Source organism: Chenopodium quinoa, unplaced genomic scaffold, assembly GCF_001683475.1.
Source record: "Chenopodium quinoa cultivar QQ74 unplaced genomic scaffold, ASM168347v1, whole genome shotgun sequence".
Classification (NCBI taxonomy): domain Eukaryota; kingdom Viridiplantae; phylum Streptophyta; class Magnoliopsida; order Caryophyllales; family Amaranthaceae; genus Chenopodium; species Chenopodium quinoa.
Window position 1 is genome coordinate 4,525,297 of NW_018743979.1, and position 72,089 is coordinate 4,597,385.

Consider the following 72,089-nt stretch of genomic DNA (forward strand, 5'->3'; position numbering starts at 1 on the left):
CGATCAAAATTTTGGCGTCGTTGCCGGGGAAACGGCTTGTTTTGCACTCTTAATTTGCGCTATTATTGGATTTGTAGCTCTTTACTTTGTTCTTTTTCCACTTTCTAGTCATTTCTAATAGTTTGATTAGCTTTGGTGGATGCAAATAAGATCTCAAGGACCTCCTACTCATAGCATTGATCATGAAATTAACCGCACCTTGAGAAAAGTTCGTAGACTTTATCAAGAAGTGGGCGAGGTCTTGGTGCTATTTTTGATAGTGAGAGTGGTTCTTGGTCCTCACACTCCCAAAGCAAGGAAATGGCGGGACAACAAGTGGATGTTTTATTTCGTGAGTTTGGTAATCCGGAGGATTCTGAGCTCACCGGTGGGATATTGCTACCCGTCACGGAGACTAACTTTACCATCCATCCACAATACACAAGAATGGTCCAAGCGAAGCAATTTTCGGGTTCCCCAAGTGAAGATCCTATTGAGCACCTTGATAGGTTCCTCGAGCTTTGTGCCATGATACAAACCAATCAAGTTTCTCAAGAATACATCCGAATGCATCTATTCCGATAATCTCTTGCGGGGAGAGCAAAGAAGTGGCTCAAGCAAGTCAAGCCTAATTCTCTCACAACATGAAGGGAGATTGTCCAAGCATTCTTGAAAAGGTTCATTTCCGAAGAGAAGACTGCCGAGATGAGGAGGAAGATTGCTTCATTTGAACAAGAGGCGGATGAAAGCCTTAGTGAAGCTTGGGAAAGGTTCAAAGAGTTGGTGAAAGCATGTCCCCATCATGAATACAATCAAAGCTTGTTCATGAGGTTCTTCTATGATGGTTTGGAACCTATGTCTAGAGCTAACTTGAATGCGGGGGCGGGTGGAAAATTGATTAAAATCCCCCAAAACCAAGTTCAAGCAACAATTGAAGAGGTAGTGAAGAACTACTCTTGGGGAGGTAGAAGGAGGAATCCACCGAAGAAGGGTGGAAATTATAAGTTGGAAAAGGTCGATCAATTGCAACATCCAATTGAACTTTTAACAAAAGGGCTTGCAAAGTTAAACACCAATGTCAATAGTGGTGCAAGTTCATCCCAAATCAACTCTTTCTCTTGTCAAAATTGCGGAGGTACAAACCATGATACATCTTATTGTGGAGGTTTGAGCCCGGAGCATGTAGCGGCATACAATACAAGGCAAGATGGATATAGGGGAAATGGCGGTGGAGTAGCTTGGAGACAACCACCACCCGGATGTGCAAACCAACCCCAATAATGGAACCAACAAGCTCAACAACCATACAATTCCAACTTACAATACCAAAACCCTCCTCCATACCAAAAACAATACCAAAACCAAAACCCAAGGGGAAACTACCTAAGGAACCACCAACAAAATAATCAACACCAATACCAAAATCAAAATCAAGCGGCTCAAAGGAGTCAAGAGCAAGCATCTCAACCCGATTCTACTCAAACCCAAATTCTTCAATAACTTCAATCCATGAATCAACAAATGCAAGAGGTCAAGGCTCATAACAAGATGGTTGATTCACAACTAGCTCAATTGGTCAAGAGGGTTCCTTTCAACTCATCTTCTACTCTACCCGGGCAATCACAAACCAACCCTTCCAACATTGTGAAACCCGACTCTTGCAAGGCAATCACATTGAGATCGAGCACATCCTATGAGGGCCCCAAGGAGGGGGATAGCAAGGAAAAGAAGGAAGGAGAAGAGAGTGTGAGTGAAGAAGAGGAAGTTAGAGAGGAGAAGGATGGTGAGAAAGAGAGAAGTGCGGAGAAAAAGGAAGTGGTGACACCTTCAACTTCTAGTGAGGCTAGAAACCTTGATGGACCGGTTCCTTTCCATGGTCGACTTGCGGAGAGAAAATTGAATGAAAAATTTGCAAAGTTCCTAAGTGTGATGAAGAACTTGCACATAAACCTCCCTTTCATTGATGTTGTCACACAAATGCCTTCATACTCCAAGTTCTTGAAAGACATTCTCACCAATAAGAGGAAGCTTAATGATGAGCTTATCACTTTCCCCCATCAAGTGAATGCACTCGTTCAACATAAGATACCCAAGAAGCAAAAAGATGCGGGAAGTTTCACTTTGCCGGTGAAGATTGGGAACATGGAAGCTAGGGGCGCCCTAGCCAATCTTGGAGCAAGTGTTAGTTTAATTCCTATATCCATTGCTCAAAAGCTTAATATTGAGATGATCCCCACAAAAAAAACCATTCAATTGGCCGACCGTACGGTGAAGCTACCTTGTGGTGAGCTTGAAGATGTCCCTATTCAAGTTGGGCATATCTATGTGCCTTGTGATTTTGTAGTGATGGATATGGAGGAAGATGTGGATACTCCCTTGATTTTGGGTTGTGAAGCTCTTAAGACCTTGGGGGCGGTAATCAATTGCAAGAACAACATCATTACATGTAAGGTAGCTGATGAGAAAATTGTTTTTGAATTCTCTAAGTTACTCAAGACCCCCATGGTTGAGAAGTGCTATAGGGTTGATGTTGTGAAAGAAGAATTAGATCGTTTGGGAAGGGTTGTGATGAGCCCTCAAGATCCAATGGTTGAAGCTCTTACATGCGAAGAAGAGTACCACTCTCAAGAGGAAAAGGAGTTTGTCATGGCCATTGAAGAGGCCAAAATGGAGGAAGAGGATGATCCTAGGGTTGAAGAGCTCGAACTAGCGAAGGAAAAATTGGAGGAGAGTTCCAAGCCTCCTCCCAAGGTAGAACTCAAACCCCTTCCCCATCTTTGAAATATTCTTATCATGGAAATGAAGGGGAATACCCTATTATTGTCAATGCTACACTTGATGGGCTTGATTTGGAAAAATTGCTTGTTGTTTTGAGTAAATATAAAAATGTGATAGGGTATAACATTGATGATAACAAGGGTATTAGCCCTTCTTTGTGCATGCATCGTATTCACCTTGAGGATGATCAATCCACATCAATTGAGCCTCAAAGGAGGTTGAACCCCAACCTCCAAGAGGTTGTCAAGAAAGAAATTTTGAAATTACGTGAAGCGGGTATAATCTATGCTATCTCCGATAGCAAGTGGGTTAGCCCGGTTCACGTGGTTCCAAAGAAAGGTGGAATGACCATTGTCAAGGGAGAAGGAGGAGAGGAATCTCCACCCGGACGGTGACCGGGTGGAGGATGTGAATTGATTATAGGAAGTTGAACAAAAACACTAAGAAATACTACTTTCCTCTCCCCTTCATGGACCAAATGTTGGAGAGACTCTCCCATCATGCTTTCTTTTGCTTCTTTGATGGATATTCCGGCTTTTTCCAAATTCCTATTCATCCAAGTGATTAAGAGAAAACTAATTTTACATGTCCATATGGGACATTTGCATACCGAAGAATGCCGTTCGGGTTATGCAATTCTCCCTCAACTTTCCAACGAAATGCCATTCGGCTTTTTTCTGAAATGCTTGAGAATGAGATTGAAGTTTTTATGGATGATTTTAGTGTTGGGGGCTCGTCTTTTGACACATGTCTTTATAACCTTGAAAAAGTTTTGAAAAGGTGTCAAGAGATAAGTTTGGTGTTGAATTGGGAGAAATGCCATTTTATGGTCGAGGAAGGTATTGTCTTAGGCCATAAAGTATCAAAAAAGGGCATTGAAGTTGACTCGGCTAAGATTCTGATGATTACTAAGTTGCCCCCTCCTACTTCTGTTACGGGAGTGAGAGCTTTTTTAGGGCATGCCGGTTTTTACCGGAGGTTTATCAAAAAATTTCATCAATCGCCAAACCCTTAACCGAGTTACTCAAAAAGGATGTTGTGTTTAACTTTAATGAGGTGGTGAAGGATAATTAGGTCGTTGGACTAACTACCCTCAACCAAACAATATTTATAAACCTACACCTACACTAAACAAGTTTAGTGGTAAGTAGAGGGTCGAACCACGGAGACAACATAAACACTATCAACACCACCACCAATTAAGCTAGGTCAAAGAGATAGGATGGATAGAACAATAAACAAAATGAGATTAATATTAAGTTAAACTAACACCAAGGGAGAGGGTTAAACATGACAATGATCTTCAATAAAGTTAGGCAATGGAAATGAGTTTACATGCAAACCAAATATCTCATATAAGGCAATACCAACAATACCATCTAACCACCTATCGGGGTCAAAGGCTTTCCCAACTTAACACATGCTCATACTATCGTCATAAGCTGTGAAAGTTAAGGTTTTTGCATAGAATCGATCACCTAATGGATATCCCTAAGTTACACTATCGTCATAACTTAGTTCAATCCACCAAATTACAACACATGATTGGCCATTCACATGGAGTAATTAGTAAAACATGGTTACAAGGTATATTTAATCACATATAACCAACATTTGTCTAGCCTAATACATTCAAGATTCACCACATGCTATCACCAATCCCTTTGTAAAGGGAATTACTCACTAATCATGAAAAACTAACACAAAACCCAACAAGAAGAACAAAGAAAAGCAATTAAACTAAACAACTACTCTAATCAAGCAAGAAATTAAGAAAGAACAATAAATGAGATAGAGTTTAGAATTCTCATTGAAGTATTGAAAAGGAATCCAAAACAATGTCACTTTGCATCTTCATCTTCTTCAATCCACCATTGAAGCTCTTCACTTTCTCTCTCTAAAATACCCTAAATTACTCTTAATCTACATTACAAGGTATAAAAACAAAGATTAAAACTAAATCTAAACCTAATTTATGTGAAGATTGATGGAGAGATGTTAGGGTTTAACCCCTCAAAGAAGAGAGAGAAAACCCCAAAGAAACCCACCATCAAAACTTCCCCAAAAATAGGAGAGAATCGGGCTAAAAATAGAACCGCAGTGGAATGGCGCGCCCGCGCCAATCTGAGTTTCCGCCTGGCAGCGACATTCAAATTCAAATATCCATAACTTCTGTTCTAGGAAGCATCTTGTGGCGTGAAACCTATCGTTGGAAAGCTCTTCAAGTGTAGTTTCCAACGCAATTTGAATCACCTCAATCCGATGTGTAGATCAAATGTTATGGCTAAAAGAGTGAACAAAGGTCAGTTTTGGAGTTCAGGCCCTTGCGCTCCCGCGCCTATCTTAGGCGCGCCCGCGCCTAAGCCGCGCCCAAATCGCGCCTACATTCTGCCTCCTTCAATATTTTCGACCCCAATGTTAGGCACGCCCGCGCTGGGTTTACCGCGCCCGCGCCATTCTGAAAGCGCGACCCGCGCTGTCCGCATGGCCTTGCTTGCTTGCTCCTTAACTTCCTTTGTAGCTCTTCAAATGAACTCCAATATTCCAAGCTCTTCATTCTATTAAAATCAACTCCAAAAGCCTACAAAACACGAGGAAAAGCACAAAAACATAATAAAGAGATAAACGGAGCAAAAGGGGTACAAACAAGGGAGAAACGTAGAAAAATACCTCGATTAGAGGATCTAAATAGTGGCATAAATGCAACTTATCATGAGGCTTACCTTGAAGCATTCCAAAAGCTCAAGGAAGCCCTCATCTCCTCCCCTGTTGTGCAAGCTCCGGATTGGAGCTTGCCTTTTGAGCTAATGTGTGATGCAAGTGATTTTGCAGTAGGTGCGGTGCTTGGTCAAAAGGAAGATGGAAGATCCCATGTCATCTACTACGCGAGTAGAACGCTCGATGAAGCTCAAAAGAACTACACTACAACGGAGAAGAAAATGCTAGCAGTCATGTTTGCCATGGATAAGTTCCGATCTTACCTCATATGTTCAAAGGTGATTGTATACACGGACCACATAGCGGTCCGCTACCTTATGACCAAAAAGGAAGCAAAACCGCGTCTCATCCGTTGGGTTCTTTCGCTCCAAGATTTCGACATGGAAATGAGGGATAAAAAGGGAGCGAAGAATTATGTAGCGGATCATTTTTCTAGACATCCTTTTGAGAATAAGGAGGATGTGCCGATCAATGAGGAGGTGGGATTTGAAACCCTCATGGCCATGGCTTCAACACCTAGCCCTTGGTATGCGGACATAGCTAATTATCTATCTTGTGAAGTTGTTCCTCCGGAGTTCTCTTCTCAACAAAAGAAGAGGTTTTTCAAGGAAGTGAGGAGGTATTTTTGGAATGACCCTTACTTGTTCAAGCAATGTGGAGATGGCCTTTTCCGAAAATGTGTTCCGGATCATGAGATCGAAGGGGTTCTTGAACATTGCCACTCATTACCATGTGGAGGGCATGGAGGAGTCGAAAAGACCGTGGAAAAGATCTCTCAATCTCTTCTTTGGTGGCCAACTATGCACAAGGATGCCCACAAATTTGTTTCAAGGTGTGACAAGTGCCAAAGGAGTGCGGGCATAACCAAACGTGACGAAATTCCCCAACAAAACATTTTGGAAGTTGAACCCTTTGATGTTTAGGGGGTTGACTTCATGGGGCCTTTTGTCTCTTCCTGTGTAAATCTATATCTTGGTGGTGGTAGACTATGTGACCAAGTGGATTGAATCTATACCCTCCCCCACCAATGACCATAAGGTTATGCTCAAGCTCCTTAAGAAAATTATATTTCCGCGATTTGGGGTTCCTAGAGTACTAATCAGCGATGGTGGTTCTCATTTCGCCAAGAAACAACTAGAAGCTCTCCTCAAACGATATGGGGTTCATCACAAGGTCGGCCCACCTTACCACCCACAAACTCAAGGGCAAGTGGAGAAGTCAAATAGAGAGATCAAGAAACTTCTTGAGAGGATGGTAAACAAGTCTAGAAAATATTTCTCTCTCAAGCTCGATGACACGCTTTGGGCCTTAAGGAAAGCATACAAGACCCCCATTGGTACAACCCCCTACCGATTGGTTTATGGGAAGGCTTGTCATTTGCCGGTTGAGTTGGAATACAAGGCTTGGTGGGCGATCAAGGAGCTTAACATGGATATGACCTTGGCGGGTGAGAAGAGGTTGCTTTAGCTTAATGAACTTGAGGAGCTCCGATATGACGCCTATGAGAAGTCAAGGCTCTACAAAGGGAGGACTAAGAGATGACACGACCAACATATAAGGAACAAGAGCTTCAAGGCTGGAGACAAGGTGTTGTTGTTCAACTCTAGGCTTCGGTTGTTTCCCGGAAAACTAAAATCCAAGTGGTCGGGGCCTTTCACAATTTCGAAGACTACTCCTTACGGGTCCTTTAAGTTGGTGGCGGAAGGGAACAAGTTCATGGTCAACGGCCATCGTTTGAAACTCTATCATTGCAGCGATTAAGTTGGTATAATTGAGTGTATGAGGCTCGATCCATCGGATCCTAAGCCACCTTTTTTATGATGATGTATTATGGTCAAGCTAATGACCTCATAAAGAAGCGCTTCTCGGGAGGCAACCCGAGCTCTCAACTCTTTTGGTTTTATGTTTCTTGTGTTTAGTTAATTTTGGATAATTTTTCTTTAGTTCCTTATTGTGTGTGTTTTTCTCTTCTAATAGGTACTTGGATCTTTGGGGGTTTGGTCTATAAAGTTGAGTTTGGAGAAGTTAAAGAGAAAGGAAGAAATGAAAGTGGAGATGCCCAAGAGATGGCCGAGAGAGGGCGCTCCATCAAGGCGTGCGGGCGCGGCATCCAAACCTGCGGGCGCGGACAGGGCCTTCTCAAAATCTAAAGGAAAGCATGAGATGCCTGGGAGATGGCTGAGAGAGGGCGCGGGCATCAGACCCGCGGGCGCGGAGAGACGCAGACGCGGGCGCGGCCCTCTATCCCGCGGGCGCGGCAGTCGACCCTTCAGCAATTACCCAAAAATCGGAGATGCCTAGGAGATGCCCACCCGCGGGCGCGGCCTTTCTGGGTGCGCGATTTTTGCTCTAATTCTCATCAAAATACCCGAAACAAACAACATCCCCAAATCAGAATTTTCAACCCTTCTCTCTCTAACTTTCACTCCTCTTCAAACCCTTACTCATACTACATCAAATCCTCACCCCAAATCATCAAACTCCATCAAATTCCATCACTTTCCTTCAAATTTTCTTAACAAAAACCTGAAATTTCACCCTTAAAAACCCCTAATTTTGGTGTTCATCTTTAAGTGGGTTTTGTTTTCACCATTGAAGGGTTCTTGGAGGTGGGCTTGATTTCTTCTTCAAGGGCTAGTAGGAGTAATTGTTGATACTCATTGTTGGTATAAATTTCTCCCTTACTCTAATTTTCCTTTGAATTTGAAGTATGTTTTTTATTGAGAAAATTTTGTGCTTGTGATTTTTCATGTTGGAATTCTTGATGGTTGCATGCCTATATTGTACTCATTCATCATCTTAATCATTACTAATTGTTTAGTTGTTGTTTGAGCTAGTTGTTTCTTGACATAGAATGCTTGGTTGTGAGTTGTATTTGGTGATCCTTGGAAGTGTTTTCTTTGTGGTGGTCGTTTGATTTTGGAGAATTGTTGCGGTGCATTGTTGTTGTGATTTGTTGAGGAGTATATCTTGGTGATTGTATCTTTGTGTGGGTAATCATGGTCTTCAGTTCGAAAAAGAGGAAGAGCGCAAAGGAACCTCAAGGTTCATCAGCCTCAAACCCATAGCAAAATGAACAAACCGCTCCACCACCCTTACCACCCCTCAAATTTCACAATAAAAACCACAGATCCATCTATGAAAACCTCCAAAACAGAAAATTGAGACCCACAAAACACTACCATCAACCCTCCACCACCAAGCTCGGCATCGAGGAGGATTGTTGGTTCTTGTTCAACAACCTCGGGCTAGGCTCTATTGTGACAAATGCCTACCGAACCTATAAAGAGCCAAACCTTGAGTTTCTTTCCTCATTCGAATGTCATGCCGCAGGGGATAAGGACCTCACCATCTCCTTTCAACTCTTTAACAAAAAAGAAACCCTCACCCTCTGCCAGTTTTAACCAATAATTGGACCTAAACCCAGATGCTGATATGTTCTTCCCCGAGCATGAGGGCCTTCATGCTTATGAACACCTTCATTGGTGGAAGGTCATCTCAAGGATGGATGCTTTCAATTCCAAGTACTCCTTGGCCTGTCAGATCATGCACCCCGCCATCATACTCCTACATCGATTGCTCGGGTACATGGTTTTTAATAAGAAAGACTTGGGGAAGATTACAACTGAGGAAATCCGGATATTATGGCTAACTACGCAGCCAGAGCTAGGGCACAGAATGAACTTCAGGTTTCTATATACTAAATGCATTGAAGGCGTTCTCTTAGGTACAAGGAAAGGGGAGATCCATTTTGGCGGGATGATTACTCGGATAGCTGAGAAGTTGGGTCATATGGATAAGTTAGATTCTTGCACCCCCATGTGGAAGAGTGATGGGAGTGATATTTGGCTCGACCTCGATCAATTGAAAACGATGAAATTTATTGCGGATACGGAGGATCGAGGGAGGACTTGGAGTTTGCTAGTCTCCCACGAGCACCATTGCTTCCTCCCCAAGCCGGAGTTCACTTCCTTCATGAGGGAGGGGGTAAATTACCCTTGGTGGGTAAAGAAGGATTCGGGTATCCTCCCTAGTGCAAGGATGGAGAAGGGTGAAGGGTCCGGGGAAGGTTTTGAGCATGAGGAGGATGAGAGCGTGATGAGGGCCACCTCTCTAAGTCAACAACATCAACAACAGCAGCATTCTCAACAACGACAAGGAAAAAGGCAACAACAACATCATCAACATCAACCCAGCTACCAACAAGAAATGGAGGCGATGGTGGCCCACAGAAAATGAGAAAACCACTTAAAAGTTGACATATGTCCCACTTCCTAATTTTTAAAAAAGCAAATATTCCTTTCTTATGTACTTTGTACTTTATATGCGACACGTGGCAATTTTTAACTGGCTATCTCATATTCTCATTTCTCATTCTAGCAAATCCATATATATATATATATATATATATATATATATATATATATATATATATAGAGAGAGAGAGAGAGAGAGAGAAGTGGGATCATATGAGACCACATCCCTTATGTGGGAACCCTTTTTTATGTAAGGACTCATTATAACCGTTGGATTAATTACATCTAACGGCCATAATTAATCCTGGTCAAATGTTTTTTTCTCTCTCCTCCTTCCTCTTTCACGCACAATTTTCTCTCTCCTCGTTCAAGTTCATCCTTCCTCAGAAAATGAAAATCCCAACAATTTTGAAAGATTTTAGGGAGAGAAGCAAGTCTATGGCAATAGAAGAGCTTGAGAAATCAATGGCGGCAACTGAGATTGAAGACCAGAGAAAAGACGATGATGATTTGGAGGAAGATGAGATTATCGACAACAACTCAAACACCTAAAAACCCAGCAAATCAATCTCAACAACTCATCCTCTTGAGAATGATTGGACTTTTTTGTTCTAAATCGAAACAAGATGCTTGGGGTAGCTCTATTCGACCCATTTATACTTTCTCTACTGTTGAAGAATTCTGGAGGTTTCGCTTTTTATCTTTGTTTTTCAATTTTATTAATTTGATTGTGAATTTATTGAATTTGGTTGTTTGAATCTTTTTGTGATGTAAGTGATTGATTGATTATGTTCTTGATGTTGTGCGCAAAGAAGCTGAGAATTGTGACTGCTTAAAAGGTATTCGACGAAATGCCTCACTAAATTTTTTTTTTTCAGTTTTCTTTCATTTTTAATTTGTTTTTTGTGTTTTTGTTTTTTGGTGTTGGATCTGAATGTGAATATTTCAGAGCTCTAAATCTGAGTATAATTGCAAGAAATTGATTGAGGCTATAATTTTGTTGCTTAAGCTTGCTGTGTAGATAATCTGAACTTCTAAAGTATGTATATAGTTCAATTTGGGGGTTGTTGAGAATAGTTGTATTTTTTTTTATTTGAAAACAATTAAGATCTGGGATTTTGTTTAATTGCAAGATAGTTTATCAATTATTTCTGGCCGTTATAATTTGAGTAAAGAAAACAATTGGCTTGGGATTTGAAAATAATTTATTAGAATCATTAGCAAATCATTATTGTTAAACAACCGTATAGGATATATCTTTGGTTGACTATTGCAATTTACTTATCGATTACTCTTAATGAAATTCAGGTTCCGACCCCGCATCCTCATTGATGTAAGTCATATAGACATTATGACAACTATCTTGGGTTTCAAGATTCCCATGCCAATCATGATTGCTCCTTCAGCTATGCAAAAAATGGCTCACCCCGAAGGTAAAAATTCAAGTCCTTGATGTTCATCTGAACGTTCAAGTATTCTACTTTGATATGTCAATCTGTGTTTTGATCCAGGCATTGTCTACAATGGCCACATCTAGCGTTGAAGAAGTTGCCTCAAATGGACCTGGAATTCGATTTTTCCAGCTTTATGTGAGTATAAGTACAAAAGAAATTGTATTTTAGTAACTCTGGCATTTTTCCAGCTTGCTGATTTAATGAATAATTAATCAAATGTTTGCTCATTTTCGATTTATTCTTTACTAAATTGTCAAAAATGAGCAAATAATTTGTCAAAATGAGCAATTAGTTTTTTGCTCATTTGTCAAATGAGCAAAAAAATTCAATGCTCCTTTGTCAAATGAGCAAACTATTTAATGGTCATTTGTCAAATGAGCAAATGATTCTTGCTCATTTTGTCAAATTAATGCTCATTTTTTAGTGTGTTTGAATGTTTTAAATACGTTAGCCTACTAGCTCAAGGGTAGAGCATTGTGCAAATGCACAAAAGATGTGGGTTCGAATCCCACGTAGGTTAAATTGTGTAAAGTGGAGACACAAGTTTGTATGAGAGTTTAATTGTAACAAAGTTTATATAGTTATAAATCATTTCAGACCAGTTTTTTGCTCATATAATTTAGTACGAATTTGATTTTTATTTTTTTTTTAATTCATTTTGTTTATATAGATAACCTATATAGGAATTGAACCTACATCCCCTATGCATTTGCATAGTGCTCTACCAATTGAGCTAATAGGTTTTATCATATGTTTTAAATCATTTTCTATGTGATAAATTTTTAATCCGTTCATTTGATAAATCAACAAAGAATTGTTTGGTCATTTTATAATTGAACAAATAATTGTTGCTCATTTGATAAATGAGCAAAAAATTGTTGCTCACTTGATAAATTAGCAAAGATTTGTTTGCTCATTTGATAAATTGAACAAAGAATTGTTGCTCATTTGATAAATGAGCAAAGATTTGTTTGCTCGTCTGATAAATGAGCAAAGAATATGTGCTCATTTGATAAATGAGCAAATAATTGCTTGCTCATTTGACAAATGAGCAAGAATTATTTGCTCATTTGAAAAAATGAGCAAAGAATAATTTGCTCATTTGACAAAATGAGCAACGAATAATTTGCTCATTTAATAAAAGGAGCAAAGAATAATTTGCTCTTTTGAAAAATGAGCAAATAATTGCTTGCTCATTTGACATCATACACAAGCCAAATAAGACAAATATTATGCATCATCTCTTATAAGAAATCTTGTAATACATGAGGGCTAAATAAGACGACAAATATTATGCACCAATTTATTCCTTGCTTTTGCTTATTTGTACAGACAACCAAGAATTTCCTCCATTCAACCCTCCAAACAAAAGTGAGGTCATGCTATCAGGTTATCTGTTATTTTGGCATATTTGCAAGAGGGAGAATTTGCTATGGCAAGGTTATCTGTTATTTTCTGTCACATGGCATATATGATTTTTTTATGGTTAATAAACACATGCATATTTTTCGGGCTGCTTGTTTGAGAAAACAGGGCCTGCTATCATGTCCTAGAATCTTGTGATATACAGAGCATGCTGAGGGATTGCAGATTCTTCACTATGAAGAAGGTTAGAAGTACGAACAACACTATGATTACTTCCTTGATGAATTCAACAAGAAAAATGGTGGCCAAAGGATTATTGCTACTGTTCTAATGTACTTGTAAGGTCTCTAAACCAACACATTGGGACCATAGCTTACTAAAATTGAACTCATGCTTCACCCATTGAGTGAGTTCTCTTTTCCACTTCTAACTTTTGCTGGTATTCTCAATGCAGATCAAATGTTGAAGAAGGTGGTGAGACAGTTTTTCTAGCTTCTCAAGGGAATTTTAGTTCCGTGCCTGGGTGGAATGAGCAGTCTGAATGTGCTAAAAGGGGCTTTTCTGTAAAACTAACGATGGGTGATGCCTTACATTTTAGGAGCATGAGGCCTGACGTGACATTAAATGTATGTTTAGTTTGAAGTTGTAGTAATTTGTTAAATTAGCATTAAGTATTTGCTCATTTGACAAATGAGCAACTAACTATTTGCTCATTTGCTAAATGAGAAAAAAAGTAATTGCTCATTTCCTAAATGATCAAAGAAATGTTTGCTTATTTTCCAAATGAGTAACTAATTATTTGCTCTTTTGACAAATGAGCAAAGAATCGTTTTCTCGTTTGATAAATTAACAAAGAATTGTTTGCTCATTTTGACAAAATGAACAAAGAATTGTTTGCTCATTTGATAAATGAGGAAAGAATTATTTGCTCATTTGATAGATGAGCAAAGAATTGTTTGCTCATATGATAAATACCAAGATCATCATCTGTTCAAATACCACCAACTAAGACATTAACCCAACTACCCCCGTCTGCCATACCAATCCGGCTTCCCCTACTAACAAAGGGCAGTTCATTTTCCACATCAAAAGTATCCGAAGTATTACCTACAAACTCATTCAAAACAAACTCATTGATAATAGGGTACCAAGTCACAAGATTTCTAACAAGCATTTTATCAAACACCTTGTATGCACTATCAGGATATTCATAAGTATCATAAAAATGCACAAATAACCCATTTTAAGACAAGTTTTAATTGCAACATAATTACAGAATTCATAACAAAAACTAATCAACTAAGTAAAAGGATTTTGTCAACACAAACAAGATAATAATAAACAACAACACTGCGTAAATTCGAATAAACTGACAAAAATCACTAGTAGAAAAAATGAAATAGGCACCCCCCCTTTAGCTTTGGTTCTTCAAAACCGGTGCCAAAAGAAATGGGCGGGATTGAAAAAATCAGTGTTAGCACCGGTTCTAACTAAATTTTAAACCGGTTAACCAAATGGGCAGGTTAACCGGTGCTAAATGCTTTAGTTGGCACCGGTTTTGAATCGGTGCCAAATTTTCATGGATTTGGCATCCCTCAAATATCCAACGGTTCAAAATCGGTGCCAAAGGGGGGGTTTGAATCGGTGCCTTTTTATCTTTTTCGTCTAGTGAATTAAGAAATTTATATTCGGAAAAAACTAACATAACTTTTGTTGATGATTTACCTATATAATCTATGAAGCTTGTTGATTCTTGATGCTGCTGAAATCTAACAAAAATCGAACAGAATTGTGTTCAAAATCCTTGAATCTCATTGAAATTGAAGCACGTAGTTTCTGAAAGAATGGTGTCCTTCCAACAAGTATATTATTCTGATAGAGGGTTCAGAATTATTACAGAGCTAATTCTTTAGTAAAGTCAAGTGATCGGAATGCCTAGGTGGAGGCCACTTCCGATCAGTAATATTAAGGTACAATTAATATTACAGCTTAATCTTAACTGAACCCTTCGGGTCGAACCCAATTAAACAACCGATCCAAGACGACGAATCAATTCGAAGGATTCGATGAGTCGGCGGAGTTTTACGAACACAGACATCGGATATCAATCCTAGGGTGTCGAAATCGAGCGTCGCAAAATCACAAGCAACAAGTACGAGCATAGCCATAGCATCACATTGGCCAAGCCATGTGAGTGCTAAACTAGGCTAGTTTCATCGCAAGTCTAGCATTCTAGGCGTGCTAGGTGCTTGCGTATATGCTAGCAAGTCATGCGCCCAAGCATCGCAAGGCTAGGCCTTGCTTGCATGCTAGGCGCTGGCGCTAGGCAAGGCCTAGCATCGCTCATCGCAGCACATAGCAAAGCACTAGGAAGCATCGCCATATACGTGTGCATCGCTAGCACAGCACCAAGCAATAGCGTGCTTGTGCGTGTGGCTAGCAAGGCAGTGCCCAGCATGCGTGGCTCACTAGCAGCACGCATGCTTGCTATGCGGTATGTACGAGTGACCAGGACCAGCACTACGCACCAGCCAGCAGTGTTGTGCGTGCGTGTGTAGCCCAGGCGCCAGCACTACGCTAGGACGCACCCAGCGCCCAGCACTACTTGGCAGTGTGTGCTGGCACGCAAGCTGGCTGGTGTGTGCTGGCGTGCTAGCTGGCTGCCAGCCCAGCTGCCCTTGTGAGTGGCGGTTTAGGAGAGGTGGGGACCAAGGCCTCAAGGCTTCCCTTGGGGAGCAAGGCAATGGTCCCTTCATGGGATATGGTCCTCACCTAACCCATTCTCTCCTATTGACACTTGTTGCTTTGTGATTGCATGTGCTTTATAATTTATTTTGGAATTAAATAAATTAGTGCAATTGCACATGATCCCACATTGATCATGAAATGGGATTCAGGTCCCCATTCTCTATAAATACCCCTTGGTTGGGATTTTGAGAATACACAACTTGAGTAGAACTAAAAAGGTATCTATAATAGTTGAGAAAGCCTTAAGTTCGTAAAACTCCCTTTTTATTTGATCGGGTCCCGACTAACCTTCGGGACTTGGATCGCTCGGGTCGGGGTTCGTGGGTACGAGCTGTCGGAGACCTTGCAATTGCAGGGTTTAAGCAAGAGCTCTTTTTGTGAGTGAAGCACGCGTCTAGGGTATAAGTCTTTCTCCCTTTTCTCTTAATTATGTATTAATTAAGTTTTTGCATGCTTTAATTGATTTAGTTATGGGGGCAGGTCTTGGTGGGTTTCCTTCCGCGTAGAGTGGGTCTTTACGAAACCCTACAGCGGTATCGGAGCCGTGCTCCTTTTAATTATTGCAATTATTTATTAATTAAGGTGTTTTAAAGTAGATTTAATTTCTGGTTTTGCTTTTCTAATTAGATTAGAATTACGTTTTTAAAATAGTTTTAATCTCGTACTTTTTTTCGGTTTTGGCCTAAGAACTCGGATTTTGGCTCAAAAATAGTGTTTTTTGGGTGGAATCGACGTTCTAATCAGTTTCAACTCTCTTTAAGTGCTGTCCAGAAGCCAAATTCGAACTAAAAACCTATTTTTTGAGGGTTTTTTTCGTTTTCAACGAAAAATTTTAAATCTTTTATATTTTGATTAATGCAAGCATGTCAAGGGTAGATTAAATGCATTATTGCATCCCTAATCTACTGCAATTTAAATATTTTTTAAGCATGATTATGGAGTTATAATATGTGCTTAAGTTGATATGTTCTTTTTCACATAAACTTGTTTTTCACAATTATGCAAATAAATTGCGTTGATGTGTGAAAGTTTGTTGTGAATGTGTAATTTTAAAGTTCCTAGTATGTTAAAGATCCAATCTTTAAATGTTTAAATGGTTGGAACTTTGACTCTAAATTCCATGTTGAACTAACTTTGGATTTTTTCATATTTGGTTGATTAAAATCCTTAAAGTTCAAATGCTTGTGATTAGTTTTTGGTTAATCTTCATATTGGAAGATGTAATCTTGTTATTTTACACAAGTTTAAAAGTTGGAAAATTTTTCATTGGATGATTGGTTTATTTTTCCAACTCCCTACTTGTCAAAATCCATTATTAATTTGCATATTGGTTAAATTAATTACGGACATAGCTTTTTCAATTTTAAGCATCAAGAAAGACCTAAAATATTCTAAGGTGATTTTGGAAATTTAAGCTTGTGCACCATTAAAATTGAATTTAATTAAGTTGGACTTATTTTATTTTCATTTTTGCCCTAAATTAATTCTAAAATAAATTTATATTAATCTTACGTTACACGTAAATCGGGATTAAAATCCTGAGAAAATGCACGTAAATCAAGGCAATAACCCCAAGTGCCACCAAGGCTAGCCGGGCTGCCCACGCAGCCCGCATGTGGCTGCCTATGGTGCGCACAGGGGCTAAGCATCGAAGTAGTGTTGCTGTGTGGCGAGGGATGCCTGTGTGCTGATGCATGGGCAGTGGCCTAGGCTGCTGGAGCGCTTGGGCACGCTGTTGGGCAGCATGGCAGCAAGCCCTAGCCAGCCCGCCACTTGCTGGCAGGCACCAGCATGCGAGCTAGCATGTGCAACATGCGTAGCCAGCTGCTGGTGCTAGCCAGCGTAGCATGCCACGCTGGGCACTACGTGCTAGCACCTAACATCAGGAGCTTTCCATGGGCTGCCTAACAGCCATGGTGCGCAACCCACAAGGAAGTGAGTGGGCCGTTTTTTTTGCTTAATTTCGGGCTATCGTCTTTTGCAAAATTTTGCCATTTAAATTTTATCTAAAATTTTAACGAGGTTAGACCTCGATTTTTCAGGCTGTTGCAAAATTTTGATTTTGACAAAATTTGGGTTAACCGGCTTAATTGATTGGATTAATTAAGGGGGATGCGGAATTTAGTGAGAGCTTGGCTAATTACGAGAACAAATTGCGCCTTAATAAACATAATTTATTAAACAACTTTGACTAGTTATAATTAGGCGCGTTAATTGGATTAACCCCCTAAGTTAGTTACTAGTTTTGCGTGTTTACTTGTTTATCTCGTAAAATGCATGGCCATTCACAAATAGTGAATGGGTGAATGAAAGATTGTTTCAAAACAGGTTTGAGAAAATGGCAACTAGTGGGACCCGACTAGGATAAGAAATACGCACTGCGCTCCATTACGTATTTTTGTAATCCTAAATACGGTCTGCGTACCGTTAAGTATTTTTGTACTTTAGATTAATCTTAGTCGTAGTAACTAGTAATTAGTTTCTTGGCGGAGATGTCTCAAGACGGCGTTTCTAAGAAGACGAGCCAAGATGAAGACCCTTGAAGATTTGAAGATTTCAAGGGGTCATGCTAGTTGCCAAATGCATCAAATTTATGCCTTATATATATTGTTGTTATGTTCATATATATATATTGTGAATGATAGATGCATGTTTAGGATTTTGATATGTTGCGATGATTAGTTAAGTTCACTTAAATCAACCAACACAGAAACCCTAGGTCCCTAAAATATTGAGCTAAAATTTGTCGTTCCAAGAACAACACTTACCGAACTAATGCGCGTACGTGATGGACTACGCCAAAAAGAGGCATCACTACTTCCCTAGGAACGTAAGGTATACTAGGTATACAAGTTGATCTTGGTTAAACTCAACGATATCAATAAGGAGTCCTTAGATGTCGTGGCAAAAGAGATAAAATGTCAAGAATGCATTAGATGCGACATTTTATCAAACCGAAAGTATCTTAGAGCTATTAGCAATTAGATTGCTTACCTCAAGATATTTAATGTTAAGACAAGTGAAAGCATGCTTAACCATTTCTTGATCTTTAGGATCTTAGAATCATTTTATTCTCGCCTAAAAGGGACAAAATTATTAATGCGTGGATAAAATGCTCAATAAGATTGAAAATTTGCATGAACGCTTTTAAATTTCAAACTTATTGATTATATGAATGGTTTTTCATTTCAAATTCTTTCAATTGTAGAACTATTTCTGCAAGTAACTCGATCAACAATTCTATGTGCCCGGAACTCCCCGAAAAGTTGACCTTTGTCCTCAACTTGGTCAACTTCAAGGAGTGGGAGGAGGAACTCAGGAAAACTTTCCGGAATTGTTCCTTAGAGTACACTCTTGATACTCCTATGCCAAGATTCTTCTCTAAGGGCATCATGACAGATGAGGCTCATGAAAAATGATCTTCCAATTGCAAGAAAGTCTCACAACTTATGGCTAATTCCATCCCGGAGGATTGGAAGGAAAAGCTTTCTTTCTATTTTCCGGACATGTTCCTCAAGGGACTAGAGGACGTTGTCAATATATGAGTCACCAAGAGTGACAACGGCAACTATGATGGACTCGTGTTTGATTTGACTAGGTACCCTTTCAAATATGAAGATAAAGCCAACGGAAAAGGGTTGTCTTGCTAAGGAAGGGTACCGGCTTTGGTCAAAGGTATGTAATACCAAATTGAGACCCGGTATGCGGATTCGACCTCATGTGCTTATAATGACTAGGCTCTTCAAGCACATGGAGCTTCTCAAAATCCCATTGGAAAATGAGATGGCGGGTCATGTCTTGCTTGCTTCTCTCCACTCGGGCTATGATGCTCTCAGAGCACATATAGCTGCGGAAAAGGAGACTCACTCTTTAAGAGTTGTGGTAGAGCGGCTTCTCCGAGCCACCTCTCATGGAGCAAGAAAAAGACCCTTGAAGAAGAAGGTCAAAGCGAAGATGCGATGCTTCTATTGTGATGAACAAGGTCACTACAAACGAGAATGCAAGATCTTTCGCGAGGATGAGGAGGAGAGGAATGTGGCATCTGCCTTAGGTATCTTCCTTAAAACTTGTATAAGAGCTATTCATAGGTATTGGATACCAAATATGACTCACTTTACATTGCCTTTTTCAGGAACCAAGTGAGAGGGCTTCACAAGTGGATGTGCAACTACGAGCGGACGACGAAGATGATCCTTTGGTCATGCTTGAAGGCACATTTATTCTGTCTATGACTTGTAAATAAACAATGGTTGTTTTTCATCATGCTATTGAACATTCTATGATCTATGGTGTTGGACACCAAGTTGTATTGATCGTAAGACTTTGACAATAGTTGTTTCAAAATGTCTTGTTCAATGGAAATTGCATGTTTTTACATATTATTAGACAAAATTTGATACCACTACTTAAACTAAGACCCCTAAGAATTCACCTTCGTTACCAACATTAGTAGATATGGCTATGTCTACCTAATGTCAAATAAATCTGAATCTTTTGTGAAATTCAAAGAATTTCAGAGAGAAGTTGAGAATCAACTTGGCAAGAAAATTAAAGCACTTCGATCGGATCGAGGTGGCGAATATTTGAGCCATGAATTCAACGATCACTTGAAATAAAATGGTATTCTTTCAGAGCTGACACCTCCCGGAACTCCTCAATGGAACGAAGTATCCGAACGGAGAAATCGAACCTTATTAGACATGGTTCGATCAATGATGGGTCTTAATGAACTTCCTATCTCTTTCTAGGGACATGCGCTACAAACCGCGGCACTAACACTGAATCGAGCTCCGTCAAAAGCTGTAGAAAAGACTCCATATGAATTATGGACTAAGAAACCTTCTAGGTTGTCTTTTCTTAAGATTTGGGGATGCGAAGCATATGTCAAATGATTAATTTCGGACAAACTTCACCCCAAATCAGATAAGTGTTTCTTTTTGGGATACCCAAAAGAAACCAAGGGGTATTACTTCTACAATAAATCCGAGAACAAAGTGTTTGTTGCTTGTGATGGTGTCTTTTTGGAGAAGGAACACCTTTCCAAAATGACAAGTGGGAGGAAAATCGAACTCGACGAAGTTCTAGAGGACGAGCAACAATGTCAACCTAATAAAACTGACAATCTAAATGCTTTGGAAGCAACTGAGAAGATTGGTCAGAATCAAACAGACAATGTAAATGCTCAACCCATTACCCTTCGTAGGACTTAACGGCCAAGATTACAACCAGACAGATACCTTAGTATTGTCTTAACCGAAGATCAGGACATCCTAGTCATGGATGGAGATAAGCCAGCGACATACATACAAGCTATGACGAGCCCCCACTGTGCTAAATGGCAAGAAGCCATGAAATCTGAGATGGACTCCATGTCTAAAAATCAAGTCTGGGACTTGATGAATTTTCCCGAGGGTTACACACCCATCGGTTTAAAATGGATCTTCAAACTGAAGATAGACAAAGATGGAAATGTATCAATATACAAAGCTAGACTGGTGGCGAAAGGTTATAAACAAATCCACAGGATTGACTATGATGAAACCTTTTCACTAGTTGCAATGCTAAAGTCTGTCCAGATCATCCTAGCGATAGATGCATATTACGATTATGAAATATGGCAAATGGATGTCAAAACCGCTTTCCCAAATAGGGTTTTTGAAGAAACTGTGTATATGACACAGCCAGAAGGTTTTGTTGATCCAAGCAACGCTGGAAAGGTTTGTAAGCTTAAGAAGTCCATTTATGGACTGAAGCAAGCAAGCAGAAGTTGGAATCTGCGATTTGATGAAGCCATCAGCAAGTTTGGTTTTATTAAGAATCCAAATGAGTCTTGTGTTTACAAGAAGGTCAGTGGGAGTGACATCGCATTCCTAGTCCTATATGTTGATGACATACTTCTCATTGGAAACGGCACAAAATTACTGGAGTCCGTAAAGGGCTGGTTGGGAAAGTGCTTTTCAATGAAGGACTTAGGAGAGGCACAGTACATATTGGGCATCAAGATCTACAGGGATAGATCTAAGAGGATGATTGGATTGAGCCAGAGTACTTACATTGATAAATTACTAGCACAATTCAACATGGAGAATGCCAAAAGGGGGCACCTACCCATGTCCCATGGTGTGACTCTCAGCAAGAAAGAGTGTCCACAGACACCTGTTGAGTGAGAGTGAATGGATCAGATTCCAAATGCTTCGCTAATTGGGTCGATCATGTATGCCATGATATGTACCAAGCTAGATGTGTCGTATGCTTTAAGTGCTACTAGCCGATACCAGTCAAACCCAGGAGAGGCGCATTGGACTACGGCCAAGAATATCCTGAAGTACCTGAAAAGGAACAAGGATAAATTCCTAGTCTATGGTGGCCACAAAGACTTGGTTGTTGAAGGTTACACCGACGCTAGCTTCCAGACTGAGAGAGACGACTTCAAGTCACAATCAAGATACATATTTTGCCTAAATGGAGGAGCGTTTAGCTGGAAGAGTGCCAAGCAAAGCACCACTGCAGACTCTACAACTGAAGCCGAATATTAGGCAGCTTCATAAGCCGCTAAGGAGGCTGTTTGGATTCACACTTGTCCCCTCCATCAAAGGTCCGATAGATCTCTACTGTGACAACAATGGAGCTATCGCTCAGGCTAGAGAGCTAAGAGAGCACCAGAAGGTCAAACATGTCCAGAGGCGATTTCACATGATAAAGGAATGGAAATCCGAAGGTGAAATTAGAATTTGCAAGATCAGAACGGATGATAATGTAGCTGATCCTTTGACTAAACCTCTGCCTCAAGTGAAACACAACAATCAAATTGAGGCAATGGGAATCAAGTACGTTGGAGATTGGCTTTGAAATTCCCTATACATGTGTTTTAATTAAACTAGACGTTTTAATCTAAGACACTGTGTTGAAACCATTCATTTATGGAGTAATCAATTTTATGAGAAATTACTATTCACTCCATTGCTATTTAATTGTGGTTTAGAATTAAATAATGAGTCCATTTGATTTATGGAAATATTTAAAACAGAGTATCAAGACCATGTCTTGGATAAAGAAACACCTCTTAAGTGAACATTGAATGTTTAAATCGAAAATTATCCCTAATCAAGGTCATCTGCTTGATGGATGATTGATGACCACCAGAGATTAGTGTGTAGTATGATTTACAGCACCGTTTCTTGTGCTGTAAGGGCGTAATGGTCATAAATAATTTGCACAAGTGCTAGTTTAAAACCGCACTTGATAGACCTATGAGAGTACTTTAAGAGATTCAAAATTGTCATAAGTACATTTCTCATTATAGCTATCGGAACCCGTTTCCTCAACCATGAGTATTGTGAAGTTTTCTTGTTTGAGTACTAGTCTCTTTGATGTTGCCTAATGTCTGCCGTAACTGGGGATCATAATGGGAACACTCGAGAGATTAGGTTCTCTTAGTAAGAGAAACTTACAATGCAAGACTGGGAATGTCCCCCTATTAACAATAGGGAACATGTCTTTGTTGTTTACAAGGCCGCTTAAAAGAGAGAGACTATGAAAATGCATGGCCATGCTCAAATGAATTTTAGAAATCATCTTCTTATTGACAGTCAAACTCAGAGATCGAGAAACACTTCTGAACGTAATAAGGATGACGATGAATCTTACCTTATAGTTCACGAAGAGACATTAAGCGACATAGGAAATGGGCTATACACTGTATGCACACTTGTCCGGAAGGACAAGTGGGAGATTGAAAGGAATGGTGTCCTTCCAACAAGTGTATTATTCTGATAGAGGGTTCAGAATTATTACAGAGCTAATTCTTCAGTAAGGTCAAGTGATCGGAATGCCTAGGTGGAGGCCGCTTTCGATCGGTTATATTAAGGTACAATTAAAATTACAACTTAATATTAACTGAACCTTTCAAGTCGAACCCAATTGAACAACCGATCCGAGACGCGAATCAATCCGAAGGATTCGATGAATCATCGGAGTTTTACGAACACAAACGTCGGATATCGAGCCTAGGGCGTCGAAACCGAGCGTCGCAAAATCACAAGCAACAAGTACGAGCATAGCCGTAGCATCACATTGGCCAAGCCATGTGAGTGCTAGGCTAGGCTAGTTTCATCGCAAGTCTAGCATGCTAGGCGTGCTAGGTGCTTGCGTATATGCTAGCAAGCCATGCGCCCAAGCATCGCAAGGCTAGGCCTTGCTTGCACGCTAGGCGCTAGCGTTAGGCAAGGCCTAGCATCGCTCATCGCAGCACATAGCACGACACTAGGCAGCATTGCCATATGCGTGTGCATCACTAGCACAACACCAAGCAATAGCGTGCTTGTGCGTGTGGCTAGCAAGGCAGTGCCCAGCATGCGTGGCTCGCTAGCAGCACGCATGCTAGCTATGCGGTATGTGCGAGTGACCAGGGCCAGCACTACGCACCAGCCAGCAGTGTTGTGTGTGCGTGTGTAGCCAAGGCTCCAGCACTACGCCAGGCAGCACCCAGCGCCCAGCAGCTCGCAGCAGGCATATGTTGGACGTGCTGGGCCAGTGCGTGCTCGGTAGTGTGTGCTGGCACGCAAGCTGGTTGGTGTGTGCTGGCGTGCTAGCAAGCTGCCAACCCAGCTGCCCTTGTGAATGGCGATTTAGGAGAGGTGGGGACTAAGGCCTCAAGGCTTCCCTTGGGGAGCAAGGCAATGGTCCCCCCATGGGATATGGTCCTCACCTAACCCATTCTCTCCTATTGACACTTGTTGCTTTGTGATTGCATTTGCTTTATAATTTATTTTGGAATTAAATAAATTAGTGAAGTTGCGCATGATCCCACATTGATCATGAAATGGGATTCAAGTCCCCATTCTCTATAAATACCCCTTGGTTGGGATTTTGAGAATACACAACTTGAGTAGAACTAAAAAGGTATCTCCAATAGTTGAGAAAGCCTTAAGTTCGTAAAACTCCCTTTTTATTTGATCGGGTCCCGACTAACCTTCGAACTTGGATCGCTCAGGTCGGGGTTCGTGGGTACGAGCCGACGAAGACCTAGAAATTGCGGGGTTCAACCAAGAGCTCTTTTGGTTAGCGAAGCACGCGTCTAGGGTATAATTCTTTCTCCCTTTTTCTCTTAATTATGTATTAATTAAGTTTTTGCATGCTTTAATTGCTTTAGTTATGGGGGCGGGTCTTGGTGGGTTTCCTTCCGCGTAAAGTGGGTCTCTATGAAACCCTACAGTTTCTTCACTCTGTTTTTCTGAGTAGCAGCAAGTATATGTGTTTCGGGGTTTTCCGATGTCCTGCGGGAGAGTTACAATTTCGGGACTAGTATCCTTGTGTCTGTACCTGCAAAACAAAGGAGACTCCTTGTGGTGGAAGCTCCGCCTCCGACGGTCAAGTTAGTACTTGTTTTATGAGTAATAAGTGCGGAAAAGTAAAGGTGGGAGATCTGGTTCCCCAAAGTGAGGAGTGATTAATGTGTTTTGGCTTCTCTAGGTGAGAGTAATTAATTGCTGAATCCCCCTTAATGAGGATTAATTAGTGTATTTATTGAAAGGAATGGTGTCCTTCCAACAAGTGTATTATTCTGATAGAGGGTTCAGAATTATTACAAAGCTAATTCTTCAGTAAGGTCAAGTGATTGGAATGCCTAGGTGGAGGCCGCTTCCGATCAGTAATATTAAGGTACAATTAATATTACAGCTTAATCTTAATTGAACCCTTCGGGTCGAACCTAATTGAACAACCGATCTGATACGACAAATTAATCCGAAGGATTTAATGAGTCGTCGGAGTTTTACGAACACAGACGTCGGATATCAAGCCTAGGGCGTTGAGGCCAAGCATCGAAAATCACAAGCAACAAGTACGAGCATAGCCATAGCATCACATTGGCCTAGCCATGTGAAGTGCTAGGCTAGGCTAGCTCATCGCAAGCCTAGGCGAGGCATGAGTGCTAGGCGCACTAGGCTACCCATCGCAGCACCGCAACGTGTGTGCTTGGGTGCCTAGGCACCATCGCAGGCCACACGCACCAAGTACAGCCCATCGCAACGCTGGGCACTTGCGTGTGTGCATGTGCGTGTGTGTCTCACACCATCGTCAAGCACCAAGCCTCAGCATGCGTGGCTCGCTAGCAGCACGCATGCTGGGCCATGCGTATGCGGGTGCCTGGGCCAGTGCATGTGCGTGCGAGTGGGAGTGCGAGGGCGTGGTTAGCACCAGCACCTAGCCACGCCCAGCGATAGCACGCAGCAGCAGCACAAGCATCGTCCAGCACATCACGCATATGCTGGCTGGGGTGATGCGGGGATGCTGGCTGGCTAGGCTAGCTGGCAGTGCTAGTTGTGCATGCTGGGCTAGTTGTGCTAACTGGCCAGCAAAGCAAGCAGCCAGCTCACCCAATGCTTGGAGGCGGTTTTGTTAAGGGTGGGGACCAAGGCTTGGGCAAAGCCTTGGGAAGCAAGGCATTGGTCCCCCGCACCTATTCTTGGTCCTCACTTAACTCTCTCTCTCTCCCCTTGACACTTGTTGCATTGTGATTGATTTGATTATTAATTTAATTTAGTATTAAATTAAATTATCAATTTTATTCATTCTCCCACATTGGTTGGGAAATGAAAATCAAGGGTTCATTTCCCTATAAATACCAAGAGTTGGGTATTTGGGAAAGAACACACTTGAGTTGAAAAGTAAAGTAAACTCCATTGTTGATCATACCTTGAAATTCGTAAAACTCTAGTTTATTTTGTCCGGGCCTCGACTAACCTTCGAGGCTTAGGACGATCGGGTCGGGTTCGAGGATACGATCCCGTCGGAGACCTTGCACTATCGGGGTTCAAGTAAGAGCTCATAGTTGAGCGAAGCACGCGACAAAGGTATAATCTTTTATCCTTTCTTATGCTTTAAATTATGTTTTGCTTGTTAATTGCATTTATTATGGGGGCGGGTTTTGGCAGGTTTCATTCTGCGTAGTATGGGTCACTACGAAACCCTACAGCGGTATCGGAGCCATGCTCCTTTTAATTTTTGCAATTATTTATTAATTAAGGTGTTTTTAAAGAAGATTTAATTTCTGGTTTTGTTTTTCTAATTAGATTAGAAGCTCGTTTTAATTAATTTTAAAACTCGTATTTTTCTCGATTTGGCTGTCGAACCTAGATTTTGGCTCAAAATTAGTGTTTTTTGGGTGGAATCGACATTCTGATTGGTCATGTGGCGCACACTGATTGGGCGAGAAAATCCCCTAATCATTTGCCCCTCACAGGTGGCACGTGACTGGTCACATGTCACCTGTGACAGGTGGCGGCCTGTAACAGACGAAGGACTGCTACAGGTGTCGTCTTGTGATTGACCGAGAGCTTTTTCCCGCTTATTTTTTGAATTCAGAAGTGTCCAGAAGCCAAATTTGAACCAGAAACCCAAGTTTTTGGGGTTTTTCGTTTTTCAACGAAAATTTTAAATCTTTTAAGCTCTGATTAATGCAAGCATTACTAGGTTAGATGAAATGCATTATTGCATCCCTAATCTACTGCTATTTTAAATATCCTTAAGCATAATTATGGAGTTTTAATTAGTGCTTGAGTTGATATGCTATTTGTCACACAAACTTGATTTTTCACAATTATGCAAATAAATTGTATTAATGTGTGAATGTTTGATGTGAATGTGTAAATTTAAGTTCCTAAAAATGTTAAAGATCTAATCTTTAAAATTTTAAATGATTGGAACTTTAACTCTAAATTCCGTATTGAACAAAGTTTGGATTTTTCATTTTGGTTGATTAAAATCCATGAATTTCAAATACTTGTGAGTAAAACTTTAATTAATCTTCATATTGGAAGATGTAATCTTGGTATTTTACACAAGTATGAAAGTTGGAAAATTTTTATCATTAGTGAAAGGAATGTTGTCCTTCCAACAAGTGTATTATTCTAATAAAGGGTTCAGAATTGTTACAGAGCTAATTCTTCAGTAAGATCAAGTGATCGGAATGCCTAGGTGGAGGCCGCTTCCAATCAGTAATATTAAGGTATAATATTAATATTACAACTTAATCTTAACTGAAACCTTCGGGTCGAACCCAATCGAACAACCGATCCAAGACGACGAATCAATCTGAAGGATTTAATGAGTCATCGGAGTTTTACGAACAAAGACGTCGAATATCGAGCCTAGGGCGTCGAGGCCGAGCGTCGCAAAATCACAAGCAACAAGTACGAGCATAGCCGTAGCTAGGCTAGGCTAGCTCATCGCAAGCCTAGGCGCACCACGATGTGCTAGGCGCGCCATGCGTGCTAGGCGCATTAGGCTAGCACCACCTGCGTGTTTGCGTGCCTTTGCATGGCACAGCAGCACCGCAGCGTGCGTGCATGGGTGCATAGGCACTATCGCAGCACCATTGCAGTGCCTGGCACTTGCATGTGTGCGTGTGCGTGTGTGCCTAGCACCGTCGCCAAGCATCAAGCTATCCAGCATGCGTGGCTCACTAGCAGCACGCATGCTAGGCCGTGTGTGTGTCTCGCACCATCGCAGCAACATCCTCGCATAGCAGCACCAAGCCAGGCATCGCCCTGTGCGTGTGCGAGTGCTAGTGCATACTAGCTATGCGAGTGCTGGCATGCATGCTTGCTTTGCATCGCAACAGCATACGGGCTGGCTTGCGTGCTAGCCTTCGCATGGCAGCACCAAGCAGCCCGCTGTGCATGTGCGTGATCTAGGCCCAGTATCCCAGCAATACTACGCACTCAGCCAACAAGGCTGTGCGTGTGTGTGAGATAGCCAGGCAGCAGCGCCTAGTGCCCAGCACAAGGCGTGGCTCGCTAGCAGCACATATGTGCTGGGCTGGGTGATGCGTGCCAGCTGGGCAAGCTAGGCTGGCTGTGCTAGTTGGTGACGGTTTGAGGGAGTGGGGACCAAGGGATTGGAGTATGCCTTGGGGAGCAAGGCAATGGTCCCCCCAAGGTTCATGGTCCTCACCTAACCCTCTCTCTCCCCTTGACACTTGTTGCATTGTGATTGCATTTAATTAATTATTTAATTTGGAATTAAATAAATTAATGCCTTTGCACATGATCACACATTTATTATGAAATGGGATTCAAGTTCCCATTCTCTATAAATACCCACTTGGTTGGGATTTTGAGAAGAACACTTGAGTGGAAAAGTAAAGGCAACTCCATTGTTGAGTATACCTTGAAATTCGTAAAACTCCATGTTTATATTTGTCCAGGCCTCGACTAACCTTCGAGGCTTAGGACGCTCGGGTCGGGTTCGAGGGTACGATCCCGTCGGAGGCCTCGTGTTTTCGAGGTTCAAGTAAGAGCTCATAGTTGACCGAAGCACGCGTCAAAGGTATAATCGTTTATCCTTTATTATGCTTTTAATTATGTTTTGCTTGTTAATTGCATTTATTATGGCGGCGGGTCTTGGCGGGTTTCATTCCGCGTAGTGTGGGTTACTACGAAACCCGACAATTAGATGGTTAATTTATTTTTTCCAACTCCCATTTGTCAAATCCATTATTAATTTGCATATTGGCTAAATTAATTATGGACATAGCTCATTCAATTTTGTTGCTTGGTAGCGTGGTTGCAAGCACCAGCCAGCCCCCCACTTGCTGGTTGGCGCCAGCATGCGAGCTAGCATGCGCAGTAAGCAGCTTGTGCTGGCCAGCATAGTGTGTTGTGTGGGCGCAGCATGCTAGCACTAAGCGCCAGCACAGGCCTTGATGCTGCAAGTGCGTGTGTGGTGTAGGCTGTTGGCGTGCTTGTGCTGCTGCTGGGCAGCGAGGCAGCAAGCCCCAGCCAGCCAACCCACTGCTGCCTAGCAGGCATGGTGCGCAATGCACCATGCTTGGTTGTGGCTACGTTGCTTAATTTTTGGGCTCTGTATTTTGCAAAATTTTGTCGTTTTAAAATATTTATGAAATTATTTTAACGAGGTTAGACCTCGATTTTCCCGGCTTTTGCAAAATTTTTGATTTTGACTAATTATGGGTTATGCCAACTTAATTAATCGGATTGATTAAGTATGGATGCGGAATTTAGTGGAAACTTAGTTAATCACGTGAGCAATTTGTTTTTTAGAAATAATGGATTAAATAACTTTGACTAGTTTTAATTAGGCGCATTAATCGGATTAACCACCTAAGTTAGTTACTAGTTTTGCGTGTTTAATTATGTATTTCGTAATATGCATGGGCCATTCACAAAAAGTGAATGGGTGAATGAAAGATTGTTTTCAAAACAGGTTATTGAAAATGGCAACTAGTGGGACCCGATTAGGATAGAAAATACGGACTGCGTTCCGTTATCTATTTTTGTAAATCTAAATATGGTCTGCGAACCGTTAAGTTTTTTTGTACTTTAGATTTATCTTAGTCGTACTAGCTAGTTATTTTATTTTGGCAAAGATGTCTCAAGACGGCATTTCGATGAAGACGAGCCAAAATGAGGACCCTTGAAGATTTGAAGATTTCAAGGGGTCATGCTAATTGTCAAATCCCATAATTTATGCTTTATATATATCATTGTTATATATGAATGTTAGATGCATGTCTAGGATTTCATATGTTGCGACGATTAGTTAAGTTCACTTAAATCAACCAACATAGAAACCCTAGGTCCCTTAATAATATTGAGCTAAAATTTGCCGTTCCAAGAACAACACTTACCGGACTATTGCGCGTATGTGATGGGCTACGCCAAAGCGAGGCATCACTACTTCCCTAGGAACGTAAGGTATACTATGTACACTAGTAGAAAAAAGGAAATAAGCACCGCACTTTTGGCACCGATTTTTGAAAACCGGTGGGAAAGAATGGGCGGGATTGGGAATACAGATATTTGGCACCGGTTAACCGGTGCCAATTAAAAAAAAAATTAGAAAACCGGTGGGCTTTCGCACCGGTTCAAGCCAAACCGGTGCCAATTAAAAAAATTTAATAAAAAAAAATTCGGGCTTGTCCTTTTATTCATTCCCTCATCCCCTCTATCTCTCTCTCATATTCATTCTCTCTCATCAACCCTCCCTTATCTCCTTTATTTTCTGATCTTTCAGCGCTCCTTCTCTCTCATCTCCCTTATCTCCAAAATCTGCAGCTCAGATCTCTCTAATCTCTCGTTCTCAGATCTCTCATCCTCTTCCTCATCAGTTTCTCATCTTCTTCTTCCTCATATGTTCTCTCTTCCTCATTTTATCCTCATTTTCGAAACCTTAGTCTAAGTTCGAAACCATCGCCGCCGCCGCCGTTTATACAATAACCAGCCGCCGACGTTCATGCAATCACCAGCCGCCGTTCTTCTCTCCAATAATTATTAGAAAATCAAAATTTAAGGTTAGGGTTTCTGGTTTCTTTAGTTTTGCGTTTTGGTTCAATTACGATGTTAAATTGCCTTGATTCTGGGTTTTTTCCGTTAATTATTCAAGTTCTGTTCATCAATTATTAGAAAATCAGAATTTATGTGTTATTTTGTTCGAACTTTCTGGGTTTTTTGGATGTAGTTCGACTTTTTTAGGATTTTTTTGGGTTTTCTGGGTTCATAATTTCTGGGTTTGTGGGTTTTTTTTTCGGGTTTTTATGGTTTTTCTGGGTGTCTTGCATGGATTATTAGGTTTTGTTTGGGTTTTTTTTTTAGGTTTTTTTCTTGGTTTTTCAATCTTGATTTCTTGGTTTTTCGGGTTTTTTTTGTGTTTTTTGGATGTTTGTTCGAACTTTCTGGTTTTTTGGATGTAGTTCGACTTTTTTAGGTTTTTTTTGGGTTTTCTGGGTTCAATATTTCTAGGTTTGTGGGTTTTTTTTTTTTATTTTTTTTATTTTGGATGTCTCATTCTTTTTTTTTCAACTATTCTCTAGTTTAATTTTTATTAATTTTGGTTTTTTATGATGCAGGTGGTATTGATACTTCAAAAAAAAAATTACAAGGATTGCACATAGAATAAGCTACGCATTCAAGATTTGATTAACAAGTTTTGTTGTACATTGTTAGCGTGATTTATATTTTTTTTAAAATTGCAAAATAACACTTAATCAGATGAATATATATATATATATGTGTGTGTGTGATTAATGTATAATACGATTTGGTGTTTTTTTGTTTGAGGGATTTTTGGTGTTTTATAATTCATTGCATTATATTTGAGAGAAAAAGACGCAGCCTTTTTTTTTTTGAAGGTGTAATTAGCACCGGTTAACCGGTGCCAATTCTAGCTAAAACAAAAAAAAAATTGCAGGTCTCATTTACCGGTTAACCGGTGCCAAATCAAGTAGTTAGCACCGGTTAACCGGTGCTAACTACTTTAGTTGGCAGCGGTTTTGAACCGGTGCCAAATTTTCACGGAATTGGCACCCCTCAAATCCCCAACGGTTCAAAACCGGTGCCAAAGGGGGTTTGAACCGGTTCCTTTTTACCATTTTCGTCTAGTGATACAAGTTGTCTTGGTTAAGCTCAACGATATCAGTAAGGAGTCCTTAGATGTCGTGGCAAAAGAGATAAAACGTCAAGAATGCATTAGATGCGACATTTTATCAAACCGAGAGTAGCTTGAAGCTATTAGCAATTGGATTGCTTACCTTAAGATATTTAATGATTAAGACAAACCAAATCATGCTTAACCATTTCTTAATCTTTGGGATCTCGGAATCATTTTATTCTCGCTTAAAAGGGACATTTATTAATGCGTGGATAAAATGCTCAATAAGATTGAAAATTTGCATGAACGCCCTTAAATTTCAAACTTATTGGTTATATGAATGGTTTTTCATTTCAAATTCTTTCATTTGTAGAACTACGTCCGCAAGTAACTCAAACAACAACCCTATGTGCCTAGGTCTCTCCGATAAGTTGGCTATCAAGCTTAACTTGACAAACCTTGAAGAATGGGAAGAAGAACTCAGGAAAACTCTCCGGAGTTGTTCCATGGAGTATGTTCTAGATACTTCCCTCCCAACCCTCTGTACCAAGAAATACTTGAGTGACGAAACTTATTGTGCATGGTCCAATGACTGCAAATTAGTGTCACAACTCATGGCTAACTCCATCCCGGAAGAATGGAAAGAAAAACTTCCATTCTCTTTTCCGGACTTATTCCTTGGAGGACTAAGGGATGTTGTCGGTGTGAGATTCTCTAAGAGTTTCAATGACAACAATGATGGAGTCTTGTTTGAGGTGACTAGGTCACTTATAGACATGAATGTGAATGTAGGGTTTCGCAGTGACCCACACTACGCGGAATGAAACCCGCCAAGACCCGCCCCCATAATAAATGCAATTAACAAGCAAAATATAATTTAAAGCATAAGAAATGATAAAAGATTATACCTTTGACACGTGCTTCGCTCAACTATGAGCTCTTACTTGAACCCCGATAGTGCGAGGAGTCCGACGGGATCGTACCCTTGAACCCGGCCTGATCGTCCTAAGCTTCGAAGGTTAGTCAAGGCCCGGACAAAATAAACTAGAGTTTTACGAATTTCAAGGTATGCTCAACAATGGAGTTTCCTTTACTTTTCAACTCAAGTGTGTTCTTTCCCAAATACCCAACTCTTGGTATTTATAGGGAAATGAACCCTTGATTTTCATTTCCCAACCAATGTGGGAAAATGAATAAAATTGATGATTAATTTAATTCTAAATTAAATTAATAATCAAATCAATCACAATGCAACAAGTGTCAAGGGGAGAGAGAGTTAAGTGAGGACCAAGAATAGGTGGGGGGGACCATTGCCTTTCTCCTCAAGGCTTTGCCCAAGCCTTAGTCCCTACCCCTCACAAAATCGCCTCCAAGCATTGGGTAAGCTGGCTGCTTGCTTTGCCGGCAAGCTAGCACAGCCAGCCCAGCATGCACAGCTAGCACTGCCAGCTAGCCCAGCCATCCATCATCCCTGCATCACCCCAGCAAGCATATGTGTGCTGTGCTGGGCGATGCTCGTGCTGCTACTGCGCGCTATCGTTTGGGCGCTGCTAGGTGCTGGCGCTAGCCACGCCCTCGCACTCCCAGTCGCACGCCCAGGCACCCGCATACGCATGGCCCAGCATGCGTGCTGCTAGCGAGCCACGCATGATGAGACTTGGTGCTTGACGATGGTGCAAGACACACACGCACATGCACACACGCAAGTGCCCAGCATTGCGATGGGCTGTGCTTGGTGAGTGTGGCCTGCGATAGCACCTAGGCACCCAAGCACACACGTTGCGGTGCTGCTGTGCTATGCGAAGGCACGCACACATACGCACATGGTGCTGCGATAGGCAGCCTAGTGCGCCTAGCACTCATGCCTTGCCTAGCACACCATGGTGCGCCTAGCACACACATGGTGCGCCTAGGCTTGCGATGAGCTAGCCTAGCCTAGAACTTCACATGGCTAGGCCAATGTGATGCTACGACTATGCTCGTACTTGTTGCTTGTGATTTTGCGACGCTCGGCCTCGACGCCCTAGGCTCGATATCCGACATCTATGTTTGTAAAACTCCGACAACTCATTAAATCCTTCGGATTAATTGGTCGTATCAGATCGGTTGTTCGATTGGGTTTTACCCGAAGGGTTCAGTTAAGATTAAGCTGTAATATTAATTATACCTTAATATTACTGATCGGAAGCGGCCTCCACCTAGGCATTCCGATCACTTGACCTTACATAAGAATTAGCTCTGTAATAATTCTGAACCTTCTATCAGAATAATACACTTGTTGGAAGGACACCATTCCTTTCAGTGAAGCCATCAGATCAAGGTTGTCTTGCTAAACAGAGGTACCATCTTTGGTCTACAGTCTGCAACACTAAGTTCAGACCGGGTATGCCCCTCCGACCCCATGTGGCAAGAATGACTAGGCTCTTTAAACACATGGAAATCCTCGGAATTCCATTAGAAGATGGCATGGCTTGTCATATTATGCTCCCTTCACTCCACTTAGGATATGATGCACTAAGGGCTGAAAAAAAAGGAGGCACATTCTTTGAAGAGTGTGGTGGAGCTACTTCATCGAGCCAATTCATTTGGGGCAACCAAAAGATCATCAAGGAGGAGAGATTTCAAGGTCAAGGCAAAGATGCGTTGCTTCTATTGTGGTGGGCAAGGCCACTACAAGAGAGAGTGCAAGCTCTTTCGGGAAGAGGAGCAGAGAAATGGAGCATCTGCCTCAGGTATTTTCCTTAAAAACTTGTGAATTAAGCTTATCTTAGGTATTAGATACCAAGTATGACTCACTTTATGTTCCCTTTTCAGGGACCAAGTGAGAAGCTTATCAAGTGTTGGTGCAAGGACAAGTAGACGACGAAGATGGTTTTTTGGTCGTGCTTACATGCACCATTTTGTCTATGACATGTAATTAAACTAATCTTAGTTTTTCATCATGCTTTTTAACATACTATGACCTATGGTGTTGGACACCTAGTTATTTTGAATGTAAGACTTTAACAATAATTTCAAAATTGTCTTGCAAATATATGTTCAATGAAATTGCATGTTTTTGGGGACGGAGTGTCCGAACTGAGGAATCGAACCTTGTTAGACATGGTTCGATTAATGATGGGTCATAGTGAACTTCCTATCTCTTTCTGGGGACATGCACTACAAACCGCGGCACTAACACTGAACCGAGCTCCATCAAAAGCTGTTGAAAAGACTCCATATGAATTATGGACTAAGAAACCTCCTAGATTGTCTTTTCTCAAGATTTGGGGGTGCGAAGCATATGTCAAACGACTAATTTCGGACAAACTTCACCCCAAATCGGATAAGTGTTTCTTTGTGGGATACCCAAAAGAAACCAAAGGGTATTACTTCTACAATAAATCTGAGAACAAAGTGTTTGTTGCTCGTGATGGTGTCTTTTTGGAGAAGGAACACCTTTCCAAAATGACAAGTTGGAGGAAAATCGAACTCGACGAAGTTCGAGAGGACGAGCAACAATGTCAACCTGATAAAACTGACAATCTAAGTGCTTTGGAAGCAGCTGAGAAGATTGGTCATCAGAATAAAAAAGACAATGTAAATGCTCAACCTATTACCCTTCATAGGTCGCAACGGCAAAGATTTCAACCAGACAGATACCTTGGTAATGTCTTAACCGATGATCAAGACATCCTAGTTATGGATGGTGATGAGCAAGCGACATACAAGCAAGCTATGACGAGCACCGACTCTGCTAAATGGCAAGAAGCCATGAAATCCGAGATGGACTCCATGTCTGAAAATCAAGTCTGGGACTTGGTGAATTTTCCCGAGGGTTACACACCCATTGGTTGCAAATGGATCTTCAAATTGAAGACAGACAAGGATGGAAATGTATCGATATACAAGGCTAGACTGGTGGCAAAAGGTTATAGATAAGTCCACGGGATTGACTATGATGAAACCTTTTCACCGGTTGCAATGCTAAAATCTGTCCGGATTATTCTAGCGATTGCTGCATATTACGATTATGAAATATGGAAAATGGATGTCAAAACCGCCTTCCTAAATGGGATTTTGGAAGAAACTGTGTACATGACACAGCCAGAAGGAAAGGTTTGCAAGCTTAAGAAGTCCATCTATGGACTGAAGCAAGCCAACAGGAGTTGGAATCTGCGACTTGATGAAGCTATAAGCAAGTTCAGTTTCATCAAGAATACAGAAGAATCTTGTGTATACAAGAAGGTCAGTGGGAGTGACATCGCATTCCTAGTCCTATATGTCGATGACATACTGCTCATTGGAAAGAGCACAAAATTACTGGAGTCCGTAAAGGGTTGGTTAGGATAGTGCTTTTCAATGAAGGAATTAAGAGAGGCACAGTACATATTGGGCATCAAGATCTACAGGGATAGATCTAAGAGGATGATTGGATTGAGCCAGAGTACTTACATTGATAAGGTACTGGCACGATTCCACATGGAGAATGCCAAGAGAGGGCATCTACCCATGTCCCATGGCGTAACTCTCAGCAAGAAACAGTGTCCACAGACACTTGTTGAGCGAGAGAGAATGGATCAGATTCCATATGCTTCGTTAATTGGGTCGATCATGTATGCCATGATATGTACCAGGCCAGATGTATCGTATGCCTTGAATGCTACGAGCCGATACCAATCAAACCCTGGAGAGGCGCATTGGACTGTGGCCAAGAATATCCTAAAGTACCTGAAAAGGAACAAGGATAAATTCCTAGTTTATGGTGGCCATAAAGACCTGGTTGTTGAAGGTTACACCGACGCTAGCTTCGAGACTGACATAGACGATTTCAAGTCACAGTCAGGATACATATTCTGTCTGAATGGAGGAGCGTTTAGCTGGAAGAGTGCCAAGAAGAGCAACACTGCAGATTCTACAACTGAAGCCGAGTACTTGGCAGCTTTAAAAGCCGCTAAGGAGGCTGTTTGGATTCGCAAGTTCATCAGTGAACTTGGTGTTGTACCATCCATCAAGGGTCCGATAGATCTCTACTGTGACAACAATGGAGCTATCGCTCAAGCTAGAGAGCAAAGAGAGCACCAGAAGGTCAAACATGTCCAAAGACGATTTCACATGATAAGGGAATGGAAATCCGAAGGTGAAATCAGAATTTGCAAGATCGGCATAGATGATAATGTGGCCGATCCTTTGACTAAACCTCTGCCACAAGTGAAACACAACAAGCACGTTGAGGCGATGGGAATCAAGCACGTTGGAGACTAGCTTTGAAACTCCCTGTACATGTGTTTTAATTAAACTTGATGTTTTAATGCAAGACACTGTATTGAAACCATTCATTTATGGAGTAATTAATTTTTTTATGCAAAAAATTACCATTCACTCCATTGTTATTTAATTGTGGTTTAGAATTAAATAATGAGTCCATTTGATTTATGGAAATATTCAAAACAGGGTATCAAGACCATGTCTTGGATAAAGAAACACCTGTTAAGTGAACATTGAATATTTAAATCGAAAATTATCCCTAATCGAAGTCATCTAAATGATGGACGATTGATGACCACCAGAAATTAGTGTGTAGTATGATTTACAACACCGTTTCTTGTGCTGCAAGGACATGATGGTCATAAATCATTTGCACATGTGCCAGTTCGGAACTGCACTGGATCGACCTATGAGAGTACTTTAAGAGATTCAAAATTGTCACTCTATTCTTTTAGGATGACATGTCCTTTACAGTTGAAAATAATTTGAAGCAGACAGAGACAAAATCGTCAGAATTTGAAGGTTGACCATTGTATCATTTAACTAACTAGCTTTTTTAGTTATAGAGTATTATTTATTGTAAATTGTGAGAGACATGTTTGTAATTTACAAGTACATCAATTAGAGTTGATGATGTATATGTAGATGTTGCTTAAATTTGGCCTTATACTGGTTAGATTGATAATTATTGTATTTTATAATATTTATGGTCTTCACATTAAAAAAAATGTAGTGTACGGGTGGTGGCAGTAGAGGAATTTGCTACTGCTTCCATTTTATTTATTTATTTACGTTTTTTAAAAAAAAAAATACTATTTGTAACCGGCGTAATTTAGCGCCAGTTACGAATAGTATGCTTTCTAACTTGGAAAATTGACTATTTGTAATTGGTGTTAGGTTAAGCCAGTAACGAATAGTACATTATTAGTAACTTACATTAGCTAGTTACGAATAATTTTCACTAGTTGTAACGGTGGCAATAACAACCAAAAATGCCAATTACTAAAAGTGAATTTCGTCAGTTATAAATAGCAATTTTTCTACTAGTACGTAGCAAGTTCAGTATAGGAATTTATGAGAAAGGGCTGATTGTAATAGGTTGTGACTAAGAGTATTTGGCCTATTATAATGAAAATGTTTTTTTTAAGGAAAATCCCAAGGTTTCCTTGTAAAATCCGTTTTGCATTGTCTAAGTTCTTTACAACAACCTGTTTTATATTCCGTGAAAATTTGGCACCAAGGAACATGCTACAATTCACCCCTTCTTGTAGTATACCATCCAAATAAACACATGTAGAATGATATATCACTTATTGTCACCATTGTTTATGATTTAGTACCAAACATGCATTGTGGGTTGAACTATATAATCCCCTATAAAGGGCATGAAGGCTTAAACATTTTGGCGTTATACAAGGAAACAAAAACTGAATCTAGACATTTTCTTAGCAGTTCAAAATAATGTTTTAGAAACTATGTCAGAACAAAGTACTTGATCTACAATTTCTATTTCATCTGCATGGATACGAATTATCTGTAGTGTTATACAGAAATTTGAGCATGATGTTCTTGAGCTAAACATCTTCATATTCAAGAGGATATTCCTGATGATGAACTCTGACCACAGTGACTCATGTCCAACTGCAACTGGGGTAATGCAGGATCCTTGCAGAGTACCTTCAGATTGACAGAAACATGTTTAAACTTAAGATATTTATTAGAAAAAATCAATGCACTGACATTGTTAAAAGGTCTTACATTGATGCATTATTCAACAAGAGATTTCTGAATGGTACCTTAGAGGGCATTGAGGCATTGAAAGGCCTATAATGTACAGTCATAGACGGATTCAGATGAAATGGCTGCGCTGAACTGTTGTTCTCTGACATTCTGGTCATTAGGAGCTTATAGTCAGAAAAAGCAGGTTTGCTGGAAAGATTAAACATTGCCTGCATGGGAGCTTCTTGATCAGCTGTGAAGGATCCTGCTCTACTGCTGTTGGCCTCATCAAGTTGTGCTGCAGATGGAAGCTGCATCGCTCCTGGTACGTAAAAGGGATGTGAACTTGAACCATTTCTCAAGGTTAGCATCTGTAATACCAACACGATAGATTAAAAACTTCAGCTCCACAATTTATATTGTTTGCAGCCAATTAAAAGCTCCGTTAAGGACAGGTACAACAATGTCATCCGTTCAAACTTTTATCACAAGAGCATGGAACTGACAATGCATTTGAAATTAATTTTCACTCTTAAAGACCTAGGTTAGCTAGCTTTAGCAGCTCGTATTTTTAGCTGTTCGTATTAATTGTTTACCTATATCTTTGTTATGATCAGTTGTTACTTGATTAAAAGCAAATTAACCAGCTTTTCAGTAAACCATTCAGATCATTGAGAAAAAGCTCTTCAACTCAGCTTTTGAAAATATGACAGAAAACTAAATGTCATCTACCAAACTAAACTTTGGGCTTTTTGGCACAGGAAAAAGGCAAAGAGTCAGTATAAAAACCTGTCAAAAACGAATGAACAAACAAGGCCCTCAACTCAAAGGATTAGGTCATTACATTGGGAACATTTAGTCTGCTTCGTAAATGTGATCATACACGCAACAAGATGGCACACACCAGCAAATTCAATCCATGAATTTATTCCATCACATTGTAAGGTTTATAACTATTTTAATAAGTCAAAATAAATCAATCATAAATCAATTTTATATTTCTTTTGTGCCTTTGAATCTATATGCCATAAAAATCTAACAGGAAAAAAAAAAAAAAAAAAAAAGTAGATGAAATTTGCATTTAAAGTTTTAAGAACTATGTGTGTGTGTCTAAGCAAATACTGGAAAGAACTGCTGTTAAGCCTGTAACAAAATTAAGCTAACTTGCTGTGCATAATAGTCAACCCTAATTCTCTATATAGCTTGTTGATATTTCATATTTGCAACTACAAATAGCAAATTACCAGACATGAAGAACTGTAACTTCCCTTTCTAAACACTCTTTTATACAAGAATGACATTAGTTCATTATAGTGGTACCTTTATCGCCTTCAATCTGCAAAATGCTTAGTTGATTCTCATCCTTATTAACAGGATTTTCCGGCCTTAGACTCTTATGCAGTAAGCACAGAAAACATCTAGATGAACTAAAGTAGACTGCTAACCAGGGCACAATATAGATGGATACCAACTCTATGGATAAGTAAAAAACCTTTCGTATACTTCTAAATAGACACAATATCTTCACTAATTGTAGGTTTAACAAAAGGCCGGATATCTACATCTACGGTTATATATGTCTTTCAGATTCTTAAATTTGGTTAACAACTAAGCTAGTATTTAAGCTACACTCTCCTTAAGGGAAACTTTGCCGCCACCATTACTAAGATCATCAAACCTACTTTTCAACACACTAGCAAGGTACAACATAACGTAAAACAGAATCACAAAAAGTCAATGAAGGATCTTGTATTGTGATCAGTAAATTGTTACATCTAAAAGACAGTTAAATTCAAGAGCATATATGTTCATTGACGATTCTTTAATCCTTATTGTATGAATTCCTTAGCTGTGAAGTGTGAATTCAAAGCTTCCGAGATCCTTTCATTTCGAATACATCAAGCCTGGAGAAAAGCACCCCTTTCGAACTCAATATCGTTATCAACTACAGCACATACACTACATGTGAGCAACTGAGCATTGAATACTTATTATGTTGCCTAAAATTTTCACCTCACTTTATGCACCTAGGTCGAATATTTGATACTCTAATATATCTTAACATGTTATGGACAAGTAACTATAATTTTTGAGTTTTAATCATTCAAATTTTATAAAAATAGCCAAGTCTGTCAGTCTGAATAACATAAGGGTTTCAGACCTCATTGTAGCCTTCAGTTTTGTTATTTCTGCTAATATTTTACAATCTGTAAATCACGTTCTTTACAACAAGAAATTTAATATGTTTTTATTCCGGATCTTCAACATAAAATATACAAATATCATCGAATTATAAAATTTAGTAAGCTTAAGATAACACACCTGAACCTGTAGCTGAAGCTGTTTTAAATATTCGATAGCTTCATCCAACATTGAAGCCTTATCTGTCTGTGTGACAAATTTAAATATTGTCGTTTAACTTGTTAAACCATTAATCCGAAAAATAATTATTAATAATTAACAATTAATTATCATTAGTACCACCTTATTGGAGTTGGGAATCAATTTCTGCAGTGCTTTCATTTTCTCATTAATCCTCTGTCGCCTTCTCTGTCCACAATTAAACTATCAAACACCCAAAACTACTATATCTCGATCCCGGATTAATTGTCACATTGATAGTGTAATTTGAACTCGTACAAAAACTATTAAATCAGAACAGAGTTATTAGTTCAAACCTTTTCAGACATGTTATGAACCTCAGCTGCTCTGCTACGCTTCGACGAACTCTTACCTGAAGCAGACTGCATACGAGTTTCCTCCTGTTCAATAAAACAGTTAACCACTCCCAATGTCCAAAAACAAAATCAATAAGACAAACCATAATACTCTAACAAATAACGAATAGATAGAAAATACAATAACAAAAACCAGACGACAACCTCGCTTTGACAATCTGCATCATCGATCCCCTCCATCGAAAGATCAGAGCTATAATAACCACCAGCAAAAGGGAAATTTGGGCCAAATAAAGCAGGTGATTCAGAAAAAACAGCGGATCCAGGAAATTGACGGCGGGACTCAGTAGTAGGAAGAGGAGGAGGAGGTGGGGGTTGGTGGTGGTTAGGAAGGGGTGAAGAGGTGGAGGGTTGGGAAGAATTGTGAAGGAGGTTGTGAAGAAGCGACGAAATATCGTCGGATTCAAGCCCAAAGGATTGAGGCGGATGAGGTGGTGAAAGATCGGCCATCAGAGTATAATGGGGAGAATGATGATGATGATGGCAGAAATGGGTTTTGTTGAGTTGGGTGGGAGAGATTTTTGTAAGGTTTTTTTTTCTGAAGCTTAGGGAAGGCTGAAAAGGCTAAATAATGGTAGGCATTATCTATGTAATGTAGTGTTACCTGTTTCTGTTTTCTATCTCTGTTTTTCTGGTTCATTGCGTAAGGTTTTGTTTCTGAAATAAGTAAAGAGTGATTAAGGTGATGTTTTTAATCAATATTTTCTCTTCTCCCGCCTTAATCACGTCGTTTTCATACTTTTTTTTTTTTCTTTTATTTATTTATTTTTTATTTTATTTTATTTATTTTTTATTTTTTTTTATTTTTTTCTGTTTTTGATCCACGGGCCTTTAGTTGGGTTGATTTACAAAAATGGCCTTCATTGTCCATTATTCTTCTACTTCGTATTTCTTTTTAAAGTGTGTTTAATCGATACGGATTATATAGTTTTTGATGTTATAATATTATAATACTCATCCGTTTCCCTAATTATTGTACCCGTTTTGGGTATTCACCAATTTGAACAATTGATCTTTTTAAGAAAACACTAATCAACTGGTGAAAGAAAAAATGTTAATTGTCCTCAGGGTTGCTTAAGAGCCTCCTTCCGATAGTTTGTTAAGTATTTGTTTTTATAAAGGAGATATTAATAAGTGTAAAAAGTGTCTAACCTCTTTATTTCTTGTGACATATGATAGAATATTTATATTTTACAGTCATATGACCAGGAGTGGTTTTTTTTTAAAGTTGTTCACCAACTTAACTTGAATCATCTCTCAGTGGTGGTTTGCTAACGATATAAGACACCATATTATAATGGGCCTACTAAAGAATGATAGGTGATATTATACTCAAATCTCCCTGAGGGTGTAGGGATTTAGGTACTCTGAGCGGAATTTTATGAATCACATTCATACGCACCTAAAATAGGATCACATGCATAACATACAAGAACCACATAATTATACCTTTGAAGTGTGATTTCCACGTTGCGATTGACTGTCAATTAGGGAGATAATAGAACCCCAATCATTGCTCCTCTACTTAGTCCATGGGATTCGAATGAGCCGTTCACTAATGTTATATTGTTCGGATGAAGGAGGATTAAACCACGATCACCACCTTTACGGAAAACCGGATCACCACCACGAGCACACCACCGGCGCCCCTTGAGGGAGTACGAACGTGAGGGGGGGAGAGTGATAGAGAGAGGGGGTTGGTTTGTGCTTGCTAATTAGGGTTTGATTAACTGATCACTGAATGTTATGTTCAACTCTAGACACCTAATCTATTTATAATCATATTATTATTAGACTAGGAATCAAAGCCCAAACCCCTTATGACTTCTCATATGGCTAACCACCTGGAGGGAGAAGGCCCATCATGGGCCTCTTCCTCTTATGCTCCACGACCTAGCCCCTTTCTGTGACCTTATAGGATTCGTTCAGTTGGGCTTTGACCTATTTTAGTAGCCCAAAGATCGTTAGTACCTCTAGCTATGATATAACGACAACCCAAATGATCGAACTTTATTATTTCCATAATTTGGTCCCTTGTAGTAATTACACTTGACGAAGACATAAAACCTTCAATCTCCCACTTGTCTAAGATAAGTGTTTTGGGACTTTTTGAAATCCCTCGGGATACAGATCTTGAATATAACCAAACATTCGCGGACTTCTACAAAACAACGAATATTTCATTTGACGGAATATTCGCCTCTGACGATCAAGTTAGTGATAAAAAAATGAAGTAATTTAGAGAGAGAAAGTAGAGAGAAGTTGGAGCTAATTGCTTATGCAATAAATGAGATGTCTCTATCCACCCCTCCCATCATAAATGATTGGGGTATTTATAGAGGTGGGAGTGTGTGTCATCTAGGGTTTGGTGACCTAGAATGGTGTGCTCTGATTGGCGGCGCAATCAGGTAAGGATAATTGTCCTTTGGGGCGCTATTTTAGCACTTTCTCGGGATTTGGGCCTCTTGATGTAAGGAGGCTTTTCTCTCATTCGGGTGCTCTCTTGTTTGCTATGTGTCATCTTCCTATTGGGACACTTGTTGCCCTATTATTGGGCCAAGTGTCTCTATAGGATTGGACCACGTGTCTGGGGTATTTTTACCGTAAACATATGCCCCTCAGAGGGGGTGGCTTGTACCATACAGGACGCCTCCTCTGATCTTCACTCGTCAGGCCAGAGTACCATAAACATTTGTCCCTCAAAGGGGGTGGCTCGTACCATACGGGCCGCCTCCTCTGATCTTCACTCTTTCAGGCCAGATTCGTTCGAGTATCAGGCTGATGGAGCATTGTTATTAAAAAGACGTGGACTGTACCGTCCGTCTGGTCATGGGATTATCCTTTAGGGCTAAATTCCTTAGTCAGTCGGCTTGATTTCATTGATGGACTTAAGTCTTGATATTAGTCGGACATATGGTGCCGCCCGGTATCAAGTGGGACACCTGTTCCGTATTTCTTAGGCCTATGGCTTGAAGTTGCTGATCTGGCCGTCTATCTTGACGCGCCGTTTGGGTAACCGTACATCTTCCAAATTTTTCTACTCGTACAGAGGTAACCGTCTGCTTTTCTTTACTTTTTTCTTTTTTCATACTTGTTTTATTTTTTAAACATGAGCTTGCACAATACTCGACTTTGTCCGTCTCTCCTCATGAGGTCAGTCGTTCGCCTAGGACTGGGGAGTTTAGAGTGGACGGAGACGCCTCCTCCTCTCTTTGGAGTGGGTCCATTTATAGTGCGTACCAACTCACCCCCACCTATTCTTCTCTGTCCCTACAGTCGAACATGGCGCGTACGAGACAAACGTACGAGCGGGTTGCCCCCAGAAGTCTAGACGGCAGTATGGTGGATCCCCTAGTCCCTTTTGACCCTAATAACACATACGGGGAGAGTAAGGGCGCCACAGCTAGTGGTAGTGCCTGTTCTGTAGTGGAGGTGACCGCCTCCTTTTCTGAGAGACAAGCTCAGCAAGGCACTTCTTCTCAAACCTCTTCTAGAGAGGCTTTCGGGCAAAATCCGGTACAACACCTCTCCCAATATATCAGCTCGGTCCTGATGCCGTCCGAGCTGCTATCTTTAAAAAGGCATCCTTCAACAAATTAGGCGGAAGCTAGGTCCGGTCAAGGGGGATCGTTCGACCAAAATCCCCAACAACCCTCAATCTATACTACTAGGTCGGCCAGGCTTAGGACTGGAATTCATATCTCTGAGTTGTCCAACCTTCCCCCTTGCAACGCTCCTCCTTCAGGAAATCAGACGGAAGCTGGAGAGAAGAAAGATAAGGGTAAAAAACCCTTAGGTCCCGAGGGCACCATTGTTACTAAAGCCGGCCAAGGCTCTAGGGGAGGGAGCTTGGCCGAGGCTGCTGCCTTAGACATAGTATTGTCCTCCGAGTTTTGCTCGGCCAGGGCCCCTGAACCCTGGGTCGCCGAACAAGAAGCTAAGAATCCGGACGTCGATCAGCTGGCCGAAGAGCCCAACACCGAAAATTTCAAAGACACACATGTCTGTACGGTCAGTGACGTTGCCCTCAGCTTTTTACACCATAAATTTGAGAAGTTTAAAGAACTCCTCCAGCTTGGAGATGGTTACAAGATCATGGCGTCGAGCCGCTCATACTCGGTGGCCGCTTGGGAAGTTAGGAGGCAACGAAATAAATGCTTCAGCGTCTACCGTGCCGCCTTGGAAGTGGGCCTTTGCTTCCCCTTACATCCATTCGTCCAGGCTCTGCTAGACAAATACAACATTGCAATTTTCCAGGTGGTGCCAAACAATAGGGTAAACATTTTTGGCTATCTGGTGACGTGCCTTCGGCAAGGCTTCAAGCCAGACTTCCTAGTTTTTTGTGAGATGTACTCAATGGTTCGGCTGGATTCTAAGATAGACGGCTGATTTGCTAAACACCCAGAAGGAATATTGGGTGGTTATGCACAAGCCGTCCAAGTGGCGCGACTGGAAGCATCGGTTCTATCGCATCAAAACTAACAACGAAGAATTTAACTTGTGGATGAATCGCTTCAACGCCTAGCCTATCCAGCTCGGACGTAGGTTGCACAAACCCACTAAGCCACCCGTCCATCCTGACAACAGTTTTCAGTTGGAATACTTCAAGGTCTAGAAGGTGGTCAGAATCGGAAGTCGGTGACCGTGCTGTCCAATTAAGAATATATCAATACCTTATTGAGTCTAGGCATTTGTGTATAATTTTCATTTATTTGTTTGTTTTTCTTTGTGTTGTTTTTGAAAAAATGGCTTATCTCACATTTCCTCAATATGACAATGAGCCTTTTTGTGAATATATCAGTAGACTTAAGGGATTTCTTAAATGTAATTGTTGTAGTCTTTAGGAGGCTTGTGAGATTTTTTATTTTGGTTTGAATGAGAAAACTAGAGGCATAGTTGAAAGCATGCATAATGGTGAATTTAGAGCATTATCAATTGATGATGCTTGGGATTTTTATGTTTTCTTTGCTTGGGATGTCTATAATAGGGGTAACCATGTTTCTAATCTTGATGTGTAATGTGTTGATTCTTCTAATATTAGCATGCCTTCCCACAATTTGTCACGTGATCCCATATGTGAAACTAGAACAAGCGATTTCAACTCTTTTGCTCCTATTGTTAATGATGAATCTCATTGTTTGATTGTGCCCCCTCTCCGGAATATGATGATGCTCATGTCTATAATGTGAATGATCCTCCCTCTTCATCTTCTTGTTCTTACATGGCTCCAAATGATTTCCCTTATGCTTCTAATGAACCCTTTTATGAGGGTGATTCTATTTGAAGAAAGAGAAGTTGATGGAGATGATGAAGATGATGGAGAAGTTTAACAAGATGAGGGATTAAGATAATAAAGAGATGGTATCTATAATGAAGATGCTTGAGAGCAAAATTCTCTAACTAGCCAACTCCCGAGAAATTGCCCTTCCTTATTCTCCCTTTCCCCATATGAGTGAGGATCCCATTAGAGAGCATTCGAGTGATGGTGAAGGAGTTGAGAATGAAGCTAATGTCGACTTTATGAGTCCTAACCCTGTCTCCCAGTTTGATAAGTCTCAAGTGTATGTTTGTGACCGTTCAATATATGAGTATTTGGACTCTTTTGATATTATGTCCTAATTGTTTTTCGAGAGTCATATGAAAACTTATAGATTTTTGGATGATTTCATCGAGGACGCTTCATGGGACTTAAATGACTTTGAGATGAATCTACCTCCATTCATGCACGGTTTTGAGACCTTAGGTTTTTAGTTAGTTGAGGGAAAGGTTGTTCATCATGGTGATAAGGAGGTTGAGGTTGATTCCCTTGGAGTTTTTGAGCTTGAGGGAGATGTAGATCACGAGTGTCCTTCATTTGAGGATTCTATGATTAATTTCCATCACCTCGTTGGTGATGTGAGACCTTGTGGTAAGGGAGTAGCTACCCCTTTTCCCCTTTCTCATTTCCCTTTTTCTCGAAGATTTGACCATATTCCTCCTCACCCTATTTCCATCCCTTCCTATCTCAAAGAGCCTATTGGGGAGCCCCCTTCTATGGATGCTTTTCATGCCCCTCATTCCATCATTGTTGAGGAGGAGAGAAAATATGCCAACCAAAAATTTTGTGAGGAGGATTTGCCTTCTTCTTCTTCTTCTTCTTCTTCTTCTTCTTCTTCTTCTTACTTTCTTAAGTTTTCCTACCTACACCCCCATGAAATGTGTAGTAGTGCATTTTACAAGCTCTTGCAGGTGTTGAATTACTATTTCCTAGAGTGGTCTCACTTGAACGTTAAACAAGCCTTTCTTGGGAAGTAACCTGTGTTTTATTGCTTTCATTTTCTTTTCTTTTTAATTAGATCTTTTCTCAAGGACGTGTTTGTGTTCGTTGCTAGGTACTCTTGCGCATTGTGTAGATCAAGAATCAAGGAAAATGTACCTCATCTTTCCTACCATGTAGATTTCAAGACATATTTTTGGAGATTGTGGTTCTGATGAGGTTATTTCGGGTTTTTGTGTGATTTTGTATTTATCTTATATCCGGTAATATCCTTCTTTTTCCCTCTCTCTATCTTTTTGTGGCTTTATGATCATGTGTTGGTTAGTTGGGCAACTCCTTGTTTTCCCCTCCTTAGTTTCATTGTTTATGATTTGAGAGCTTGGTCTCATTCAAGCTTGGGGGAGGGTTTTCTATCATACTTGGGTGGAATGTTGATTCATATATGCCATGCTGACGTAGGGAAAAGTAGGTCATTGAATAATCCTCCCTAGAGCCAAACAAAATTTATAATCAATTAACAAACCTATATACAAGTATAGAGGTAAGTCAAGGGTCGAACCACTAAGAACGGTTATGTTTAAGTGTTTCCAATATGCGCCTAAGCTAGATCGAAGTCAAGGGTGAAGAATAGAGTAACTAATACTAATCAACTACCAAAACAAAGAAGCAAACAAATGAAACAGTAGGGAAATGGGATCAACAAGTAATCATGACATTTGCAACAACTTGGGAAGGTCATGCCAATCAATGGTTGTGAAGACTAATGATAAGAGCTATCAATTGGAATCAAAGAGCTATCTCCTAACCGTTAAGCTAGGTTTCCTCTATGAATAACAAACTAGGAAAATCACAATTCAAACCAATCAGCAATTGCTAATCCTAAATCAAGTGGTCATGTCATTAGGAATCACAATGCAATCTAGCATAGTTCTCAAGGCCTAATCAAACTACACACATGCAAACTTACATTAATCACTTTAATCTCAACAATCAATCAACATAATTCCCAAATGCATCACAAACAATCACTCATACAAATTTCACCCAAACCCTAGCAAAACAACTACTCAAGAATCATCATCTAATCAACAAGCAAGTGAATGAAATCAAGAATCAACAAATATGAAGAACAACTACACTAATCAAGATCCAATCATCAAAACCCAATCAAACAAACATGAAATTAAACCAAGCAATAAGATAAGATAAAGTTAGAAATGCTCATTGATAATTGATAAGATCTTCAATACAATTGTCACCCTTGCATCATCAACCTCTCAAATCATCATTGAAATCTTTCATTTTCTCTCTCTAAATCTACTCCTAAAACTAAACCTTAAATAAGAGAGAGAAACTTTCAACTAAGCTAAAATTATGAGGAAAATAATGTCTCCAAAAAACTTCTTACAAAAATCGGTTAAATAAGTATTTATAAGAGGCGGGAAAAATGAAGTCGAAACAATCCGAAAATAGGGAGACGCGCTCGCGCTGAGCAGGGTGGCGCGCTCGTGCGGCTGTGATGCGCGCCAGTGCTCTTTCGGGTTTCTTCGAGTTCTTCGTAGCTTCGTGCGCTCGCAAATGGTTCCTCGTGTGCGCACACAATGTCTTCATGATAGTCACTAAGCATGGCAGATTCAAATGGACTTAATGGTGGGTTCAATACCATGGTTTCATGAGAGCACAAGAGCTATACCTTGGAGCATGCCATTTTCTTACTTCTTGAGCTTTCCCAATGCTATAAGCTTGCTCCAAAGGCATCTTCTAACTTAGTAAGCCCCCAATATCAAGACCCGAACCTCATACAATACCTACAACCACGAAAAGAGAACAAAAGAAGGAGAAACACTAGAAAATCCACAAAAACACAAAATAAGAGAGAATGAGGAAACTAAAGAGAAAATGAATAAAACTAAGCATTTATTTAGAAAGAAAGCTATAAAAAGAAGGTAAAAACAACCTTCAAACTCATCAAATGAGTGCCATAAATGGCACTCATCAAATTCCCCCAAGCTTAACTTTTGCTCGTCCTCGAGCAAAATAAAAGCAATCAAAGGAAAATGATGAGCTTATTAAAACAAACAAAAGAAAAGGGGAGATGAGAATATACACTAACTCACTTTCGTAGGAATCACGGTCAATTTTAGCAACTAAAGACAAGTCATTTAAACCCCTAGATCGCCCTAGAGGACAAGTGATGCTCTCGTAAGGGTTTCCTAAGAGTTTACCCTATAACTCTCCCAAACCAAACAAACTAGGAAAAGCATGAAAGTAAAATCAAAAGAAAAGTTAAGAAAACATATGCTCTTGAAAGGACTTTTACAAATATACAATCACAAGTGGATGCAATTCTTTCTAAGCAAATAAGGGAGTGCACGTTTCAAGATATCCAAGGTTGATTGAAACATAAAATATGCTAAGCATAGAGAACTAATAAGACACAATTCACCTTCATCCCAAACAATCTTACCGTGTTCTCCCTACTAGTTTCAAATCCACCTCTAGTGAGCTTCTCAATGATTCCTCGAAGGAACCGGAAAAGAAAAGATTTTAGGGCTACTCGACATCTTGACTATGCAAATTGCTCCATAAAGCTTGACTCCTATCTTCCTCTACTGACTTGTGACTCATGTTAGGTTTCGTGATGTCCAATACCACGCGGAAGGAACCCGGCCAAAATCCGCACACAAATTAAATTAACTAAGCATGTATTAAAACATTAATCACATGATTAAGAAGAAGAGAGAGAAGAATCATTACCCTTGTAGCATGCTTCGCTCTAACTTAGAGCTCAGATTTGAAAGCGTAGAGTCCCGCAAACGCACGAACCTCCAACGACTAACACCCTCGCTACCGAACCGAGTCGGCCCATACCCCAAAGCTTAGTCGGGGCTAGACCAAAAATTACTTAGAGTATCGGAACAAAGATTTTTTCTCTTTGGAGATCCCTTTTAGTCACCAACTCAAGTATCTTTCCCAAATGCCAAGTGATTGGTATTTATAGAGAATAGAGTCCCTTGAAATCCCATCATCTTTCAATGTGGGACAGTTGGTAAAAATGCACATGGAATTTAATTTAATTCTAAATTAAATTAAATAGCCATGAAACAATAATTAAATTCCAAGTGGCATCACAGAAAGAGGGAGTAGGTGGGAGGACCACCTTGGCCTTGGAGAGCAAGCCAAGGCTTGCCCTCCCCACCTGTTGGGTCAGCTTGGGCAGCTGCCCGGCCTTGGGAAGCAAGGAAAGCCTTGCTGGAGGCCTTGCGCTCCAAGCCTAGGCGTTCTGGCCCATGGCCGTAAGCCTACGGATGCCACCGTAAGCCCACGCACACACGCAGGCCAGCAGCATCACTCGCAAGCAAGCACCAATAGCACAACAGGCCAAGTAGTGCCCCCGCAAGCACGACTTGCTTGCTGGCCTACTAGGCAGGCTGCTTAGGGGTGTGCTGTGGCGCACAGGCCTACGAGGCATCCCAGCCAGCCTTACATGCCACGGCCGGCCTAGCTGGGCCTTGTGGGGTGCGATGGCTTGGCGCCTTGATGCTTGCGGCCCCTAGCCACTTGCCTCCGATCCGAGGCGTGGTTAGGGCTTGTGCTATCCTTGTAATTTTAGCACGATATATTACTTGATTATTTTTCTCGACTTTGTCGATTCCTAAAATTGACTCGACGCACGACACTCGGTTTTGACGCTCTAAGCTCATAATCCGACGTCTTTGCTCGTAAAACTCTATTTACTCATTTAATCCTTAGGATTAATTCGTCGCTTTGGTTCGGTTACACGATTGGGTGTAAACCAAGGGGTCCAGTCAAGATTAAGCTGTAATATTAATTTTCATAAAGATTACTGATCGGAAGCGGCCTCCAGCAAGGCATTCCGATCACTTGGCCTCTTTGGCCTCACTGAATAATTAGCTTTCTAATTAATTTTGAACCATCTATCAGAATAATACACTTGTTTGAAGGATACCATTCCTTTCAATCTCCCACTTGTCCATCCGGACAAGAGTGCTAATTGTGTATAGCCTATTTCCTATGTCACGTAATGTCTCTTCATGAACTATAAGATAAGATTCTTTGGCATCCTAATTACGTCCAAAAGTGTTTCTCGATTTTCGAGTTCGACTATCAATAAGCAGATGATTTCTAAAATCCATTTGAGCACGACCATGCATTTTCACAGTCTCGCTCTTCGAGAGGCCTTGTTAACAACAAAGACATGTTCCCTATTATTAATAGGGGGACATTCCCAGTCTTACATTGTTAGCTTCCCTTACTAAGAGGACCTAGCCGCCCGAGTGTTGCCTTTATAAGCCCTTTGTACGGAAGACGTTTGACAACATCAAAACGAACTAGTAGTCAAACAAGAGAACTTACAATACTCATGGTCGAGGAAAGAGGTTCTGATATCTATAATGAGTAATATACGTATGACGATTATTAAATCTCTTAAAGTATTCTCATAGGTCAATCCGGTATAGTTCCAAACCAATATCTATCCAAATGATTTATGACAATCATGTCCTTGTAGCACAAGAAACGGTGCTATAAATCATACTACACACTAATCTCAAGTGGTCATTAGTCATCCAACTTTTGAATGACCTTGATTAGGGATAATTTTCGATTAAAATATTCAATGTTCACTTAATAGGTGTTTCTTTATCCAAGACATTGTCTTAATACCCTATTTTGAATATTCTCAAAATCGATTGGACTCATTATTTAATTCTAAACCACAAATAAATGGAAACGGAGTAATACTAATTTGCAGAAAACTTAAATTACTCCATAAACGAATGGTTCAACATAGTGTTTTACAAATCTCCAAAATTTAATTAACACACATAAATAGGGAAATCAAAGCCAATCTCCAACGTGCCTAATTCCCATTGCCTCAACGTGCTTGTTTTGTTTCACTTGAGGTTGGATAGTAAAAATATCATGAGCTATTGCCGCCAAAATTGGATGTTTCGTGCTTTGTGTTTTCCACCAATCAAGGATGTTGAGGTCGTACTTCTTTTCGTCGTCCATGCCTTTCATGAAGTCTTAACTTAAGTACATTTGTAACTCCGAAACATCGCTTTGTGTTCTCCTAGATGATGAATCACTACCTGAAAACTTAGACATCATGTTGGCAGCTTGTGAAAATAAACCTTTGGCCCTTTTACTTACGTTTTTGGATGATTGAGAAGGAGAAAATCGAGACACGGTTCCATATTGGATTCATAACTCTATATATGGCAAAAAATTGATTGGTCAAATTAGTTTTATAAGATTCAACATCATCTTCAAAATTCATGCATTGAAAATAAATATCAACTAATAAAAATGTGTCATCATACTTTTGTCTTGGATCTAATATAGAAGCAAAAATATAAATCATAGTAAGAGCAGCGTAATATTTACGCCATTTTTCCTCCATAGATGGAAGATATCCATCATAATCGTGTTGTGATCGGTGTTCAGCGAAAAGTTGTGCAAGTAAACATGCATTGCTAAGAAAAGAATGAGCACAAGGATTATAAACAGAAGAAAAACAATGAGTCATACTATATAATAATTGTAAAAACAACATATATTTTTTACAATTAGACCAATCATCATCTAGTAAAGCAATTGTGGAAATTTTTTATTATAAAAAATTGTTAATTAACCCTTGTACTCGATTGCCCTACTTAACATTTCATAGGTGGAGTTCCACCTAGTTGCACAATTCGTTGATATTTTAATAGCCTTTATCCTTTGTTGCCTGCAAAAAGCTTTCCATTCCTGAAATCTCATGTTAGAGCTGCTAATAGGCATAATAACATTTATAATTTTGTGATAAAATGGACCAATCACTTGTGTTCCATCCTTCAGACACAAGTTAAGAACATGACAAATGCATCTAATATGAAGTGCATCTCCATCTAATATTACATCGATCAATTGTGCTTTAACTAAATTTGCACTAAATGTCATAGAAGTTGCATTATCAAAAGTTATAGACATGATTTTGGGCCTAAGATTATATGCATCAATAGCTTGCATTAAATGATGAGAAATATTAAGACCGGTGTGGGGGTATTCAAGCATTTTAAAATGGATAATGCATTTTTGTAATAACCAATCAGTATCCAACCAGTGACAAGTCACACACAAATAGTGATATCCATAACCATTATCCCATGCATCAACAGTCAAAGAAACTCTACAAGTAAGATTACTTAATTCATCATATAACTTCAATTTGTACTCTTGAAAAGATTTCATGGCAACTAAACGGACAGTTTTTCTAGAGATTTTTTTGTGTTGGGGTTGTAGTGCTCGGTTAATGTAATTATTAAAGGAATCATTTTCGGCAAAAAGAAAAGGTTGTTCGGCATATACTAACATTATCCCAAGTTCATCTCTATCTCTCTCATAATTGTAAGTGAAGCCATGTGGATGGAATTGAGAAATTTTTGGTTGAGTTGGATCACTAGATGGACCACCACATTTTTTTACATGTCTACTAAGGTGTCCCGTCCCTTCCTTGGTTTTGGCCGAGTAAATTTTGTTACATGTCTTACACTTGACTATGGTTCCATCTCTACTTAATTGAAAATATCCCTAAACATTACTCTTTCGGTTGGTATTGGCAAGTTCCTCTTCGGTACACCATTCTAATGTGTTTGGAATTTGGGTGGATTGTTCACTTGACCCGGTGGCATTTGTTTGGCTACCTTGGGTAGTTTGATAAGAAAATTCATGTTGTGAGCCATATAAATGAGGTGAGAATTGGTTTAGTTGAAATCCCGAACTAGACATATTCCAAGGAGACATATTGTCTAATTGTTCAACTCCTCCCATGGTTTGGGGATGGAAGAAGGGGGTTGAAGTGTTCGGAATGGGCATGTTGGGGGGGGGCATTGAAGTGTTTGGATTTGGTGATTCCCTACTAGTACTAGTACGTTTTGACTTGGCTTTCCTAAAGGAGGAAGAAGAGTTCGGGTTTGATGCCATGAGTAAAAGTAATAACAATAATAATATCAACAATAATAATAATACAAATAGTAATAACAATAACAATAATAATAACAATAGTAACAATAATAATAGCGACAATAACAAAATTATAACAATAAGTATAACAATAATTATTACTATTAATAACAATTATTATAACTAATAATAATAACAACAACAACAACAATAATAATAATAATAATAATAATAATAAATTAATAATAACAACAACAAAGATGAGTTAGATCTTACAACGACGCTTCGATTGCTTTCCACTAATTAATTTCCCGAACTTATAATTTATTTATTTTTATTAATTTTTATAATTGAGAGAATAAGAGAATTAAAGATTATATGAGATATTTTTTTTCTTTTTTTTTTGAGAAGTAGAGATTATAAGAGAGTTGGAATTAGAGAATAAGAGATTTGACAATAGATGAGTTGATAAATTGTGGAAAAAAATGGATGATGAAGTGAAGTATTTATAGGAAAATTGATGAATTAGCCGTTATAGTGGCTGTTGGAATTATAGCCATTATGGCTATTGGAATATAGCCGTTTATGGCTGTTGGAATATAGTCGTTTATGGTTGTTGGAAGCAGCGGAAAAATAGTCGTTTTCATAGGTCGTGCCTAGCATGCCGCGTGTCGTGCTAGGCTGTGCCACATGCCGTGCTCGCGGGCCGACCTGCGGGCCACACAACCGTGCCGCCCACCGTGCCCATGTCGTGCTCGTGCCGATTTTTCAAAATTATGTTCACGGCACGGCCCACAGCCACTCCTCGGTCACCATGTCGTGCCTCTAGCGGGCTCGTGTCGGGCTGTTCTACCACCGTGTCGTGCTCGTGCCGCCCGCGGGCCAGCATGGCCCATGCCCACCTTTAGTCATAAGGATACCTCTAACTATGGCCTTCACTTGTTGATGAAGAGTGGAAGGAACGACCTTTAGGTCATGGAGCCAAGGGTGTCCCAACAATAGATTGAATGAAGGCTTGACATCCACTACTTGAAAGGTAGTGATGTGTTCAATGAACCCTGCAGTGATATTCATAGTGATGGTTCTAAGGGCTTGGTGACGTGAATTGTCATATGCCCTTATTCCTTGTGTAGACGGAGTTAGGTCCTCATCTTTTATTCCCAACCTTCTAGCAGTACAAGCTGGGCATACATTAATTGCTTAACCATTGTCTACAAGGGTCATATGCACGTTCATCCTTTTACACACCACGGTAAGGTGCAAGGCTTTGTTGTGTTTGTCACCAACCTGCGACAAGTCTTTGTCAGAGAAGGTGATCAAATTATTTGGGCTAGGGAGGTCGCTTGTGAGGAAATTGGCTAACCCTTCTAGAGTAGTCTTAGAATCTACCCCAACTTTCGCGAGAGCATCCATTATTGCAACTCTATGCTCGTGGGATGAGGCTAGAAGCTTCCCTACATCCATCTCTACTTTAGTCTTCTTGAGTTGCTTGACTATATCATTATCTTCTATGATGGACGTTGGAGCTTGTTGAGAGGTAGGTGGAGGCACAAGTGTGATTGGTGGTTGCAACCTTCCGGGCCTTGTGAAAACTGTGATTGGAGAATCCTCATTCCATATATCATCATCATCATTGTTGGGGTAGAGTATGATGAGTGCCATTTGTGGCACTGAAATAACATTATTTTGGGATGATTTTAGTTTCTTTTATAGCTTTCTTTATGCCTTTTTCCTTAATTAGTTTTAGTCTTTTATTCTCTAGTTATTTCTCCCTTTTTCTTATATTTTTGTAGTTTTTATCGTCTTTTCCTTTTTACTTGGTTGCTTTTCTTTATTTTTAGAAGAAAGGTGGAGTCCAAGGCCCTTCATGGTGATTCCTCGGGTTAGAACATTCTTAAAGCGCAAGGTAGATGCTCTCTTATGGCTCACAAAGCAAGGGATGGCTTACTCCAAGCATTGATGCTTGCGCCTTTATGCTGCGCTCTCATGAAAGCATGACTTTGAACCCACCGTAAACTCATTTTGGGATTGCCATCTCCAATGACGATCAAGAGGAGCGCACCACTTGCATTGATGGACACACGGAGGACATCTCTTGCTCCAGGGGCGCGGGCGCGCAGGCTAGTGGCGCGGGAGCGCCACCTGAGTTCCCAGTTCCGTACCCTTTTCTTCGCGGCCGCACACTCTAGAGGTGAGGGCGCGCCTGCACGGGTTTCTTTTGGACGCCCAACTTATTTCTCCTTCATTAGTTAAACTATATATAGGATTTCCTTCTATTTTTAGAAAAGAGAAGTTTTAGAAGAAGTTTTTGGAGTTAGTTTGGGGAGCTCTTAAATTTTAGGAGAAACTCTTGGATTTTTATTTGTACTTCAACATTTACTTCAATCAAGTTTGGATTTCCTTCAATCAATGATAATTAGTGAGATTTTCTTCCTTAAATTCCTCCCCATTGCTTTTATTTTCTTTTGATTCATGAATGATTGTTTGACTTGTTAATCTTTTGGGTAATAGTTTGATTGATTTGAATTTCACCTTGATTTAGTTTAAGATGATGATGTTTGTGATCTACATAGTTTTGTTCTTCAATTTCAATATGCTTAGTGAGTAGACTCCTTGCTAGGGAGATGGTGAAGCATGCATGAATGATGGATTATTGCTAATTAATGGATCTTGATTAATTGAATGTTGTGATTAAATTAATTGATAGAATTGTGCATGTGTTGAATTGTTGAGGAGTGATCAACCTTGATTTTCAAGCTAGATTGCATTGTGATTTCTAATGACACGAACATTGATTTAGGGATTGCAATTATTGATTGAATTTGATTTGTGATTCTTCTTGCTAGTCATTCATAGAGTAAACCTTGTTTGACTTCTAGGAGATAACCGTACCCTTTGAGTTTTCTTGATTGCAATTACTATCCTCCTTTACAATGTTTGGTTGATTGATTTCCCCTTAATTGGCATAACCATCATGATTGTATGTGGATCCTAATCCCTAGTGCTTTTGATATTGAATTCCCTTTTTAGTCTAGTTGTTTGAGATCTTAGTTAGTCATGTTCAACATCCTTCTTATTTTTCGAAATAGCTTGACTTTAGACTATTGTAACCTTTCTCCCATTCCTCGTGGTTCAACCCTTAACTTACCCTATACTTATTTTAGGATTGGTTGAGTGTTATAAATTTTGTTGATAAGGTTTTAAGCATTTAACGACGTGTTTTGACCCTCTATCAATTGGCTCAGTTGCCGGGGAATGGCGTAGTTGTTTGCTATAGTTGTTGACTATTTCATTTTATTTGAAAAACACAAAAAGATTTTTCCCTTTTTGGCTACAATTGTAGCTGTGCTACTAATAGTTTCTTTTAAGATTAAATGCATAGAGCACGTGGTTGTTCTCTAGTGCCATTTGGTAGGTGGGGGCTTTCTGGTGCACCTATTTTGGATGATTGGTCGCATTTCTTTGAGGAGGAAAATGCTAGGAGAGAGAGTAGTTTGAGGGGCAAGGCACCGATGGAGGAGGGTGCTTCTATGAGCTCTAGCCGCGTATTTTCGGAGACCGGTGAGGGGAGTACCCATTCTACCCCTTATCTTAGTGTCGAGTGGTTCCTTTTTAGCTACCCCCCTTACTTGCTTGTTTTACTTTAGTATTGCTTATTACGCCTACTTGATATTAGGATTTCAGCTTGGGGGGGGGGGGCGGTGGGGTTGCTTATTACAAGCTTGGGGGACTATTTACTTGTTTTGATGTGCTTCATTTCTTTTCCCCTTGCTTTTATGGTTCACTTTGGCTATTTTTATGAGCTCTTGATTGGTTGGTGATTGTTTGATGGTTGGTTGGTTGATGATGTTGTTTCTTGAGGTTGATTGTTTTCTTGGTTGTTGAGTTCTACTATCCCATTGAATCCCATTAATCCAAATCCTTTTAAATCCAAATTTGTTTAGTTTAGCATCGCTTTCTTTCTTTTATTTCTTGTCTTTATTTTATTTTTCATGCAGTTACTAACTTTGTATTTTGTGTAGTTTTTCTCTTTCTCCTTTTCTTGTCTCACGTTCTAGGTCCTTCGTTGGAGCATATGTCACATGGAAATGGTGAGAGTTTCCTTGTTATCACATTTGTTCTTTTAACTCAGGATCACTCGGTGAGACCTTTCTATTTTCTTCCCTCTTTTCTCTTTTTACCTTTCTTGTGTGAATAGTTTAACTCTAGATTAGGAGAAGTTGAACAGTTCGAGGTTGTATGCTTTTAGCACCTTGAGGGTGTTTGGGGCCATTGGCGTTGTTGTCGAATGGCCATTGTTTGTCGATTGGGATTTATTTGTTTTAGCTTACACCTTTTACCCTCTACTTTTCTCTTTTTCATTTCCTTTCTTTTCATTTTCCTTTATTTTTGAACTTATATATCATTTTAAAATACAAAAAAAAAAAATCATTTGATGCAAAGTTTTGCTTGTATCTTGTATTTGCTTTCACTTTGGACTTAGTAGCTTTTCGGACTTGCATTTATGGATATTACCCTTCCTAAATGATAATGGTTTGCACGATTTGAGAGTATGTTCGGCTGATTATAGGATCGGGTATGCTAAGGTAGTTTGTTAAGAACTTTCCGAACCTTGAAGCCCCAATCTACTTGCTTGTGGTAAGAAGGTGTTGCTTCATCTAGTGAATTTGAAGTCGAGAGTTAGTTTTTGCCACATCCTTGTGAGGTCTCATTTTTCTAGCCTTCTACCTATCTTGTGTGAGTGGCATGGATCCTTGACTATCGCTTTCTCTTATCTAGAACTTGACTTTTCTCTCCCGAGATCGCGACTGAACCATTTGGGAAGGACAAAGACATCTTTTCGGGTTGGTTATGTTTCATTTTCTAAGTTTAGCTTCTATATTTTTGATTTTGGGTTTACATTTTCCTCCTTGCTACCATTTGAGCCTTATACCTTCTTTTCAAGCCATATTACTAGCTTTCTGGCCATTTGTTTCATTTTTTATCTCCATTCTTGGTTTTTGTGAAGCATGTGTGGTCCTTCGTTTGTTGCTGCTTATGGTGTATAGGTGTGGATATTTGGTTCTTTTACTAAGCAAGCATGTGTTGTTCATAGTTTTTGAATGAAGGCAAATACTAGTTGAAAAAGCCGTCTATAGTTAAAAGAGACGTGGACAAAACTATAAAAATATTGAGCAAATGCTAATGCTTTGAAAAAAAAAACATTTTATTGTGGTCGTAACTTCCCTAGTTTTACAAGCATTGAGGACAATGCTTTCTTCAAGCTTGGGGGGAATGTTGGTATTTTTGTTTGAATTTTGGATGATACCTTGGTTATGGTACTAAGAACTGGCCATTCTTTGCTTCACAATTTAGGTATACCACCAAATTTCAAATTTTTAGCCTACCATTATCCCTTCTAGCCCTCACGTTACAACCTTCAAAGCCCTTTTGACCTTTAAGGTTGAGTCACAAGTCGGTGGAAGGAGATAGGAGTCAAGCATATGGAGCGAGTTTGCATAGTCAAGATTTCGGGTAGCCCTAAATCTCTTCTTTTCTGATTCCTTCAAGGAATCATTAAGATGCTCACTTGAGGTGGCTTTGAAACTAGTAGGGAGAACGCAGTAAGATTGTTTGAGATGGAACTGAATTGTGTTTTGTTAGTTCTCTATGCTTAGCATATTTGATGTTTCAATCAACCTTGGATATCTTGGAACATGCAACCCCTTGCTTGTTTAGAAAGTTTTATATCTATTTGTGTTTGTCTTTTCGCGAAGGTCCATTTCGAAAACATTTGTGTTCCTTTTATTTTTGGTTTCATTTTCCTTTTATGCTTTGCCTCGTTTGACCTTGAGAGTTATGGGTTCATCTCTTTGGAAACCTTTACGAGATCTCACTTGTCCTCATTGGCGACTTTGGGGTTTTAAGGGCTTGTTGTAGCTAAAAACAACCGTGATTCCTACGTTAGTGAGTCTTAGTGTATATTCTTGTCTCCTTTATTTCCTTTTTCTTATTTGAATAAGTCTTTCATCCTACTCCTACTTGCTTTTGTTTTTGCTCCAGGACGAGCAAAAGTTTAGGTTGGGGGAGTTTGATGAGTTCCATTTATGGCACTCAAATAGAAATATTTTGGGATGATTTTAGTTGGTTTTATAGCTTTCTTTATGCCTTTTTCCTTAGTTTTAGTCTTTTATTCTCTAGTTGATCTCATTCTAGTTATTTCTCCTTTTTCTCATATTTTCGTAGTTCTTATCGTGTTTTCCCTTTTACTTGGTTGCTTTTCTTTATTTTCAAGAGAAAGGTGGAGTCCAAGGCCCTTCATGGTGATTCCTCGGGTTAGAACATGCTTAAAGTGGAAGGTAGATGCTCTCTTATGGCTCACAAAGCTAGGGATGGCTTACTCCAAGACATGATGCTTGCGCCCTCTTGTTGCGCTCTCATGAAAGTATGGTGTTGAACCCACCGTAAACTCATTTTGAGACTGCCATCCACAATGACGATTAAGAGGAGTGCACCTCTTGCATTGATGGACGCGCGGAGGAGATCCCCTGCTCCAGGGGCGCGGGCGCGCAAGCTGGTGGCGCGCCACCTGCGTTCCCAGTTTCGTACCCTTTCTTCGAGGTCGCGCATTCCTAAGTGAGGGCGAACCTGTACGGGTTTCTTTTGGACGCCCAACTTATTTCTCGTTAGTTAGTTTTATTGTATATAGGATTTCCTTCTATTTTTAGAATAGAGAAGTTTTAGAAGAAGTATTTGGAGTTAGTTTGGGGAGCTCTTAGATTTTAAAGAGAGAAACTCTAGGATTTTGATTTTTAGTTCAACATTTACTTCAATAAAGTTTAGATTTCCTTCAGTCATTGATAACTAGTGAGATTTTCTTCCTTTAATTCCTCTCCATTGCTTGAATTTTCTTTTCATTCATGAATGATTGTTTGACTTGTTAATCTTTTGGGTAATAGTTTGATTGATTTTAATTTCACCTTGATTTAATTTAAGATGATGATGTTTGTGATTTACTTAGTTTTGTTCTTCAATTTCAATATGCTTAGTGAATAGAGTCCTTGCTAGGGATATGGTGAAGCATGCATGAATGATGGATTATTGCTAATTGATGGATTTTGATTGATTGAATGTTGTGATTAAATTGGTTGATAGAATTGTGTATGTGGTTGAATTGTTGAGGAGTGATCAACCTTGATTTTCAAGCAAGATTGCATTGTGATTTCTAATGACCCGAACTATTGATTTAGGGATAGCAATTATTGATTGAATTTGATTTGTGATTCTTCTTGCTAGTCATTCATAGATAAACCTTGTTTGACTTCTAGGAGATAACCTTTTGAGTTTTCTTGATTGCAATTACTATCCTCCTTTACAATGTTTCGTTGATTGATTTCCCCTTAATTGGCATAACCATCATGATTGTATGTGGATCCTAATCCCTAGTGCTTTTGATATTGAATTCCCTTTTTAGTCTAATTGTTTGAGACCTTAGTTAGTCATATTCAACATCCTTCTTATTTTTCGAAATAGCTTGACTTTAGGCTATAGTAACCTTTCTCCCATTCCTCGTGCCTCGACCCTTGACTTACCCTACACTTGGTTTAGGATTGGTTGAGTATTATAAATTTTGTTGATAAGGTTTTAAGCATTTAACGACGTGTTTTGACCCTCTATCAGAGTGACGCAAAGGGTGATTCGATCATGTCCTTGAGGTATACATCTTTATCATCACTGTCCCAAACTCCATTGACAAGGGTATCATTGGAGGTAGGGATATTGTCATTTTCTTCAGGAATGGTTATGCAAATCCTCTTCTCGTCTATGAGCTTTTGGACATAATCTTTGAACCAGAAGCATCTTTCAATTGTGTGACCTCCTAATTGATGGTATTTGCAATAGAAATTATCCTTCCTCAACTCGTAAGGGATTCAAATTCTTTTGGTTCGAGAGGCTTAACCATGCCCTTACTAAGGAGCATGTTAAAAACTTGCTCATAAGTGATGCCTATAGGTGTGTAAGCCTTTCTATTCTTTCTGTCTTGCGGCTTAATAAAGTTGAAAATAAATGGCTTCCTTCCAACGGTATTTAGTCCACAAGGGGAAGAAGAAGGGTCACTTTTTCTTTGAATAAGATTGCATTCAATTTTCATTATCCGTCTAAGGAGATCTAGAAGTTCGACATAGGCTATATAAATAGCATTACGCAGACCAGTAATGTCTTCTTTGGTAACCTCATTAGGGAGGTTAGTAATGTTTTCATTGGTAGCCTCGCTTTGGAAATCAGTCATGGCATTGTAGAAGACCTCTTCTTCTTTAATGGTAATGATTTCTTCCATAGAAAGTTCTTCAATAGGCTTAATGAAGAGAGATGGATCAAAGGGGTTTGATCTTCAAAAATTGCCAAGGCGTCAGAAAGTGAAGAATTGTTGATGCTGGGCTTTTTACTAGCAGGAGGCACAGGACGCTTGTTGTTGTCGATCGAATATTGGATGGCTTCTTTTAGTTTCCAACAACACTCATTAGCATGACCCCTCAGTTGATGATATTTGCAATGGGAGTTAGGATTCCAGTTAAGTGATCTCCTTTAAGGCGCTGGATCTTGGATAAGTCCAATGAGAGTGATTAATCCCTTAGCATGGAGACGATCAAAGGCAGTGTCATAGTTCATTCCAATAGGGGTGAACTCTTTCCTTCGTTCTCTCTTTGGTCCTTGATTGATCAAAGTTAAGACATCGTTGAGATCATAGGTGCTAACATTGTTACTAGAGTGGGTGGTTTTGGAAGAATAAGGAGTGTCGTTCTTCTTTCCTTTCCGGCCACAGTTGTTACTATTGTTCGCAGCTTTAGCTTTCACAAGTTCATCCCTGATTTCAATGCCCATGTTATAGACGGTCTTGAAAGTGTTTAAAATTTAATATTTTAGATGCTTTTGGTACTTCTCTTGAAGGTTTCTAATGACTATCCGCACAGATTCTTTTTCATTTGGAACCTCGATCATCTTGGCGGAAGTTTCTTTCCACCTATTGTAAAATGCAGTGAAGCCCTCGTTTTCCTTTTGCTTAAGTATTTCAAGATCTCTATAATCAGTTTCTACTTGGACATTACACTTATATCTATCAATGAAAATCTGTGTAATACTATCCCAAGTAAAAAAGTACCACTGTTGGCATACTGGTTCCAAAGAAAGAGAGAAAAGCGAGGGAAAGATTTTATGATCAATCCCCTTAATTTCCATGATTGTTTCAAAAGCCTTTAGATGGAAGTAAAGATTATTAGTGTCTTTGAACTTGGGTATGTCATTGGCTGAGAACTTGTGCGGAAGAAGATCCTTGTCCACTTGGAGTCCCTTGGAGCTTATGTTGAGGTACTTAAAGTCGTTGGAGACTTGACTAAGGCTCTCTTGAATGCGCTTGATTGTCTCATGTGGAACATGTTTGTCAGAATGTTCGACCTTCTCCATTCAAGTGGTGAGTCCCTTGACAAGCTTGGCAAGATACTCCATGGTCTTTTAGAGGTTTTCAACATCTTCCTTAGAGGTCATTGGTTTCCTCTTTCTTCTAACCGTGTTCTTGAAGAAGATCTCTTGTATGTAGGAGTTATCTCGGACTAAGCGCCCTTATTTCCTCTACCAAACGCTGTAACAATCAAACCATAGACACTTTAATGATTTCACTCTAATCGAATCGTACTTTATAAGGTTGAAAAACAAAAAATGGGTGCATATTTTATAGGAATCAATTATAGAAGACAAATTTTCAAAACACATAGTTTATGTTGGGAGGATACTATCCGACTTACTCCCCTAAAAAAATGACGGAAAAAGACGCATGCAAGACTCTAAGAGGGGTCATAGTGTGACAAAAGACATGTACAAAGTGTGTGCAAAGACTCTTGTGTGAATATGATATTTACAAGACTCGTGTGATGACCATGTGAAAAGATATGTGGTTAAACTTAGACAAGACCAGGGAAAGACCGTAAACTATCATTAAACTACGTAATCATAATAGTCGGACTCAATGTGAAGACTTGGAAAGGAATGATTAAACTATCGCGTGGTGATGGAACTGTAGCTTGACAATGATTCCATCGCGACACGATAATATTGTCGCGCCACGCTGAGTACCATCGCCATGTATCACAAATCAAAGTTGACGCGCCAATTTTGGGAGCATCACAGCGATCTGTCTTTGGTTATTGTTTCGAAGGTTTAAGCCTAAAAGTCTTCTAGGTCGAGCATATTCAGTCATTATGAGTTAATTTTAATTAAATAAATTAATTAAGTAAAGTCTTTTTAGTCCTTGGGTTAGTATATACAAGTCATATGTACAAGAAAAAGGTCAACACAAAGGGTTAGTTTAATCACAAATAAGGTATGCCGAAGTAGCCAAGTAGTCACAACATGATGCAATGAGTTTTCCACCTAACTATGGCTCTAGTTCTCTAAGGTCAAGGATTATGGTGTCCAAATGAGTCCATGGTCAAGAGTCCGGATGCATCGCATGGAAGCCTTACCTTAGAAGGGTTGACTCGCTGGACGAGACTCCGCGAGTTAGACTCTGCTCCATGGTTTGGTGAATTCAACGAACTCGGATGCAACCATTATTGCACGAAGCGTTTTTAGGGTGGACAGAGCTTGAATTATCAAGGGCTAAGACCATATGTAGAACATATATGGGTTCAGAAAGGTCGGAAAAACTTAATCCGGAAGTAAAATCGTCGAGACAGTGCTAGAATCAGGCGAACAGGAATACAAAAAGATAGTGCAAAATGGCCAGACTTTGTTGCTAGACGACAGTATCCCACATCCGGCGACAACCTTATTGCAAAAAGATAGGGCTGTCGTCCGACGTTGGTTACTGTTGTCTGGCGCCAGTTCTAACACTCTGCGGCAGATTCCGTTTTTAATATTTTTTCCGATTTTTCGCAGCATCTTTCCGATTTTAGTTGTGAAAAATATTTCTTGCCTTTCCTTGGCATATTTCCTATGTTTTGACGCATTATAGATGGTTTTTCCATAGTGTACCTTTTTATGCTTATGCCACAATGTTAATCAAAATTACGCACATGAATACCAAGAACCTTTCAAGTCTCATCCACTCATTCTAATTAATTGCTAAACGAATTTAGGAATTAATTAGAAATCCTCCCTAGCGGAGTCACCAAAAACTCTAGGGAAGTTTTCAACTCCTTGTGCTCTACATGTGGGTCATGTTTTTAAGCATGGCGGTGCTCCAAGGAAAATAAGCTAGAGAAAAAGAGTCTCCAAGAAATTTTAGGAACTTGTAAACCATTCACGATTGTGAAGGTTACACCTCATTCACAATCACAGAGATTGCTAACTCCATAGTGGTCTGGAACCATGACTAGGTGTTCGGGGATGATGGTACGAATATGACATAAGAGAAGCCAAAACCGTCGTAAAATAGGCTTGTATAGAATTCTTGTTGATATTCATGCGCGCTTTCCAATTAACATACATACATCAAATTAACCCTAGACCTGTTTAATCTACATTGGTTGATTACAATGCACAATTAAATCTAATATTGGTGATCACATGTTTTAAAATCATATGAAGCCTAAATTCAAATTGTTAATTATCTCATTAGGCGTGATTTCAATTACAAATTCCCTTTAAACCTGCAAAAAGGGGCGTGATCAAGAAATAACAATAAATCATTGATAATCAAGCAATATATGATTGGTATCACAGTCATCATCAAAACATCGTTAGTAGTAAGATCCTAGGTATGATACTAAACAGATTAATAACAAATCCTAGCATGTCACTAATAATAAAATCAAAGCATTATCCCAAACATGATTTTTAATAATCAAAGTGTTAATCCTAAGCATGATTTCTATTCAACAGAAAGCAATAAAAAGGCTAGTTAGATTACTCACTTTGATGCCACAACGTTTTTGCTATTAAAACAATACACACATTAGTAAACTTCAAGAATGTTAAATCAGTAAAATAGATAATTAAATATGAATTGAAATATATATTTGGGACCAAACCCTCTAAACTATCAACCTTTCATGTCGAGGTTGAAGGCAACGTCGAGTATGGTTTGGAGTATTCGAATCCCGCGAAGGAAGTATTGTGTTTTGTTCTGGGTATTAGGCTAAGAGCATTGGTGTAAGAACTCTTTTGAATTCTTAGGATGAGGGATGACTTTTGGCTTATCGTGGCTAATTGATAAGTGTGACTGATTTCTAGATAGGTGTATATGATCTGAAATCGGGGAAAACGACCACTATTTATAAGGGAAATCGATAGTCTGGATGATCAAAAAGATCAAAAGTTCTAAATACAGTAGAACAGGTTTCATTGCGGCACGACTAGATTGTCGCGAAACGTTGGCACCTGTCGCGACGCGATAGTGCTAACATAGCGTGATGGTCCTGCTGTTGTGCGATGGTTATAAGAGATAGTAAAGTCGTAAGGAATATGATTTCTAATGGAATTATGCTTGTAGCAGATATCCGAACGTCTTTGAATTTTAATTGGAATTGAACAAGGATTATCGTATAAGAAGTTTTATTCAATCTTGAACTTCTTTGATCTTTATCTTTTCGGAAAGGATAGATTAGAATTTTCTAGATGATTCTAGAGGATCCTAACTGATTTAGGATTAGGAATATGATCATGTAGGGCCTAAATATAATATTTTGACTCCATATAATCATTGGGTCGTAGCTAAGGTGGACCTAGGCTCTCTTTGGGCTCGGTTTAGTATTTTGGCCATAACTTATTCGTTTTAGGTCGGATTTGGGCTTATAATTTATCGTTGAAAAGCTCTTTTCAAGCTCCATCAAACTAATTAAAAATTGGACTGAGAACATGGACCAAACTTATCAGGATTGGACGTTTTTATAATTTGGACATGAAATGAACAATCTTAGTGACACGAAATGAATGATTTTAGGTCTAAGGACACGAAATGAATGATTTGAGCTAAAAAAATTTAGGCGAGGTTAGGAATATGGTTAGGGTTTAAGGAAACCTCACGTGACTTCTCAATTCTTTACTGAACTCGTCAATCAAAGACGTGAAAGGTACTTATCATTAGGTTTGGTTTTTGTGGAGACATAACCAGGTGTTTACAATCACCGATCCGAAAGCATCAATATACGAGATCTTTGTCGCAGGGAGCACCCAACCATCCAGCACGACCCTCAACAAGCAACAAGACAAAACTAGATCAATGTCTAAATATCAAAAGAAGAGAAAAACTTATAACATCAAATAAGAAAAAAGCACGAACCGAATCAAAAGCTGGAAAAAGAGTCATTCAAGATGCGACAAAAGCCTGGTAAGAAGCCCTAGGTTGCCAGGTAGCACCAGCTGCTCCACAGGATGACCAAGGACCGCCTCAGCATGATCCTCGATGAAAAGCAGGTCCGAACGCAACATCTGGATCGGAGGGTCTATAGGAACCAAAGGCTCCTCGGATGAAACCTGCCAGACAACGCGCTTTCCTAAAGCCCATGCGTTTGTCCGGTGACTCATAGGGAGTCCCTAATAGAGTGTCCGGAAATGAGAATGAGTTTTGTCCACCCGGACAGCCTTAGGGACCCCACGACCAAGCCCCAAGGGCGAAGGTCGACTTACAAAATACATTATCATGTAAAGAAATGACCAAAACAAAATGATATGAATGTATATTGTAAACTTGTTCTCACCGACGCACGAGCCGCCGAGAGAATTTTTTAGTGAATGTCGCTGGCTTTAGTAGCTCGTCTCTTCCCAATCCTTGCCAGACGATAGCCTATGGGGAAACGAGTTTGCCCAAACGTCCGGGGCTAGAAAAGGCAAATATGAATACCCCACTAATCTAAATATTAAGGTACAAAAATACGCAACGGTACGCAGACCGTATTTAGATTTACAACAATACATAACGGATCGCAGTCCGTATATTCTATCCTAATCGGGCCCCACTAGTTGCCATTTTTCACAAAACCTGTGATACAACATACATTCCATTCATCCATTCACTATATGTGAATGGCCCATGCATTTCACAACGAAAAACAAGTAACAATGCGTAACACGCGCAAACTAGTTACTAACTTAGGTGGTTAATCCGATTAACGTGCCTAATTAAAACTAGTCAAAGTTGTTAACTGATTATGTGATTAAACGCAATAAAATTAGCTCAAGTAATTAACGAAGCTCCAACTAAATCCACATCCAACTTTATTAATCTAATTAATTAAGCCGGTTGACCCAAATTTTGCCAAATTATTTTGCAAGTGCCGGCAAAACCGAGGCCTAGCCTCGTTAAAATAATTAAATAATTAAAACGGCAAAAAAAAATCGCAAAACACATAGCCCAACGATGCCCAAGTGCCTAGCACCAAGGCTCGAGGTGCCTTGCGTGGCCGCACCCGCACAACCGCTTGTGGCCCAAGCACGTGGGAGTCACTTACGATGTCGCTTGCGCGTTATACCGACCACATCAGCGCACTTGCACACACACAAGTCACGGCCTCAAAGGTCCTAAGTCATGCGAGCTTGTGCTGCCTAGCAGCACATCGCAGCACCAACGCACTCCTATCGCAGCACCATGTGTGCATCAGCCGCGCATCCTCAATGCACTAACCACGCACACACTGCACCAGCATGCAGCACCAAGCGTGCAGCTAGCTCAAGCACGCCACACAGCAGCGTGCCTTCGAGGCATGAGCAGCCCACACACGCACCTCGACAGCCCACTACTAGAAAATAGGCCATTTCCGACGGAAAAATTCCGTCAAAAAACCCATTTTCCGACGGAATTTCCGTCGGAACAGGTTGTCGTAAAACACTTTGTCGTAGGAAAAACGACCTTTTCTGTCGGAAATTCCGTCGGAACAGTGTTTTCCGACGGAATTTTCTCGTCGGAAGAGGAGTTTCAGTCACCGGAAAGTCTGTCGGAAATTTCCGACGAGATACAAATCCGTCGGAAACTTCCGACGGATATTCCGTCGGTAACAGAATAAAATAAATAAAAAAAACCACCCCACCACCCCAACCCAACCCAGACCAGACCCCCCACCACTCCAACCCAACCCAGAACAAACTAGAACCCCCCACCACTCCAACCCAACCCAGAAAAACCACCCTAACCCAACCCAGACCAGACCCCTCCACCACTCCAACCTAACCCAGAACAAACCAGACCCCCCACTACCCCAACCCAGAACAAACCTACCCCACCCACCCCACCAGCCTAGATCACCCACCATAACCACCATTCCACCCATTCCATTTTTCCGAATACAAATCAAAACAAAAAAACGAAAAAAAAAAACCACCCAGCCCAAACCACCCACCGTAACCACCATTCCTCCAACCCAATTTTCTGAATACAAATCGGGAAAAAAAACACACAAAAAAACGAAAAACATTGAATAAAAAACCAGATCTATACAAATTGAAACCAAATACAAATCAGAACTTTATTATAATCGAAACAAAAAAAAAAACCGTGTTCTATACACATTGAAGCAGACGAACAAATACAAATCGAAACAAAAAAAATATTGAAATAAATACCAGATCTATGCAAATTAACAAAAAAAAAACAAAATACAAAATTATAAATTGTAAAAACAACAAACGAACGAACGAAACTTAGATTTGCTCGAACAGTGGTTGTCGGTTTATTGTTGTTGCACCGTTGTTTGATGTTGCGTCATTGTTGTTGGTTGGTGTTGGTGGTTGACGTTGTTGTTGGTGCTGATGTTGCGTCGTTGTTGTTGGTTGTTGTTGGAGAAGAAATCGAAAAAACGAAAAAGAAAAGAAAGAGGGGAAGAGGAAAGAGAAACAGGGAAGAGGAGAGGAAGGACCGGAAGGAGAAGGAGAGGAAGGAGAAAGAGGAAAGAAGAGAGGAGAGGAGATAGAAAGAGAAGAGAGGCGGGGAGAGAAGAGAGGCGGGGAGAGAAGAGGAGAGGGGAGAGAATAGGGTTTTTTAGGGTGTTTTTTAGGTTTTTAAGGGTTTTTTTTTTATTTAATTATATTCCGACGGAATATTCCGTTGGAAATTTCCAACGGATTTTATTTCCGTCGGAAAATAACTGTTTCGACAGATTTTATTTCCATCGAAACATTAAGTTTCCCGTCGTAAATTTCCGACGTAATAAAAAACCGTCGGAATTTTCGACGGAAAAACATATCCGTCGGAAATGGTCCGTCGTAAATCGGCCTATTTCTAGTAGTGAGCCACATGTGGGCTGCGTGAGCAGCCTAGCTAGCCGAAGGGTGTGCTTGGGCGGTCTTTGCCTCGATTTCCGTGCTCTTATCTCGTGATTTAATCCCGATATATATGTGTGACATAAAATTTATTTTAGAACCAACATTGAGCAAGAATGAAAATAAAACAAGTCTAACTTAAATAAATTCAATTTTAGCGCACAAACCAAAAATAATTCAAGAATCGTTCTTTAAATTATTTTAGTTCATCTTGATGCTTCAAAATTGAAGGGCTATACTCACAATTAATTTAATCAAACGTAAATTAATAATGAGATTTGACAAAATTAAATGGGTTGGAAAAATGAACACATTCATCCAATGAAAAATTTCCAACAATAACTTGTGTAAACTTGAAAAATTACATCTTCCAATATGAAGATTAATTAAATTTCAATCACAACTTTTGAACTTTTAGGACTTTAATCAACTCAAAATGATTAAATCTAAAAATTAGTTCAACATGGAATTTAGAAAGTAAAGTTCCAACCAAACAAACAATTAAAGATTGGATCTTTAACATTTTTAAGGACTTCAAAATTACAAATTCACCATAAACATTCACACTTGAAGCAATTAATTTGCAAAAATGTGAAATTGCAAGTTTATGTGAAAAATTGAACTCACCAAATTAAGCATCAAATATGACTTCATAAACATGCTTAATAAGGGTTATTATTGTCGTAGATTAATGATGTAACCATACACCTAATCTAACATTAACATGCCATAATTAATCAAGGTTTAAAGATTTAAAAATTTTTCGTCAAAAATGAAAAACTCCTCAAAAAACATGTTTCTGGGTGAATTTTGGCTTCTGGACAGTCTTCAAAGAGGGTAAAAAACAATTTAGAACATCGATTCCACCCAAAATTCACTATTTTTGGGTCGAAATCTGAACATGCTTAATGTGAAAAATGAACTCACCAAATTAAGCACCAAATATGACTTCATAAACATGCTTAATAAGGGTTATTATTGTCGTAGATTAATGATGTAACCATACACCTAATCTAACATTAACATGCCATAATTAATCAAGGTTTAAAGATTTAGAATTTTTCGTCAAAAACGAAAAACCCCTCAAAAAACATGTTTTTGGGTGGATTTTGGCTTCTGGACAGTCTTCAAAGAGGGTCAAAAATGATTTAGAACATCGATTCCACCCAAAATTCACTATTTTTGGGTTGAAATCTGGGTTCGTGAGCCAAAATTAGTATAAATACGAGATTAAAACTAATTAAAACGA

The 72,089-nt window shown here is 39.7% G+C and overlaps 1 protein-coding gene and 1 long non-coding RNA gene across 2 annotated transcripts; one reads left to right on the top strand and one right to left on the bottom strand.

Moving 5' to 3' along the window:
• Positions 1-30,042: 30,042 nt before the first annotated feature.
• On the top strand, positions 30,043-31,376 carry LOC110690092. Its single transcript, XR_002505004.1, has 2 exons — positions 30,043-30,611; positions 31,167-31,376. It is a non-coding gene; the product is annotated as an uncharacterized LOC110690092 (long non-coding RNA).
• Positions 31,377-38,266: 6,890 nt separating this feature from the next.
• On the bottom strand, positions 38,267-42,563 carry LOC110690045 (transcription factor ALC-like). Its single transcript, XM_021866873.1, has 6 exons — positions 41,536-42,563; positions 41,332-41,415; positions 41,138-41,203; positions 40,976-41,041; positions 38,731-39,024; positions 38,267-38,611 (listed from the first exon to the last, which is right to left on the bottom strand). The coding sequence occupies exons 1-6, from the start codon at positions 41,839-41,841 to the stop codon at positions 38,525-38,527; spliced, it is 903 nt and encodes a 300-aa protein (XP_021722565.1). The 5' UTR covers positions 41,842-42,563; the 3' UTR covers positions 38,267-38,524.
• Positions 42,564-72,089: the final 29,526 nt, after the last annotated feature.

Bases quoted from the DNA above. Each gene is read 5' to 3' on its own strand.
- LOC110690045 (XM_021866873.1), bottom strand. From the start codon at position 41,841: ATGGCCGATCTTTCACCACCTCATCCGCCTCAATCCTTTGGGCTTGAA. The intron at 39,025-40,975 runs GTGTGTTATCTT...TTGGTATTACAG, and splicing joins AGCTTCAGCTACAGGTTCAG to ATGCTAACCTTGAGAAATGG. The intron at 38,612-38,730 runs GTACCATTCAGA...GTCAATCTGAAG, and splicing joins ATGCCTCAATGCCCTCTAAG to GTACTCTGCAAGGATCCTGC.